A 72,089-nucleotide genomic window follows, 5' to 3' on the forward strand; every position below is an offset into this window, starting at 1 on the left:
TGGGACATGTCTTATCTCTAGGAGTGTGTACAGTAGTGGTCAGAATGGGAAATGTCTTATCTCCATGAGTGTGTACAGTAGTGGTCAGAATGGGAAATGTCTTATCTCTAGGAGTATATGCCGTAGTGGTCAGAATGGGAAATGTCCTATCTCTAGCAGTATGTGCAATAGTGGTCAGAATGGGAAATGTCCTATCTGTAGCAGTATATGCAGTAGTGGTCAGAATGGGAAATTTGTTATCTCCATGAGTGTGTACAGCAGTGGTCAGAATGATAAACTTCTTATCTCTAGGAGTGTGTACAGTAGTGGTCAGAATGGGAAACGTCTTATCTCCATGAGTGTGTACAGTAGTGGTCAGAATGGGAAATGTCTTATCTCTAGGAGTTTGTACAGTAGTGTTAAGAATGGGAAATGTCTTATCTCTAGGAGTTTGTACAGTAGGGTTCAGAATGGGAAATGTCTTATATCTAGGAGTGTGTACAGTAGTGTTCAGGTTGGGAATGTCTTATCTCTAGGAGTGTGTACAGCAGTTTTCAGAATGGGAAATTTCTTATTTTCTAGGCGTATGTACAGCAGTGGTCAGAATGAGAAATGTCTTAACTCTAGGAGTGTGTACAGTAGTGGTCAGAATGGGAAATGTCTTATCTCTAGGAGCGTGTACAGTAGTGGTCAGAACGGGAAATGTCTTATCTCTAGGAGTGTGTACAGTAGTGTTCAGAATGAGAATGTCTTATCTCTAGGAGTATGTACTGTAGTGGTCAGAATGGGAAATGTCTTATCTCTAGGAGTATGTACTGTAGTGGTCAGAATGGGAAATGTCTTATATCTAGGAGTGTGTACAGTAGTGTTCAGGTTGGGAATGTCTTATCTCTAGGAGTGTGTACAGCAGTTTTCAGAATGGGAAATTTCTTATTTTCTAGGCGTATGTACAGCAGTGGTCAGAATGAGAAATGTCTTAACTCTAGGAGTGTGTACAGTAGTGGTCAGAATGGGAAATGTCTTTTCTCTAGGAGTGTGTACAGTAGTGTTCAGAATGAGAATGTCTTATCTCTAGGAGTATGTGCAGTAGTGGTCAGAATGGGAAATTTGTTATCTCCATGAGTGTGTACAGTAGTGTTCAGAATGAGAATGTCTTATCTCTAGGAGTATGTACAATCGTGGTCAGAAAGGGAAATGTCTTATCTCTAGGAGTGTGTACATTAGTGGTCATGATGGGACATGTCTTATCTCTAGGAGTGTGTACAGTAGTGGTCAAGATGGGAAATGTCTTATCTCCATGAGTGTGTACAGCAGTGGTCAGAATGGGAAATGTCTTATCTCTAGGAGCGTGTACAGTAGTGGTCAGAATGGGAAATGTCTTATCTCTAGCAGCGTGTACAGCAGTGGTCAGAATGAGAAATGTCTTAACTCTAGGAGTGTGTACAGTAGTGGTCAGAATGGGAAATATCTTATCTCTAGGAGTGTGTACAGTAGTGTTCAGAATGAGAATGTCTTAGCTCTAGGAGTATGTACTTTAGTGGTCAGAATGGGAAATGTCTTATTTCTAGGAGTGTGTACAGTAGTGAGCAGAATGGGAAATGTCTTATCTCTAGGAGTATGTACAATCGTGGTCAGAATGGGAATGTCTTATTTCTAGGAGTGTGTACATTAGTGGTCAGAATGGGACATGTCTTATCTCTAGGAGTGTGTACAGTAGTGGTCAGAATGGGAAATGTCTTATCTCCATGAGTGTGTACAGTAGTGGTCAGAATGGGAAATGTCTTATCTCTAGGAGTATATGCCGTAGTGGTCAGAATGGGAAATGTCCTATCTCTAGCAGTATGTGCAATAGTGGTCAGAATGGGAAATGTCCTATCTGTAGCAGTATATGCAGTAGTGGTCAGAATGGGAAATTTGTTATCTCCATGAGTGTGTACAGCAGTGGTCAGAATGATAAACTTCTTATCTCTAGGAGTGTGTACAGTAGTGGTCAGAATGGGAAACGTCTTATCTCCATGAGTGTGTACAGTAGTGGTCAGAATGGGAAATGTCTTATCTCTAGGAGTTTGTACAGTAGTGTTAAGAATGGGAAATGTCTTATCTCTAGGAGTTTGTACAGTAGGGTTCAGAATGGGAAATGTCTTATATCTAGGAGTGTGTACAGTAGTGTTCAGGTTGGGAATGTCTTATCTCTAGGAGTGTGTACAGCAGTTTTCAGAATGGGAAATTTCTTATTTTCTAGGCGTATGTACAGCAGTGGTCAGAATGAGAAATGTCTTAACTCTAGGAGTGTGTACAGTAGTGGTCAGAATGGGAAATGTCTTTTCTCTAGGAGTGTGTACAGTAGTGTTCAGAATGAGAATGTCTTATCTCTAGGAGTATGTGCAGTAGTGGTCAGAATGGGAAATTTGTTATCTCCATGAGTGTGTACAGTAGTGTTCAGAATGAGAATGTCTTATCTCTAGGAGTATGTACAATTGCGGTCAGAATGGGAAATGTCTTATCTCTAGGAGTGTGTACATTAGTGGTCATGATGGGACATGTCTTATCTCTAGGAGTGTGTACAGTAGTGGTCAAGATGGGAAATGTCTTATCTCCATGAGTGTGTACAGCAGTGGTCAGAATGGGAAATGTCTTATCTCTAGGAGCGTGTACAGTAGTGGTCAGAATGGGAAATGTCTTATCTCTAGCAGCGTGTACAGCAGTGGTCAGAATGAGAAATGTCTTAACTATAGGAGTGTGTACAGTAGTGGTCAGAATGGGAAATATCTTATCTCTAGGAGTGTGTACAGTAGTGTTCAGAATGAGAATGTCTTAGCTCTAGGAGTATGTATTTTAGTGGTCAGAATGGGAAATGTCTTATCTCTAGGAGTGTGTACAGTAGTGGTCAGAATGGGAAATGTCTTATCTCTAGCAGCGTGTACAGTAGTGGTCAGAATGGGAAATGTCTTATTTCTAGGAGTGTGTACAGTGGTGGTCAGAAGGGGAAATGTCTTATCTCTAGGAGTGTGTACATTAGTGGTCATGATGGGACATGTCTTATCTCTAGGAGTGTGTACAGTAGTGGTCAAGATGGGAAATGTCTTATCTCCAGGAGTGTGTACAGTAGTGGTCAGAATGGGAAATGTCTTATCTCTAGGAGTATATGCCGTAGTGGTCAGAATGGGAAATGTCCTATCTCTAGGAGTATGTGCAGTAGTGGTGTGAATGGGAAATTTGTTATCTCCATGAGTGTGTACAGCAGTGGTCAGAATGATAAACTTCTTATCTCTAGGAGTGTGTACAGTAGTGGTCAGAATGGGAAATGTCTTATCTCCATGAGTGTACAGTAGTGGTCAGAATGGGAAATGTCTTATCTCTAGGAGTATGTACAGTAGTGTTAAGAATGTGAAATGTCTTATTTCTAGGAGTGTGTACATTAGTGGTCATGATGGGACATGTCTTATCTCTAGGAGTGTGTACAGTAGTGGTCAAGATGGGAAATGTCTTATCTCCATGAGTGTGTACAGCAGTGGTCAGAATGGGAAATGTCTTATCTCTAGGAGCGTGTACAGTAGTGGTCAGAACGGGAAATGTCTTATCTCTAGGAGTGTGTACAGTAGTGTTCAGAATGAGAATGTCTTATCTCTAGGAGTATGTACTGTAGTGGTCAGAATGGGAAATGTCTTATCTCTAGGAGTATGTACTGTAGTGGTCAGAATGGGAAATGTCTTATATCTAGGAGTGTGTACAGTAGTGTTCAGGTTGGGAATGTCTTATCTCTAGGAGTGTGTACAGCAGTTTTCAGAATGGGAAATTTCTTATTTTCTAGGCGTATGTACAGCAGTGGTCAGAATGAGAAATGTCTTAACTCTAGGAGTGTGTACAGTAGTGGTCAGAATGGGAAATGTCTTTTCTCTAGGAGTGTGTACAGTAGTGTTCAGAATGAGAATGTCTTATCTCTAGGAGTATGTGCAGTAGTGGTCAGAATGGGAAATTTGTTATCTCCATGAGTGTGTACAGTAGTGTTCAGAATGAGAATGTCTTATCTCTAGGAGTATGTACAATCGTGGTCAGAAAGGGAAATGTCTTATCTCTAGGAGTGTGTACATTAGTGGTCATGATGGGACATGTCTTATCTCTAGGAGTGTGTACAGTAGTGGTCAAGATGGGAAATGTCTTATCTCCATGAGTGTGTACAGCAGTGGTCAGAATGGGAAATGTCTTATCTCTAGGAGCGTGTACAGTAGTGGTCAGAATGGGAAATGTCTTATCTCTAGCAGCGTGTACAGCAGTGGTCAGAATGAGAAATGTCTTAACTCTAGGAGTGTGTACAGTAGTGGTCAGAATGGGAAATATCTTATCTCTAGGAGTGTGTACAGTAGTGTTCAGAATGAGAATGTCTTAGCTCTAGGAGTATGTACTTTAGTGGTCAGAATGGGAAATGTCTTATTTCTAGGAGTGTGTACAGTAGTGAGCAGAATGGGAAATGTCTTATCTCTAGGAGTATGTACAATCGTGGTCAGAATGGGAATGTCTTATTTCTAGGAGTGTGTACATTAGTGGTCAGAATGGGACATGTCTTATCTCTAGGAGTGTGTACAGTAGTGGTCAGAATGGGAAATGTCTTATCTCCATGAGTGTGTACAGTAGTGGTCAGAATGGGAAATGTCTTATCTCTAGGAGTATATGCCGTAGTGGTCAGAATGGGAAATGTCCTATCTCTAGCAGTATGTGCAATAGTGGTCAGAATGGGAAATGTCCTATCTGTAGCAGTATATGCAGTAGTGGTCAGAATGGGAAATTTGTTATCTCCATGAGTGTGTACAGCAGTGGTCAGAATGATAAACTTCTTATCTCTAGGAGTGTGTACAGTAGTGGTCAGAATGGGAAACGTCTTATCTCCATGAGTGTGTACAGTAGTGGTCAGAATGGGAAATGTCTTATCTCTAGGAGTTTGTACAGTAGTGTTAAGAATGGGAAATGTCTTATCTCTAGGAGTTTGTACAGTAGGGTTCAGAATGGGAAATGTCTTATATCTAGGAGTGTGTACAGTAGTGTTCAGGTTGGGAATGTCTTATCTCTAGGAGTGTGTACAGCAGTTTTCAGAATGGGAAATTTCTTATTTTCTAGGCGTATGTACAGCAGTGGTCAGAATGAGAAATGTCTTAACTCTAGGAGTGTGTACAGTAGTGGTCAGAATGGGAAATGTCTTTTCTCTAGGAGTGTGTACAGTAGTGTTCAGAATGAGAATGTCTTATCTCTAGGAGTATGTGCAGTAGTGGTCAGAATGGGAAATTTGTTATCTCCATGAGTGTGTACAGTAGTGTTCAGAATGAGAATGTCTTATCTCTAGGAGTATGTACAATTGCGGTCAGAATGGGAAATGTCTTATCTCTAGCAGCGTGTACAGTAGTGGTCAGAATGGGAAATGTCTTATTTCTAGGAGTGTGTACAGTAGTGGTCAGAAGGGGAAATGTCTTATCTCTAGGAGTGTGTACATTAGTGGTCATGATGGGACATGTCTTATCTCTAGGAGTGTGTACAGTAGTGGTCAAGATGGGAAATGTCTTATCTCCAGGAGTGTGTACAGTAGTGGTCAGAATGGGAAATGTCTTATCTCTAGGAGTATATGCCGTAGTGGTCAGAATGGGAAATGTCCTATCTCTAGGAGTATGTGCAGTAGTGGTGTGAATGGGAAATTTGTTATCTCCATGAGTGTGTACAGCAGTGGTCAGAATGATAAACTTCTTATCTCTAGGAGTGTGTACAGTAGTGGTCAGAATGGGAAATGTCTTATCTCCATGAGTGTACAGTAGTGGTCAGAATGGGAAATGTCTTATCTCTAGGAGTATGTACAGTAGTGTTAAGAATGTGAAATGTCTTATTTCTAGGAGTGTGTACATTAGTGGTCATGATGGGACATGTCTTATCTCTAGGAGTGTGTACAGTAGTGGTCAAGATGGGAAATGTCTTATCTCCATGAGTGTGTACAGCAGTGGTCAGAATGGGAAATGTCTTATCTCTAGGAGCGTGTACAGTAGTGGTCAGAATGGGAAATGTCTTATCTCTAGGAGTGTGTACAGTAGTGTTCAGAATGAGAATGTCTTATCTCTAGGAGTATGTACTGTAGTGGTCAGAATGGGAAATGTCTTATCTCTAGGAGTATGTACTGTAGTGGTCAGAATGGGAAATGTCTTATATCTAGGAGTGTGTACAGTAGTGTTCAGGTTGGGAATGTCTTATCTCTAGGAGTGTGTACAGCAGTTTTCAGAATGGGAAATTTCTTATTTTCTAGGCGTATGTACAGCAGTGGTCAGAATGAGAAATGTCTTAACTCTAGGAGTGTGTACAGTAGTGGTCAGAATGGGAAATGTCTTTTCTCTAGGAGTGTGTACAGTAGTGTTCAGAATGAGAATGTCTTATCTCTAGGAGTATGTGCAGTAGTGGTCAGAATGGGAAATTTGTTATCTCCATGAGTGTGTACAGTAGTGTTCAGAATGAGAATGTCTTATCTCTAGGAGTATGTACAATCGTGGTCAGAAAGGGAAATGTCTTATCTCTAGGAGTGTGTACATTAGTGGTCATGATGGGACATGTCTTATCTCTAGGAGTGTGTACAGTAGTGGTCAAGATGGGAAATGTCTTATCTCCATGAGTGTGTACAGCAGTGGTCAGAATGGGAAATGTCTTATCTCTAGGAGCGTGTACAGTAGTGGTCAGAATGGGAAATGTCTTATCTCTAGCAGCGTGTACAGCAGTGGTCAGAATGAGAAATGTCTTAACTCTAGGAGTGTGTACAGTAGTGGTCAGAATGGGAAATATCTTATCTCTAGGAGTGTGTACAGTAGTGTTCAGAATGAGAATGTCTTAGCTCTAGGAGTATGTACTTTAGTGGTCAGAATGGGAAATGTCTTATTTCTAGGAGTGTGTACAGTAGTGAGCAGAATGGGAAATGTCTTATCTCTAGGAGTATGTACAATCGTGGTCAGAATGGGAATGTCTTATTTCTAGGAGTGTGTACATTAGTGGTCAGAATGGGACATGTCTTATCTCTTGGAGTGTGTACAGTAGTGGTCAGAATGGGAAATGTCTTATCTCCATGAGTGTGTACAGTAGTGGTCAGAATGGGAAATGTCTTATCTCTAGGAGTATATGCCGTAGTGGTCAGAATGGGAAATGTCCTATCTCTAGCAGTATGTGCAATAGTGGTCAGAATGGGAAATGTCCTATCTGTAGCAGTATATGCAGTAGTGGTCAGAATGGGAAATTTGTTATCTCCATGAGTGTGTACAGCAGTGGTCAGAATGATAAACTTCTCATCTCTAGGAGTGTGTACAGTAGTGGTCAGAATGGGAAACGTCTTATCTCCATGAGTGTGTACAGTAGTGGTCAGAATGGGAAATGTCTTATCTCTAGGAGTTTGTACAGTAGTGTTAAGAATGGGAAATGTCTTATCTCTAGGAGTTTGTACAGTAGGGTTCAGAATGGGAAATGTCTTATATCTAGGAGTGTGTACAGTAGTGTTCAGGTTGGGAATGTCTTATCTCTAGGAGTGTGTACAGCAGTTTTCAGAATGGGAAATTTCTTATTTTCTAGGCGTATGTACAGCAGTGGTCAGAATGAGAAATGTCTTAACTCTAGGAGTGTGTACAGTAGTGGTCAGAATGGGAAATGTCTTTTCTCTAGGAGTGTGTACAGTAGTGTTCAGAATGAGAATGTCTTATCTCTAGGAGTATGTGCAGTAGTGGTCAGAATGGGAAATTTGTTATCTCCATGAGTGTGTACAGTAGTGTTCAGAATGAGAATGTCTTATCTCTAGGAGTATGTACAATTGCGGTCAGAAAGGGAAATGTCTTATCTCTAGGAGTGTGTACATTAGTGGTCATGATGGGACATGTCTTATCTCTAGGAGTGTGTACAGTAGTGGTCAAGATGGGAAATGTCTTATCTCCATGAGTGTGTACAGCAGTGGTCAGAATGGGAAATGTCTTATCTCTAGGAGCGTGTACAGTAGTGGTCAGAATGGGAAATGTCTTATCTCTAGCAGCGTGTACAGCAGTGGTCAGAATGAGAAATGTCTTAACTCTAGGAGTGTGTACAGTAGTGGTCAGAATGGGAAATATCTTATCTCTAGGAGTGTGTACAGTAGTGTTCAGAATGAGAATGTCTTAGCTCTAGGAGTATGTATTTTAGTGGTCAGAATGGGAAATGTCTTATCTCTAGGAGTGTGTACAGTAGTGGTCAGAATGGGAAATGTCTTATCTCTAGCAGCGTGTACAGTAGTGGTCAGAATGGGAAATGTCTTATTTCTAGGAGTGTGTACAGTAGTGGTCAGAAGGGGAAATGTCTTATCTCTAGGAGTGTGTACATTAGTGGTCATGATGGGACATGTCTTATCTCTAGGAGTGTGTACAGTAGTGGTCAAGATGGGAAATGTCTTATCTCCAGGAGTGTGTACAGTAGTGGTCAGAATGGGAAATGTCTTATCTCTAGGAGTATATGCCGTAGTGGTCAGAATGGGAAATGTCCTATCTCTAGGAGTATGTGCAGTAGTGGTCAGAATGGGAAATTTGTTATCTCCATGAGTGTGTACAGCAGTGGTCAGAATGATAAACTTCTTATCTCTAGGAGTGTGTACAGTAGTGGTCAGAATGGGAAATGTCTTATCTCCATGAGTGTACAGTAGTGGTCAGAATGGGAAATGTCTTATCTCTAGGAGTATGTACAGTAGTGTTAAGAATGTGAAATGTCTTATTTCTAGGAGTGTGTACAGTAGGGGTCAGAATGGGAAATGTTTTAAATCTAGGAGTGTGTACAGAAGTGGTCAGAATGAGAATGTCTTATCTCTAAGAGTATGTACTGTGGTGGTCAGAATGGAAAATGTCTTATCTCTAGGAGTGTGTACAGTAGTGGTCAGAATGGGAAATGTCTTATCTCTAGCAGCGTGTACAGTAGTGGTCAGAATGGGAAATGTCTTATTTCTAGGAATGTGTACAGTAGTGGGCAGAATGGGAAATGTCTTATCTCTAGGAGTATGTACAATCGTGGTCAGAAAGGGAAATGTCTTATCTCTAGGAGTGTGTACATTAGTGGTCATGATGGGACATGTCTTATCTCTAGGAGTGTGTACAGTAGTGGTCAAGATGGGAAATGTCTTATCTCCATGAGTGTGTACAGCAGTGGTCAGAATGGGAAATGTCTTATCTCTAGGAGCGTGTACAGTAGTGGTCAGAATGGGAAATGTCTTATCTCTAGGAGTGTGTACAGTAGTGTTCAGAATGAGAATGTCTTATCTCTAGGAGTATGTACTGTAGTGGTCAGAATGGGAAATGTCTTATCTCTAGGAGTGTGTACAGTAGTGGTCAGAATGGGAAATGTCTTATCTCTAGCAGCGTGTACAGTAGTGGTCAGAATGGGAAATGTCTTATTTCTAGGAGTGTATACAGTAGTGGTCAGAATGGGAAATGTCTTATCTCAAGGAGTATGTACAATCGTGGTCAGAATGGGAAATATCTTATCTCTAGGAGTGTGTACATTAGTGGTCATGATTGGACATGTCTTATCTCTAGGAGTGTGTACAGTAGTGGTCAGAATGGGAAATGTCTTATCTCCAGGAGAATATGCCGTAGTGGTCAGAATGGGAAATGTCCTATCTCTAGCAGTATGTGCAGTAGTGGTCAGAATGGGAAATTTGTTATCTCCATGAGTGTGTACAGCAGTGGTCAGAATGATAAACTTCTTATCTCTAGGAGTGTGTACAGTAGTGGTCAGAATGGGAAATGTCTTATCTCCATGAGTGTGTACAGTAGTGGTCAGAATGGGAAATGTCTTATCTCTAGGAGCGTGTACAGTAGTGGTCAGAATGGGAAATGTCTTATCTCTAGCAGCGTGTACAGCAGTGGTCAGAATGAGAAATGTCTTAACTCTAGGAGTGTGTACAGTAGTGGTCAGAATGGGAAATGTCTTATCTCTAGGAGTGTGTACAGTATTGTTAAGAATGGGAAATGTCTTATTTCTATGAGTGTGTACAGTAGGGGTCAGAATGGGAAATGTTTTATCTCTAGGAGTGTGTACAGAAGTGGTCAGAATGAGAATTGTCTTGTCTCCCTGATTGTGTACATTACTGGTCAGAATGGGAAATGTCTTATCCCCATGAGTGTGTACAGTAGTACTCAGAATGAGAAATGTCTTATCTCCATGAGTGTGTACAGTAGTGGTCAAAATGAGAAATGTCTTAACTCTATGAGTGTGTACAGTAGTGGTCAGAATGGGAAATGTCTTATTTCTAGGAGTGTGTACAGTAGTGTTCAAAATGAGAATGTCTTATCTCTAAGAGTATGTACTGTAGTTGTCAGAATGGGAAATGTCTTATCTCCATGAGTGTGTACAGCAGTGGTCAGAATGGGAAATGTCTTATCTCTAGGAGCGTGTACAGTAGTGTTCAGAATGGGAAATGTCTTATCTCTAGCAGCGTGTACAGCAGTGGTCAGAATGAGAAATGTCTTATCTCTAGGAGTGTGTACAGTAGTGGTCAGAATGGGAAATATCTTATCTCTAGGAGTGTGTACAGTAGTGTTCAGAATGAGAATGTCTTAGCTCTAGGAGTATGTACTTTAGTGGTCAGAATGGGAAATGTCTTATTTCTAGGAGTGTGTACAGTAGTGGGCAGAATGGGAAAAGTCTTATCTCTAGGAGTATGTACAATCGTGGTCAGAATGGGAAATGTCTTATCTCCATGAGTGTGTACAGTAGTGGTCAGAATGGGAAATATCTTATCTCTAGGAGTATATGCCGTAGTGGTCAGAATGGGAAATGTCCTATCTCTAGCAGTATGTGCAGTAGTGGTCAGAATGGGAAATGTCCTATCTGTAGCAGTATATGCAGTAGTGGTCAGAATGGGAAATTTGTTATCTCCATGAGTGTGTACAGTAGTGGTCGGAATGATAAACTTCTTATCTCTAGGAGTGTGTACAGTAGTGGTCAGAATGGGAAACGTCTTATCTCCATGATTGTGTACAGTAGTGGTCAGAATGGGAAATGTCTTATCTCTAGGAGTTTGTACAGTAGTGTTAAGAATGGGAAATGTCTTATCTCTAGGAGTTTGTACAGTAGGGTTCAGAATGGGAAATGTCTTATATCTAGGAGTGTGTACAGTAGTGTTCAGGTTGGGAATGTCTTATCTCTAGGAGTGTGTACAGCAGTTTTCAGAATGGGAAATTTCTTATTTTCTAGGCGTATGTACAGCAGTGGTCAGAATGAGAAATGTCTTAACTCTAGGAGTGTGTACAGTAGTGGTCAGAATGGGAAATGTCTTTTCTCTAGGAGTGTGTACAGGAATGGTCAGAATGGGAAATGTCTTATCTCCATGAGTGTGTACAGTAGTGGTCAGAATGGGAAATATCTTATCTCTAGGAGTATATGCCGTAGTGGTCAGAATGGGAAATGTCCTATCTCTAGCAGTATGTGCAGTAGTGGTCAGAATGGGAAATGTCCTATCTGTAGCAGTATATGCAGTAGTGGTCAGAATGGGAAATTTGTTATCTCCATGAGTGTGTACAGCAGTGGTCGGAATGATAAACTTCTTATCTCTAGGAGTGTGTACAGTAGTGGTCAGAATGGGAAACGTCTTATCTCCATGAGTGTGTACAGTAGTGGTCAGAATGGGAAATGTCTTATCTCTAGGAGTTTGTACAGTAGTGTTAAGAATGGGAAATGTCTTATCTCTAGGAGTTTGTACAGTAGGGTTCAGAATGGGAAATGTCTTATATCTAGGAGTGTGTACAGTAGTGTTCAGGTTGGGAATGTCTTATCTCTAGGAGTGTGTACAGCAGTTTTCAGAATGGGAAATTTCTTATTTTCTAGGCGTATGTACAGCAGTGGTCAGAATGAGAAATGTCTTAACTCTAGGAGTGTGTACAGTAGTGGTCAGAATGGGAAATGTCTTTTCTCTAGGAGTGTGTACAGTAGTGTTCAGAATGAGAATGTCTTATCTCTAGGAGTATGTGCAGTAGTGGTCAGAATGGGAAATTTGTTATCTCCATGAGTGTGTACAGCAGTGGTCAGAATGGGAAATGTCTTATCTCTAGGAGCGTGTACAGTAGTGGTCAGAATGGGAAATGTCTTATCTCTAGGAGTGTGTACAGTAGTGTTCAGAATGAGAATGTCTTATCTCTAGGAGTATGTACTGTAGTGGTCAGAATGGGAAATGTGTTATCTCTAGGAGTGTGTACAGTAGTGGTCAGAATGGGAAATGTCTTATCTCTAGCAGCGTGTACAGTAGTGGTCAGAATGGGAAATGTCTTATTTCTAGGAGTGTGTACATTAGTGGTCATGATGGGACATGTCTTATCTCTAGGAGTGTGTACAGTAGTGGTCAAGATGGGAAATGTCTTATCTCCATGAGTGTGTACAGCAGTGGTCAGAATGGGAAATGTCTTATCTCTAGGAGCGTGTACAGTAGTGGTCAGAATGGGAAATGTCTTATTTCTATGAGTGTGTACAGTAGGGGTCAGAATGGGAAATGTCTTATCTCCATGAGTGTGTACAGTAGTGGTCAGAGTGGGGAATGTCTTATCTCTAGGAGCGTGTACAGTAGTGGTCAGAATGGGAAATGTCTTATCTCTAGCAGCGTGTACAGCAGTGGTCAGAATGAGAAATGTCTTAACTCTAGGAGTGTGTACAGTAGTGGTCAGAATGGGAAATGTCTTATCTCTAGGAGTGTGTACAGTATTGTTAAGAATGGGAAATGTCTTATTTCTATGAGTGTGTACAGTAGGGGTCAGAATGGGAAATGTCTTATCTCCATGAGTGTGTACAGTAGTGGTCAGAATGGGAAATGTCTTATCTCTAGGAGCGTGTACAGTAGTGGTCAGAATGGGAAATGTCTTATCTCTAGCAGCGTGTACAGCAGTGGTCAGAATGAGAAATGTCTTAACTCTAGGAGTGTGTACAGTAGTGGTCAGAATGGGAAATGTCTTATCTCTAGGAGTGTGTACAGTATTGTTAAGAATGGGAAATGTCTTATTTCTATGAGTGTGTACAGTAGGGGTCAGAATGGGAAATGTCTTATCTCCATGAGTGTGTACAGTAGTGGTCAGAATGGGAAATGTCTTATCTCTAGGAGCGTGTACAGTAGTGGTCAGAATGGGAAATGTCTTATCTCTAGCAGCGTGTACAGCAGTGGTCAGAATGAGAAATGTCTTAACTCTAGGAGTGTGTACAGTAGTGGTCAGAATGGGAAATGTCTTATCTCTAGGAGTGTGTACAGTATTGTTAAGAATGGGAAATGTCTTATTTCTATGAGTGTGTACAGTAGGGGTCAGAATGGGAAATGTCTTATCTCCATGAGTGTGTACAGTAGTGGTCAGAATGGGAAATGTCTTATCTCTAGGAGCGTGTACAGTAGTGGTCAGAATGGGAAATGTCTTATCTCTAGCAGCGTGTACAGCAGTGGTCAGAATGAGAAATGTCTTAACTCTAGGAGTGTGTACAGTAGTGGTCAGAATGGGAAATGTCTTATCTCTAGGAGTGTGTACAGTATTGTTAAGAATGGGAAATGTCTTATTTCTATGAGTGTGTACAGTAGGGGTCAGAATGGGAAATGTTTTATCTCTAGGAGTGTGTACAGAAGTGGTCAGAATGAGAATTGTCTTGTCTCCCTGATTGTGTACATTACTGGTCAGAATGGGAAATGTCTTATCCCCATGAGTGTGTACAGTAGTACTCAGAATGAGAAATGTCTTATCTCCATGAGTGTGTACAGTAGTGGTCAAAATGAGAAATGTCTTAACTCTATGAGTGTGTACAGTAGTGGTCAGAATGGGAAATGTCTTATTTCTAGGAGTGTGTACAGTAGTGTTCAAAATGAGAATGTCTTATCTCTAAGAGTATGTACTGTAGTTGTCAGAATGGGAAATGTCTTATCTCCATGAGTGTGTACAGCCGTGGTCAGAATGGGAAATGTCTTATCTCTAGGAGCGTGTACAGTAGTGTTCAGAATGGGAAATGTCTTATCTCTAGCAGCGTGTACAGCAGTGGTCAGAATGAGAAATGTCTTATCTCTAGGAGTGTGTACAGTAGTGGTCAGAATGGGAAATATCTTATCTCTAGGAGTGTGTACAGTAGTGTTCAGAATGAGAATGTCTTAGCTCTAGGAGTATGTACTTTAGTGGTCAGAATGGGAAATGTCTTATTTCTAGGAGTGTGTACAGTAGTGGGCAGAATGGGAAAAGTCTTATCTCTAAGAGTATGTACAATCGTGGTCAGAATGGGAAATGTCTTATCTCCATGAGTGTGTACAGTAGTGGTCAGAATGGGAAATATCTTATCTCTAGGAGTATATGCCGTAGTGGTCAGAATGGGAAATGTCCTATCTCTAGCAGTATGTGCAGTAGTGGTCAGAATGGGAAATGTCCTATCTGTAGCAGTATATGCAGTAGTGGTCAGAATGGGAAATTTGTTATCTCCATGAGTGTGTACAGCAGTGGTCGGAATGATAAACTTCTTATCTCTAGGAGTGTGTACAGTAGTGGTCAGAATGGGAAACGTCTTATCTCCATGAGTGTGTACAGTAGTGGTCAGAATGGGAAATGTCTTATCTCTAGGAGTTTGTACAGTAGTGTTAAGAATGGGAAATGTCTTATCTCTAGGAGTTTGTACAGTAGGGTTCAGAATGGGAAATGTCTTATATCTAGGAGTGTGTACAGTAGTGTTCAGGTTGGGAATGTCTTATCTCTAGGAGTGTGTACAGCAGTTTTCAGAATGGGAAATTTCTTATTTTCTAGGCGTATGTACAGCAGTGGTCAGAATGAGAAATGTCTTAACTCTAGGAGTGTGTACAGTAGTGGTCAGAATGGGAAATGTCTTTTCTCTAGGAGTGTGTACAGTAGTGTTCAGAATGAGAATGTCTTATCTCTAGGAGTATGTGCAGTAGTGGTCAGAATGGGAAATTTGTTATCTCCATGAGTGTGTACAGCAGTGGTCAGAATGGGAAATGTCTTATCTCTAGGAGCGTGTACAGTAGTGGTCAGAATGGGAAATGTCTTATCTCTAGGAGTGTGTACAGTAGTGTTCAGAATGAGAATGTCTTATCTCTAGGAGTATGTACTGTAGTGGTCAGAATGGGAAATGTGTTATCTCTAGGAGTGTGTACAGTAGTGGTCAGAATGGGAAATGTCTTATCTCTAGCAGCGTGTACAGTAGTGGTCAGAATGGGAAATGTCTTATTTCTAGGAGTGTGTACATTAGTGGTCATGATGGGACATGTCTTATCTCTAGGAGTGTGTACAGTAGTGGTCAAGATGGGAAATGTCTTATCTCCATGAGTGTGTACAGCAGTGGTCAGAATGGGAAATGTCTTATCTCTAGGAGCGTGTACAGTAGTGGTCAGAATGGGAAATGTCTTATCTCTAGCAGCGTGTACAGCAGTGGTCAGAATGAGAAATGTCTTAACTCTAGGAGTGTGTACAGTAGTGTTCAGGTTGGGAATGTCTTATCTCTAGGAGTGTGTACAGCAGTTTTCAGAATGGGAAATTTCTTATTTTCTAGGCGTATGTACAGCAGTGGTCAGAATGAGAAATGTCTTAACTCTAGGAGTGTGTACAGTAGTGGTCAGAATGGGAATGTCTTATTTCTAGGAGTGTGTACAGGAATGGTCAGAATGGGAAATGTCTTATCTCCATGAGTGTGTACAGTAGTGGTCAGAATGGGAAATATCTTATCTCTAGGAGTATATGCCGTAGTGGTCAGAATGGGAAATGTCCTATCTCTAGCAGTATGTGCAGTAGTGGTCAGAATGGGAAATGTCCTATCTGTAGCAGTATATGCAGTAGTGGTCAGAATGGGAAATTTGTTATCTCCATGAGTGTGTACAGCAGTGGTCGGAATGATAAACTTCTTATCTCTAGGAGTGTGTACAGTAGTGGTCAGAATGGGAAACGTCTTATCTCCATGAGTGTGTACAGTAGTGGTCAGAATGGGAAATGTCTTATCTCTAGGAGTTTGTACAGTAGTGTTAAGAATGGGAAATGTCTTATCTCTAGGAGTTTGTACAGTAGGGTTCAGAATGGGAAATGTCTTATATCTAGGAGTGTGTACAGTAGTGTTCAGGTTGGGAATGTCTTATCTCTAGGAGTGTGTACAGCAGTTTTCAGAATGGGAAATTTCTTATTTTCTAGGCGTATGTACAGCAGTGGTCAGAATGAGAAATGTCTTAACTCTAGGAGTGTGTACAGTAGTGGTCAGAATGGGAAATGTCTTTTCTCTAGGAGTGTGTACAGTAGTGTTCAGAATGAGAATGTCTTATCTCTAGGAGTATGTGCAGTAGTGGTCAGAATGGGAAATTTGTTATCTCCATGAGTGTGTACAGCAGTGGTCAGAATGGGAAATGTCTTATCTCTAGGAGCGTGTACAGTAGTGGTCAGAATGGGAAATGTCTTATCTCTAGGAGTGTGTACAGTAGTGTTCAGAATGAGAATGTCTTATCTCTAGGAGTATGTACTGTAGTGGTCAGAATGGGAAATGTGTTATCTCTAGGAGTGTGTACAGTAGTGGTCAGAATGGGAAATGTCTTATCTCTAGCAGCGTGTACAGTAGTGGTCAGAATGGGAAATGTCTTATTTCTAGGAGTGTGTACATTAGTGGTCATGATGGGACATGTCTTATCTCTAGGAGTGTGTACAGTAGTGGTCAAGATGGGAAATGTCTTATCTCCATGAGTGTGTACAGCAGTGGTCAGAATGGGAAATGTCTTATCTCTAGGAGCGTGTACAGTAGTGGTCAGAATGGGAAATGTCTTATCTCTAGCAGCGTGTACAGCAGTGGTCAGAATGAGAAATGTCTTAACTCTAGGAGTGTGTACAGTAGTGGTCAGAATGGGAAATATCTTATCTCTAGGAGTGTGTACAGTAGTGTTCAGAATGAGAATGTCTTAGCTCTAGGAGTATGTATTTTAGTGGTCAGAATGGGAAATGTCTTATCTCTAGGAGTGTGTACAGTAGTGGTCAGAATGGGAAATGTCTTATCTCTAGCAGCGTGTACAGTAGTTGTCAGAATGGGAAATATCTTATTTCTAGGAATGTGTACAGTAGTGGTCAGAAGGGGAAATGTCTTATCTCTAGGAGTGTGTACATTAGTGGTCATGATGGGACATGTCTTATCTCTAGGAGTGTGTACAGTAGTGTTCAAGATGGGAAATGTCTTATCTCCAGGAGTGTGTACAGTAGTGGTCAGAATGGGAAATGTCTTATCTCTAGGAGTATATGCCGTAGTGGTCAGAATGGGAAATGTCCTATCTCTAGGAGTATGTGCAGTAGTGGTCAGAATGGGAAATTTGTTATCTCCATGAGTGTGTACAGCAGTGGTCAGAATGATAAACTTCTTATCTCTAGGAGTGTGTACAGTAGTGGTCAGAATGGGAAATGTCTTATCTCCATGAGTGTACAGTAGTGGTCAGAATGGGAAATGTCTTATCTCTAGGAGTATGTACAGTAGTGTTAAGAATGTGAAATGTCTTATTTCTAGGAGTGTGTACATTAGTGGTCATGATGGGACATGTCTTATCTCTAGGAGTGTGTACAGTAGTGGTCAAGATGGGAAATGTCTTATCTCCATGAGTGTGTACAGCAGTGGTCAGAATGGGAAATGTCTTATCTCTAGGAGCGTGTACAGTAGTGGTCAGAACGGGAAATGTCTTATCTCTAGGAGTGTGTACAGTAGTGTTCAGAATGAGAATGTCTTATCTCTAGGAGTATGTACTGTAGTGGTCAGAATGGGAAATGTCTTATCTCTAGGAGTATGTACTGTAGTGGTCAGAATGGGAAATGTCTTATATCTAGGAGTGTGTACAGTAGTGTTCAGGTTGGGAATGTCTTATCTCTAGGAGTGTGTACAGCAGTTTTCAGAATGGGAAATTTCTTATTTTCTAGGCGTATGTACAGCAGTGGTCAGAATGAGAAATGTCTTAACTCTAGGAGTGTGTACAGTAGTGGTCAGAATGGGAAATGTCTTTTCTCTAGGAGTGTGTACAGTAGTGTTCAGAATGAGAATGTCTTATCTCTAGGAGTATGTGCAGTAGTGGTCAGAATGGGAAATTTGTTATCTCCATGAGTGTGTACAGTAGTGTTCAGAATGAGAATGTCTTATCTCTAGGAGTATGTACAATCGTGGTCAGAAAGGGAAATGTCTTATCTCTAGGAGTGTGTACATTAGTGGTCATGATGGGACATGTCTTATCTCTAGGAGTGTGTACAGTAGTGGTCAAGATGGGAAATGTCTTATCTCCATGAGTGTGTACAGCAGTGGTCAGAATGGGAAATGTCTTATCTCTAGGAGCGTGTACAGTAGTGGTCAGAATGGGAAATGTCTTATCTCTAGCAGCGTGTACAGCAGTGGTCAGAATGAGAAATGTCTTAACTCTAGGAGTGTGTACAGTAGTGGTCAGAATGGGAAATATCTTATCTCTAGGAGTGTGTACAGTAGTGTTCAGAATGAGAATGTCTTAGCTCTAGGAGTATGTACTTTAGTGGTCAGAATGGGAAATGTCTTATTTCTAGGAGTGTGTACAGTAGTGAGCAGAATGGGAAATGTCTTATCTCTAGGAGTATGTACAATCGTGGTCAGAATGGGAATGTCTTATTTCTAGGAGTGTGTACATTAGTGGTCAGAATGGGACATGTCTTATCTCTAGGAGTGTGTACAGTAGTGGTCAGAATGGGAAATGTCTTATCTCCATGAGTGTGTACAGTAGTGGTCAGAATGGGAAATGTCTTATCTCTAGGAGTATATGCCGTAGTGGTCAGAATGGGAAATGTCCTATCTCTAGCAGTATGTGCAATAGTGGTCAGAATGGGAAATGTCCTATCTGTAGCAGTATATGCAGTAGTGGTCAGAATGGGAAATTTGTTATCTCCATGAGTGTGTACAGCAGTGGTCAGAATGATAAACTTCTTATCTCTAGGAGTGTGTACAGTAGTGGTCAGAATGGGAAACGTCTTATCTCCATGAGTGTGTACAGTAGTGGTCAGAATGGGAAATGTCTTATCTCTAGGAGTTTGTACAGTAGTGTTAAGAATGGGAAATGTCTTATCTCTAGGAGTTTGTACAGTAGGGTTCAGAATGGGAAATGTCTTATATCTAGGAGTGTGTACAGTAGTGTTCAGGTTGGGAATGTCTTATCTCTAGGAGTGTGTACAGCAGTTTTCAGAATGGGAAATTTCTTATTTTCTAGGCGTATGTACAGCAGTGGTCAGAATGAGAAATGTCTTAACTCTAGGAGTGTGTACAGTAGTGGTCAGAATGGGAAATGTCTTTTCTCTAGGAGTGTGTACAGTAGTGTTCAGAATGAGAATGTCTTATCTCTAGGAGTATGTGCAGTAGTGGTCAGAATGGGAAATTTGTTATCTCCATGAGTGTGTACAGTAGTGTTCAGAATGAGAATGTCTTATCTCTAGGAGTATGTACAATTGCGGTCAGAATGGGAAATGTCTTATCTCTAGGAGTGTGTACATTAGTGGTCATGATGGGACATGTCTTATCTCTAGGAGTGTGTACAGTAGTGGTCAAGATGGGAAATGTCTTATCTCCATGAGTGTGTACAGCAGTGGTCAGAATGGGAAATGTCTTATCTCTAGGAGCGTGTACAGTAGTGGTCAGAATGGGAAATGTCTTATCTCTAGCAGCGTGTACAGCAGTGGTCAGAATGAGAAATGTCTTAACTATAGGAGTGTGTACAGTAGTGGTCAGAATGGGAAATATCTTATCTCTAGGAGTGTGTACAGTAGTGTTCAGAATGAGAATGTCTTAGCTCTAGGAGTATGTATTTTAGTGGTCAGAATGGGAAATGTCTTATCTCTAGGAGTGTGTACAGTAGTGGTCAGAATGGGAAATGTCTTATCTCTAGCAGCGTGTACAGTAGTGGTCAGAATGGGAAATGTCTTATTTCTAGGAGTGTGTACAGTGGTGGTCAGAAGGGGAAATGTCTTATCTCTAGGAGTGTGTACATTAGTGGTCATGATGGGACATGTCTTATCTCTAGGAGTGTGTACAGTAGTGGTCAAGATGGGAAATGTCTTATCTCCAGGAGTGTGTACAGTAGTGGTCAGAATGGGAAATGTCTTATCTCTAGGAGTATATGCCGTAGTGGTCAGAATGGGAAATGTCCTATCTCTAGGAGTATGTGCAGTAGTGGTGTGAATGGGAAATTTGTTATCTCCATGAGTGTGTACAGCAGTGGTCAGAATGATAAACTTCTTATCTCTAGGAGTGTGTACAGTAGTGGTCAGAATGGGAAATGTCTTATCTCCATGAGTGTACAGTAGTGGTCAGAATGGGAAATGTCTTATCTCTAGGAGTATGTACAGTAGTGTTAAGAATGTGAAATGTCTTATTTCTAGGAGTGTGTACATTAGTGGTCATGATGGGACATGTCTTATCTCTAGGAGTGTGTACAGTAGTGGTCAAGATGGGAAATGTCTTATCTCCATGAGTGTGTACAGCAGTGGTCAGAATGGGAAATGTCTTATCTCTAGGAGCGTGTACAGTAGTGGTCAGAACGGGAAATGTCTTATCTCTAGGAGTGTGTACAGTAGTGTTCAGAATGAGAATGTCTTATCTCTAGGAGTATGTACTGTAGTGGTCAGAATGGGAAATGTCTTATCTCTAGGAGTATGTACTGTAGTGGTCAGAATGGGAAATGTCTTATATCTAGGAGTGTGTACAGTAGTGTTCAGGTTGGGAATGTCTTATCTCTAGGAGTGTGTACAGCAGTTTTCAGAATGGGAAATTTCTTATTTTCTAGGCGTATGTACAGCAGTGGTCAGAATGAGAAATGTCTTAACTCTAGGAGTGTGTACAGTAGTGGTCAGAATGGGAAATGTCTTTTCTCTAGGAGTGTGTACAGTAGTGTTCAGAATGAGAATGTCTTATCTCTAGGAGTATGTGCAGTAGTGGTCAGAATGGGAAATTTGTTATCTCCATGAGTGTGTACAGTAGTGTTCAGAATGAGAATGTCTTATCTCTAGGAGTATGTACAATCGTGGTCAGAAAGGGAAATGTCTTATCTCTAGGAGTGTGTACATTAGTGGTCATGATGGGACATGTCTTATCTCTAGGAGTGTGTACAGTAGTGGTCAAGATGGGAAATGTCTTATCTCCATGAGTGTGTACAGCAGTGGTCAGAATGGGAAATGTCTTATCTCTAGGAGCGTGTACAGTAGTGGTCAGAATGGGAAATGTCTTATCTCTAGCAGCGTGTACAGCAGTGGTCAGAATGAGAAATGTCTTAACTCTAGGAGTGTGTACAGTAGTGGTCAGAATGGGAAATATCTTATCTCTAGGAGTGTGTACAGTAGTGTTCAGAATGAGAATGTCTTAGCTCTAGGAGTATGTACTTTAGTGGTCAGAATGGGAAATGTCTTATTTCTAGGAGTGTGTACAGTAGTGAGCAGAATGGGAAATGTCTTATCTCTAGGAGTATGTACAATCGTGGTCAGAATGGGAATGTCTTATTTCTAGGAGTGTGTACATTAGTGGTCAGAATGGGACATGTCTTATCTCTAGGAGTGTGTACAGTAGTGGTCAGAATGGGAAATGTCTTATCTCCATGAGTGTGTACAGTAGTGGTCAGAATGGGAAATGTCTTATCTCTAGGAGTATATGCCGTAGTGGTCAGAATGGGAAATGTCCTATCTCTAGCAGTATGTGCAATAGTGGTCAGAATGGGAAATGTCCTATCTGTAGCAGTATATGCAGTAGTGGTCAGAATGGGAAATTTGTTATCTCCATGAGTGTGTACAGCAGTGGTCAGAATGATAAACTTCTTATCTCTAGGAGTGTGTACAGTAGTGGTCAGAATGGGAAACGTCTTATCTCCATGAGTGTGTACAGTAGTGGTCAGAATGGGAAATGTCTTATCTCTAGGAGTTTGTACAGTAGTGTTAAGAATGGGAAATGTCTTATCTCTAGGAGTTTGTACAGTAGGGTTCAGAATGGGAAATGTCTTATATCTAGGAGTGTGTACAGTAGTGTTCAGGTTGGGAATGTCTTATCTCTAGGAGTGTGTACAGCAGTTTTCAGAATGGGAAATTTCTTATTTTCTAGGCGTATGTACAGCAGTGGTCAGAATGAGAAATGTCTTAACTCTAGGAGTGTGTACAGTAGTGGTCAGAATGGGAAATGTCTTATCTCTAGGAGCGTGTACAGTAGTGGTCAGAACGGGAAATGTCTTATCTCTAGGAGTGTGTACAGTAGTGTTCAGAATGAGAATGTCTTATCTCTAGGAGTATGTACTGTAGTGGTCAGAATGGGAAATGTCTTATCTCTAGGAGTATGTACTGTAGTGGTCAGAATGGGAAATGTCTTATATCTAGGAGTGTGTACAGTAGTGTTCAGGTTGGGAATGTCTTATCTCTAGGAGTGTGTACAGCAGTTTTCAGAATGGGAAATTTCTTATTTTCTAGGCGTATGTACAGCAGTGGTCAGAATGAGAAATGTCTTAACTCTAGGAGTGTGTACAGTAGTGGTCAGAATGGGAAATGTCTTTTCTCTAGGAGTGTGTACAGTAGTGTTCAGAATGAGAATGTCTTATCTCTAGGAGTATGTGCAGTAGTGGTCAGAATGGGAAATTTGTTATCTCCATGAGTGTGTACAGTAGTGTTCAGAATGAGAATGTCTTATCTCTAGGAGTATGTACAATCGTGGTCAGAAAGGGAAATGTCTTATCTCTAGGAGTGTGTACATTAGTGGTCATGATGGGACATGTCTTATCTCTAGGAGTGTGTACAGTAGTGGTCAAGATGGGAAATGTCTTATCTCCATGAGTGTGTACAGCAGTGGTCAGAATGGGAAATGTCTTATCTCTAGGAGCGTGTACAGTAGTGGTCAGAATGGGAAATGTCTTATCTCTAGCAGCGTGTACAGCAGTGGTCAGAATGAGAAATGTCTTAACTCTAGGAGTGTGTACAGTAGTGGTCAGAATGGGAAATATCTTATCTCTAGGAGTGTGTACAGTAGTGTTCAGAATGAGAATGTCTTAGCTCTAGGAGTATGTACTTTAGTGGTCAGAATGGGAAATGTCTTATTTCTAGGAGTGTGTACAGTAGTGAGCAGAATGGGAAATGTCTTATCTCTAGGAGTATGTACAATCGTGGTCAGAATGGGAATGTCTTATTTCTAGGAGTGTGTACATTAGTGGTCAGAATGGGACATGTCTTATCTCTAGGAGTGTGTACAGTAGTGGTCAGAATGGGAAATGTCTTATCTCCATGAGTGTGTACAGTAGTGGTCAGAATGGGAAATGTCTTATCTCTAGGAGTATATGCCGTAGTGGTCAGAATGGGAAATGTCCTATCTCTAGCAGTATGTGCAATAGTGGTCAGAATGGGAAATGTCCTATCTGTAGCAGTATATGCAGTAGTGGTCAGAATGGGAAATTTGTTATCTCCATGAGTGTGTACAGCAGTGGTCAGAATGATAAACTTCTTATCTCTAGGAGTGTGTACAGTAGTGGTCAGAATGGGAAACGTCTTATCTCCATGAGTGTGTACAGTAGTGGTCAGAATGGGAAATGTCTTATCTCTAGGAGTTTGTACAGTAGTGTTAAGAATGGGAAATGTCTTATCTCTAGGAGTTTGTACAGTAGGGTTCAGAATGGGAAATGTCTTATATCTAGGAGTGTGTACAGTAGTGTTCAGGTTGGGAATGTCTTATCTCTAGGAGTGTGTACAGCAGTTTTCAGAATGGGAAATTTCTTATTTTCTAGGCGTATGTACAGCAGTGGTCAGAATGAGAAATGTCTTAACTCTAGGAGTGTGTACAGTAGTGGTCAGAATGGGAAATGTCTTTTCTCTAGGAGTGTGTACAGTAGTGTTCAGAATGAGAATGTCTTATCTCTAGGAGTATGTGCAGTAGTGGTCAGAATGGGAAATTTGTTATCTCCATGAGTGTGTACAGTAGTGTTCAGAATGAGAATGTCTTATCTCTAGGAGTATGTACAATTGCGGTCAGAATGGGAAATGTCTTATCTCTAGGAGTGTGTACATTAGTGGTCATGATGGGACATGTCTTATCTCTAGGAGTGTGTACAGTAGTGGTCAAGATGGGAAATGTCTTATCTCCATGAGTGTGTACAGCAGTGGTCAGAATGGGAAATGTCTTATCTCTAGGAGCGTGTACAGTAGTGGTCAGAATGGGAAATGTCTTATCTCTAGCAGCGTGTACAGCAGTGGTCAGAATGAGAAATGTCTTAACTATAGGAGTGTGTACAGTAGTGGTCAGAATGGGAAATATCTTATCTCTAGGAGTGTGTACAGTAGTGTTCAGAATGAGAATGTCTTAGCTCTAGGAGTATGTATTTTAGTGGTCAGAATGGGAAATGTCTTATCTCTAGGAGTGTGTACAGTAGTGGTCAGAATGGGAAATGTCTTATCTCTAGCAGCGTGTACAGTAGTGGTCAGAATGGGAAATGTCTTATTTCTAGGAGTGTGTACAGTGGTGGTCAGAAGGGGAAATGTCTTATCTCTAGGAGTGTGTACATTAGTGGTCATGATGGGACATGTCTTATCTCTAGGAGTGTGTACAGTAGTGGTCAAGATGGGAAATGTCTTATCTCCAGGAGTGTGTACAGTAGTGGTCAGAATGGGAAATGTCTTATCTCTAGGAGTATATGCCGTAGTGGTCAGAATGGGAAATGTCCTATCTCTAGGAGTATGTGCAGTAGTGGTGTGAATGGGAAATTTGTTATCTCCATGAGTGTGTACAGCAGTGGTCAGAATGATAAACTTCTTATCTCTAGGAGTGTGTACAGTAGTGGTCAGAATGGGAAATGTCTTATCTCCATGAGTGTACAGTAGTGGTCAGAATGGGAAATGTCTTATCTCTAGGAGTATGTACAGTAGTGTTAAGAATGTGAAATGTCTTATTTCTAGGAGTGTGTACATTAGTGGTCATGATGGGACATGTCTTATCTCTAGGAGTGTGTACAGTAGTGGTCAAGATGGGAAATGTCTTATCTCCATGAGTGTGTACAGCAGTGGTCAGAATGGGAAATGTCTTATCTCTAGGAGCGTGTACAGTAGTGGTCAGAACGGGAAATGTCTTATCTCTAGGAGTGTGTACAGTAGTGTTCAGAATGAGAATGTCTTATCTCTAGGAGTATGTACTGTAGTGGTCAGAATGGGAAATGTCTTATCTCTAGGAGTATGTACTGTAGTGGTCAGAATGGGAAATGTCTTATATCTAGGAGTGTGTACAGTAGTGTTCAGGTTGGGAATGTCTTATCTCTAGGAGTGTGTACAGCAGTTTTCAGAATGGGAAATTTCTTATTTTCTAGGCGTATGTACAGCAGTGGTCAGAATGAGAAATGTCTTAACTCTAGGAGTGTGTACAGTAGTGGTCAGAATGGGAAATGTCTTTTCTCTAGGAGTGTGTACAGTAGTGTTCAGAATGAGAATGTCTTATCTCTAGGAGTATGTGCAGTAGTGGTCAGAATGGGAAATTTGTTATCTCCATGAGTGTGTACAGTAGTGTTCAGAATGAGAATGTCTTATCTCTAGGAGTATGTACAATCGTGGTCAGAAAGGGAAATGTCTTATCTCTAGGAGTGTGTACATTAGTGGTCATGATGGGACATGTCTTATCTCTAGGAGTGTGTACAGTAGTGGTCAAGATGGGAAATGTCTTATCTCCATGAGTGTGTACAGCAGTGGTCAGAATGGGAAATGTCTTATCTCTAGGAGCGTGTACAGTAGTGGTCAGAATGGGAAATGTCTTATCTCTAGCAGCGTGTACAGCAGTGGTCAGAATGAGAAATGTCTTAACTCTAGGAGTGTGTACAGTAGTGGTCAGAATGGGAAATATCTTATCTCTAGGAGTGTGTACAGTAGTGTTCAGAATGAGAATGTCTTAGCTCTAGGAGTATGTACTTTAGTGGTCAGAATGGGAAATGTCTTATTTCTAGGAGTGTGTACAGTAGTGAGCAGAATGGGAAATGTCTTATCTCTAGGAGTATGTACAATCGTGGTCAGAATGGGAATGTCTTATTTCTAGGAGTGTGTACATTAGTGGTCAGAATGGGACATGTCTTATCTCTAGGAGTGTGTACAGTAGTGGTCAGAATGGGAAATGTCTTATCTCCATGAGTGTGTACAGTAGTGGTCAGAATGGGAAATGTCTTATCTCTAGGAGTATATGCCGTAGTGGTCAGAATGGGAAATGTCCTATCTCTAGCAGTATGTGCAATAGTGGTCAGAATGGGAAATGTCCTATCTGTAGCAGTATATGCAGTAGTGGTCAGAATGGGAAATTTGTTATCTCCATGAGTGTGTACAGCAGTGGTCAGAATGATAAACTTCTTATCTCTAGGAGTGTGTACAGTAGTGGTCAGAATGGGAAACGTCTTATCTCCATGAGTGTGTACAGTAGTGGTCAGAATGGGAAATGTCTTATCTCTAGGAGTTTGTACAGTAGTGTTAAGAATGGGAAATGTCTTATCTCTAGGAGTTTGTACAGTAGGGTTCAGAATGGGAAATGTCTTATATCTAGGAGTGTGTACAGTAGTGTTCAGGTTGGGAATGTCTTATCTCTAGGAGTGTGTACAGCAGTTTTCAGAATGGGAAATTTCTTATTTTCTAGGCGTATGTACAGCAGTGGTCAGAATGAGAAATGTCTTAACTCTAGGAGTGTGTACAGTAGTGGTCAGAATGGGAAATGTCTTTTCTCTAGGAGTGTGTACAGTAGTGTTCAGAATGAGAATGTCTTATCTCTAGGAGTATGTGCAGTAGTGGTCAGAATGGGAAATTTGTTATCTCCATGAGTGTGTACAGTAGTGTTCAGAATGAGAATGTCTTATCTCTAGGAGTATGTACAATTGCGGTCAGAATGGGAAATGTCTTATCTCTAGCAGCGTGTACAGTAGTGGTCAGAATGGGAAATGTCTTATTTCTAGGAGTGTGTACAGTAGTGGTCAGAAGGGGAAATGTCTTATCTCTAGGAGTGTGTACATTAGTGGTCATGATGGGACATGTCTTATCTCTAGGAGTGTGTACAGTAGTGGTCAAGATGGGAAATGTCTTATCTCCAGGAGTGTGTACAGTAGTGGTCAGAATGGGAAATGTCTTATCTCTAGGAGTATATGCCGTAGTGGTCAGAATGGGAAATGTCCTATCTCTAGGAGTATGTGCAGTAGTGGTGTGAATGGGAAATTTGTTATCTCCATGAGTGTGTACAGCAGTGGTCAGAATGATAAACTTCTTATCTCTAGGAGTGTGTACAGTAGTGGTCAGAATGGGAAATGTCTTATCTCCATGAGTGTACAGTAGTGGTCAGAATGGGAAATGTCTTATCTCTAGGAGTATGTACAGTAGTGTTAAGAATGTGAAATGTCTTATTTCTAGGAGTGTGTACATTAGTGGTCATGATGGGACATGTCTTATCTCTAGGAGTGTGTACAGTAGTGGTCAAGATGGGAAATGTCTTATCTCCATGAGTGTGTACAGCAGTGGTCAGAATGGGAAATGTCTTATCTCTAGGAGCGTGTACAGTAGTGGTCAGAATGGGAAATGTCTTATCTCTAGGAGTGTGTACAGTAGTGTTCAGAATGAGAATGTCTTATCTCTAGGAGTATGTACTGTAGTGGTCAGAATGGGAAATGTCTTATCTCTAGGAGTATGTACTGTAGTGGTCAGAATGGGAAATGTCTTATATCTAGGAGTGTGTACAGTAGTGTTCAGGTTGGGAATGTCTTATCTCTAGGAGTGTGTACAGCAGTTTTCAGAATGGGAAATTTCTTATTTTCTAGGCGTATGTACAGCAGTGGTCAGAATGAGAAATGTCTTAACTCTAGGAGTGTGTACAGTAGTGGTCAGAATGGGAAATGTCTTTTCTCTAGGAGTGTGTACAGTAGTGTTCAGAATGAGAATGTCTTATCTCTAGGAGTATGTGCAGTAGTGGTCAGAATGGGAAATTTGTTATCTCCATGAGTGTGTACAGTAGTGTTCAGAATGAGAATGTCTTATCTCTAGGAGTATGTACAATCGTGGTCAGAAAGGGAAATGTCTTATCTCTAGGAGTGTGTACATTAGTGGTCATGATGGGACATGTCTTATCTCTAGGAGTGTGTACAGTAGTGGTCAAGATGGGAAATGTCTTATCTCCATGAGTGTGTACAGCAGTGGTCAGAATGGGAAATGTCTTATCTCTAGGAGCGTGTACAGTAGTGGTCAGAATGGGAAATGTCTTATCTCTAGCAGCGTGTACAGCAGTGGTCAGAATGAGAAATGTCTTAACTCTAGGAGTGTGTACAGTAGTGGTCAGAATGGGAAATATCTTATCTCTAGGAGTGTGTACAGTAGTGTTCAGAATGAGAATGTCTTAGCTCTAGGAGTATGTACTTTAGTGGTCAGAATGGGAAATGTCTTATTTCTAGGAGTGTGTACAGTAGTGAGCAGAATGGGAAATGTCTTATCTCTAGGAGTATGTACAATCGTGGTCAGAATGGGAATGTCTTATTTCTAGGAGTGTGTACATTAGTGGTCAGAATGGGACATGTCTTATCTCTTGGAGTGTGTACAGTAGTGGTCAGAATGGGAAATGTCTTATCTCCATGAGTGTGTACAGTAGTGGTCAGAATGGGAAATGTCTTATCTCTAGGAGTATATGCCGTAGTGGTCAGAATGGGAAATGTCCTATCTCTAGCAGTATGTGCAATAGTGGTCAGAATGGGAAATGTCCTATCTGTAGCAGTATATGCAGTAGTGGTCAGAATGGGAAATTTGTTATCTCCATGAGTGTGTACAGCAGTGGTCAGAATGATAAACTTCTCATCTCTAGGAGTGTGTACAGTAGTGGTCAGAATGGGAAACGTCTTATCTCCATGAGTGTGTACAGTAGTGGTCAGAATGGGAAATGTCTTATCTCTAGGAGTTTGTACAGTAGTGTTAAGAATGGGAAATGTCTTATCTCTAGGAGTTTGTACAGTAGGGTTCAGAATGGGAAATGTCTTATATCTAGGAGTGTGTACAGTAGTGTTCAGGTTGGGAATGTCTTATCTCTAGGAGTGTGTACAGCAGTTTTCAGAATGGGAAATTTCTTATTTTCTAGGCGTATGTACAGCAGTGGTCAGAATGAGAAATGTCTTAACTCTAGGAGTGTGTACAGTAGTGGTCAGAATGGGAAATGTCTTTTCTCTAGGAGTGTGTACAGTAGTGTTCAGAATGAGAATGTCTTATCTCTAGGAGTATGTGCAGTAGTGGTCAGAATGGGAAATTTGTTATCTCCATGAGTGTGTACAGTAGTGTTCAGAATGAGAATGTCTTATCTCTAGGAGTATGTACAATTGCGGTCAGAAAGGGAAATGTCTTATCTCTAGGAGTGTGTACATTAGTGGTCATGATGGGACATGTCTTATCTCTAGGAGTGTGTACAGTAGTGGTCAAGATGGGAAATGTCTTATCTCCATGAGTGTGTACAGCAGTGGTCAGAATGGGAAATGTCTTATCTCTAGGAGCGTGTACAGTAGTGGTCAGAATGGGAAATGTCTTATCTCTAGCAGCGTGTACAGCAGTGGTCAGAATGAGAAATGTCTTAACTCTAGGAGTGTGTACAGTAGTGGTCAGAATGGGAAATATCTTATCTCTAGGAGTGTGTACAGTAGTGTTCAGAATGAGAATGTCTTAGCTCTAGGAGTATGTATTTTAGTGGTCAGAATGGGAAATGTCTTATCTCTAGGAGTGTGTACAGTAGTGGTCAGAATGGGAAATGTCTTATCTCTAGCAGCGTGTACAGTAGTGGTCAGAATGGGAAATGTCTTATTTCTAGGAGTGTGTACAGTAGTGGTCAGAAGGGGAAATGTCTTATCTCTAGGAGTGTGTACATTAGTGGTCATGATGGGACATGTCTTATCTCTAGGAGTGTGTACAGTAGTGGTCAAGATGGGAAATGTCTTATCTCCAGGAGTGTGTACAGTAGTGGTCAGAATGGGAAATGTCTTATCTCTAGGAGTATATGCCGTAGTGGTCAGAATGGGAAATGTCCTATCTCTAGGAGTATGTGCAGTAGTGGTCAGAATGGGAAATTTGTTATCTCCATGAGTGTGTACAGCAGTGGTCAGAATGATAAACTTCTTATCTCTAGGAGTGTGTACAGTAGTGGTCAGAATGGGAAATGTCTTATCTCCATGAGTGTACAGTAGTGGTCAGAATGGGAAATGTCTTATCTCTAGGAGTATGTACAGTAGTGTTAAGAATGTGAAATGTCTTATTTCTAGGAGTGTGTACAGTAGGGGTCAGAATGGGAAATGTTTTAAATCTAGGAGTGTGTACAGAAGTGGTCAGAATGAGAATGTCTTATCTCTAAGAGTATGTACTGTGGTGGTCAGAATGGAAAATGTCTTATCTCTAGGAGTGTGTACAGTAGTGGTCAGAATGGGAAATGTCTTATCTCTAGCAGCGTGTACAGTAGTGGTCAGAATGGGAAATGTCTTATTTCTAGGAATGTGTACAGTAGTGGGCAGAATGGGAAATGTCTTATCTCTAGGAGTATGTACAATCGTGGTCAGAAAGGGAAATGTCTTATCTCTAGGAGTGTGTACATTAGTGGTCATGATGGGACATGTCTTATCTCTAGGAGTGTGTACAGTAGTGGTCAAGATGGGAAATGTCTTATCTCCATGAGTGTGTACAGCAGTGGTCAGAATGGGAAATGTCTTATCTCTAGGAGCGTGTACAGTAGTGGTCAGAATGGGAAATGTCTTATCTCTAGGAGTGTGTACAGTAGTGTTCAGAATGAGAATGTCTTATCTCTAGGAGTATGTACTGTAGTGGTCAGAATGGGAAATGTCTTATCTCTAGGAGTGTGTACAGTAGTGGTCAGAATGGGAAATGTCTTATCTCTAGCAGCGTGTACAGTAGTGGTCAGAATGGGAAATGTCTTATTTCTAGGAGTGTATACAGTAGTGGTCAGAATGGGAAATGTCTTATCTCAAGGAGTATGTACAATCGTGGTCAGAATGGGAAATATCTTATCTCTAGGAGTGTGTACATTAGTGGTCATGATTGGACATGTCTTATCTCTAGGAGTGTGTACAGTAGTGGTCAGAATGGGAAATGTCTTATCTCCAGGAGAATATGCCGTAGTGGTCAGAATGGGAAATGTCCTATCTCTAGCAGTATGTGCAGTAGTGGTCAGAATGGGAAATTTGTTATCTCCATGAGTGTGTACAGCAGTGGTCAGAATGATAAACTTCTTATCTCTAGGAGTGTGTACAGTAGTGGTCAGAATGGGAAATGTCTTATCTCCATGAGTGTGTACAGTAGTGGTCAGAATGGGAAATGTCTTATCTCTAGGAGCGTGTACAGTAGTGGTCAGAATGGGAAATGTCTTATCTCTAGCAGCGTGTACAGCAGTGGTCAGAATGAGAAATGTCTTAACTCTAGGAGTGTGTACAGTAGTGGTCAGAATGGGAAATGTCTTATCTCTAGGAGTGTGTACAGTATTGTTAAGAATGGGAAATGTCTTATTTCTATGAGTGTGTACAGTAGGGGTCAGAATGGGAAATGTTTTATCTCTAGGAGTGTGTACAGAAGTGGTCAGAATGAGAATTGTCTTGTCTCCCTGATTGTGTACATTACTGGTCAGAATGGGAAATGTCTTATCCCCATGAGTGTGTACAGTAGTACTCAGAATGAGAAATGTCTTATCTCCATGAGTGTGTACAGTAGTGGTCAAAATGAGAAATGTCTTAACTCTATGAGTGTGTACAGTAGTGGTCAGAATGGGAAATGTCTTATTTCTAGGAGTGTGTACAGTAGTGTTCAAAATGAGAATGTCTTATCTCTAAGAGTATGTACTGTAGTTGTCAGAATGGGAAATGTCTTATCTCCATGAGTGTGTACAGCAGTGGTCAGAATGGGAAATGTCTTATCTCTAGGAGCGTGTACAGTAGTGTTCAGAATGGGAAATGTCTTATCTCTAGCAGCGTGTACAGCAGTGGTCAGAATGAGAAATGTCTTATCTCTAGGAGTGTGTACAGTAGTGGTCAGAATGGGAAATATCTTATCTCTAGGAGTGTGTACAGTAGTGTTCAGAATGAGAATGTCTTAGCTCTAGGAGTATGTACTTTAGTGGTCAGAATGGGAAATGTCTTATTTCTAGGAGTGTGTACAGTAGTGGGCAGAATGGGAAAAGTCTTATCTCTAGGAGTATGTACAATCGTGGTCAGAATGGGAAATGTCTTATCTCCATGAGTGTGTACAGTAGTGGTCAGAATGGGAAATATCTTATCTCTAGGAGTATATGCCGTAGTGGTCAGAATGGGAAATGTCCTATCTCTAGCAGTATGTGCAGTAGTGGTCAGAATGGGAAATGTCCTATCTGTAGCAGTATATGCAGTAGTGGTCAGAATGGGAAATTTGTTATCTCCATGAGTGTGTACAGTAGTGGTCGGAATGATAAACTTCTTATCTCTAGGAGTGTGTACAGTAGTGGTCAGAATGGGAAACGTCTTATCTCCATGATTGTGTACAGTAGTGGTCAGAATGGGAAATGTCTTATCTCTAGGAGTTTGTACAGTAGTGTTAAGAATGGGAAATGTCTTATCTCTAGGAGTTTGTACAGTAGGGTTCAGAATGGGAAATGTCTTATATCTAGGAGTGTGTACAGTAGTGTTCAGGTTGGGAATGTCTTATCTCTAGGAGTGTGTACAGCAGTTTTCAGAATGGGAAATTTCTTATTTTCTAGGCGTATGTACAGCAGTGGTCAGAATGAGAAATGTCTTAACTCTAGGAGTGTGTACAGTAGTGGTCAGAATGGGAAATGTCTTTTCTCTAGGAGTGTGTACAGGAATGGTCAGAATGGGAAATGTCTTATCTCCATGAGTGTGTACAGTAGTGGTCAGAATGGGAAATATCTTATCTCTAGGAGTATATGCCGTAGTGGTCAGAATGGGAAATGTCCTATCTCTAGCAGTATGTGCAGTAGTGGTCAGAATGGGAAATGTCCTATCTGTAGCAGTATATGCAGTAGTGGTCAGAATGGGAAATTTGTTATCTCCATGAGTGTGTACAGCAGTGGTCGGAATGATAAACTTCTTATCTCTAGGAGTGTGTACAGTAGTGGTCAGAATGGGAAACGTCTTATCTCCATGAGTGTGTACAGTAGTGGTCAGAATGGGAAATGTCTTATCTCTAGGAGTTTGTACAGTAGTGTTAAGAATGGGAAATGTCTTATCTCTAGGAGTTTGTACAGTAGGGTTCAGAATGGGAAATGTCTTATATCTAGGAGTGTGTACAGTAGTGTTCAGGTTGGGAATGTCTTATCTCTAGGAGTGTGTACAGCAGTTTTCAGAATGGGAAATTTCTTATTTTCTAGGCGTATGTACAGCAGTGGTCAGAATGAGAAATGTCTTAACTCTAGGAGTGTGTACAGTAGTGGTCAGAATGGGAAATGTCTTTTCTCTAGGAGTGTGTACAGTAGTGTTCAGAATGAGAATGTCTTATCTCTAGGAGTATGTGCAGTAGTGGTCAGAATGGGAAATTTGTTATCTCCATGAGTGTGTACAGCAGTGGTCAGAATGGGAAATGTCTTATCTCTAGGAGCGTGTACAGTAGTGGTCAGAATGGGAAATGTCTTATCTCTAGGAGTGTGTACAGTAGTGTTCAGAATGAGAATGTCTTATCTCTAGGAGTATGTACTGTAGTGGTCAGAATGGGAAATGTGTTATCTCTAGGAGTGTGTACAGTAGTGGTCAGAATGGGAAATGTCTTATCTCTAGCAGCGTGTACAGTAGTGGTCAGAATGGGAAATGTCTTATTTCTAGGAGTGTGTACATTAGTGGTCATGATGGGACATGTCTTATCTCTAGGAGTGTGTACAGTAGTGGTCAAGATGGGAAATGTCTTATCTCCATGAGTGTGTACAGCAGTGGTCAGAATGGGAAATGTCTTATCTCTAGGAGCGTGTACAGTAGTGGTCAGAATGGGAAATGTCTTATTTCTATGAGTGTGTACAGTAGGGGTCAGAATGGGAAATGTCTTATCTCCATGAGTGTGTACAGTAGTGGTCAGAGTGGGGAATGTCTTATCTCTAGGAGCGTGTACAGTAGTGGTCAGAATGGGAAATGTCTTATCTCTAGCAGCGTGTACAGCAGTGGTCAGAATGAGAAATGTCTTAACTCTAGGAGTGTGTACAGTAGTGGTCAGAATGGGAAATGTCTTATCTCTAGGAGTGTGTACAGTATTGTTAAGAATGGGAAATGTCTTATTTCTATGAGTGTGTACAGTAGGGGTCAGAATGGGAAATGTCTTATCTCCATGAGTGTGTACAGTAGTGGTCAGAATGGGAAATGTCTTATCTCTAGGAGCGTGTACAGTAGTGGTCAGAATGGGAAATGTCTTATCTCTAGCAGCGTGTACAGCAGTGGTCAGAATGAGAAATGTCTTAACTCTAGGAGTGTGTACAGTAGTGGTCAGAATGGGAAATGTCTTATCTCTAGGAGTGTGTACAGTATTGTTAAGAATGGGAAATGTCTTATTTCTATGAGTGTGTACAGTAGGGGTCAGAATGGGAAATGTCTTATCTCCATGAGTGTGTACAGTAGTGGTCAGAATGGGAAATGTCTTATCTCTAGGAGCGTGTACAGTAGTGGTCAGAATGGGAAATGTCTTATCTCTAGCAGCGTGTACAGCAGTGGTCAGAATGAGAAATGTCTTAACTCTAGGAGTGTGTACAGTAGTGGTCAGAATGGGAAATGTCTTATCTCTAGGAGTGTGTACAGTATTGTTAAGAATGGGAAATGTCTTATTTCTATGAGTGTGTACAGTAGGGGTCAGAATGGGAAATGTCTTATCTCCATGAGTGTGTACAGTAGTGGTCAGAATGGGAAATGTCTTATCTCTAGGAGCGTGTACAGTAGTGGTCAGAATGGGAAATGTCTTATCTCTAGCAGCGTGTACAGCAGTGGTCAGAATGAGAAATGTCTTAACTCTAGGAGTGTGTACAGTAGTGGTCAGAATGGGAAATGTCTTATCTCTAGGAGTGTGTACAGTATTGTTAAGAATGGGAAATGTCTTATTTCTATGAGTGTGTACAGTAGGGGTCAGAATGGGAAATGTTTTATCTCTAGGAGTGTGTACAGAAGTGGTCAGAATGAGAATTGTCTTGTCTCCCTGATTGTGTACATTACTGGTCAGAATGGGAAATGTCTTATCCCCATGAGTGTGTACAGTAGTACTCAGAATGAGAAATGTCTTATCTCCATGAGTGTGTACAGTAGTGGTCAAAATGAGAAATGTCTTAACTCTATGAGTGTGTACAGTAGTGGTCAGAATGGGAAATGTCTTATTTCTAGGAGTGTGTACAGTAGTGTTCAAAATGAGAATGTCTTATCTCTAAGAGTATGTACTGTAGTTGTCAGAATGGGAAATGTCTTATCTCCATGAGTGTGTACAGCCGTGGTCAGAATGGGAAATGTCTTATCTCTAGGAGCGTGTACAGTAGTGTTCAGAATGGGAAATGTCTTATCTCTAGCAGCGTGTACAGCAGTGGTCAGAATGAGAAATGTCTTATCTCTAGGAGTGTGTACAGTAGTGGTCAGAATGGGAAATATCTTATCTCTAGGAGTGTGTACAGTAGTGTTCAGAATGAGAATGTCTTAGCTCTAGGAGTATGTACTTTAGTGGTCAGAATGGGAAATGTCTTATTTCTAGGAGTGTGTACAGTAGTGGGCAGAATGGGAAAAGTCTTATCTCTAAGAGTATGTACAATCGTGGTCAGAATGGGAAATGTCTTATCTCCATGAGTGTGTACAGTAGTGGTCAGAATGGGAAATATCTTATCTCTAGGAGTATATGCCGTAGTGGTCAGAATGGGAAATGTCCTATCTCTAGCAGTATGTGCAGTAGTGGTCAGAATGGGAAATGTCCTATCTGTAGCAGTATATGCAGTAGTGGTCAGAATGGGAAATTTGTTATCTCCATGAGTGTGTACAGCAGTGGTCGGAATGATAAACTTCTTATCTCTAGGAGTGTGTACAGTAGTGGTCAGAATGGGAAACGTCTTATCTCCATGAGTGTGTACAGTAGTGGTCAGAATGGGAAATGTCTTATCTCTAGGAGTTTGTACAGTAGTGTTAAGAATGGGAAATGTCTTATCTCTAGGAGTTTGTACAGTAGGGTTCAGAATGGGAAATGTCTTATATCTAGGAGTGTGTACAGTAGTGTTCAGGTTGGGAATGTCTTATCTCTAGGAGTGTGTACAGCAGTTTTCAGAATGGGAAATTTCTTATTTTCTAGGCGTATGTACAGCAGTGGTCAGAATGAGAAATGTCTTAACTCTAGGAGTGTGTACAGTAGTGGTCAGAATGGGAAATGTCTTTTCTCTAGGAGTGTGTACAGTAGTGTTCAGAATGAGAATGTCTTATCTCTAGGAGTATGTGCAGTAGTGGTCAGAATGGGAAATTTGTTATCTCCATGAGTGTGTACAGCAGTGGTCAGAATGGGAAATGTCTTATCTCTAGGAGCGTGTACAGTAGTGGTCAGAATGGGAAATGTCTTATCTCTAGGAGTGTGTACAGTAGTGTTCAGAATGAGAATGTCTTATCTCTAGGAGTATGTACTGTAGTGGTCAGAATGGGAAATGTGTTATCTCTAGGAGTGTGTACAGTAGTGGTCAGAATGGGAAATGTCTTATCTCTAGCAGCGTGTACAGTAGTGGTCAGAATGGGAAATGTCTTATTTCTAGGAGTGTGTACATTAGTGGTCATGATGGGACATGTCTTATCTCTAGGAGTGTGTACAGTAGTGGTCAAGATGGGAAATGTCTTATCTCCATGAGTGTGTACAGCAGTGGTCAGAATGGGAAATGTCTTATCTCTAGGAGCGTGTACAGTAGTGGTCAGAATGGGAAATGTCTTATCTCTAGCAGCGTGTACAGCAGTGGTCAGAATGAGAAATGTCTTAACTCTAGGAGTGTGTACAGTAGTGTTCAGGTTGGGAATGTCTTATCTCTAGGAGTGTGTACAGCAGTTTTCAGAATGGGAAATTTCTTATTTTCTAGGCGTATGTACAGCAGTGGTCAGAATGAGAAATGTCTTAACTCTAGGAGTGTGTACAGTAGTGGTCAGAATGGGAATGTCTTATTTCTAGGAGTGTGTACAGGAATGGTCAGAATGGGAAATGTCTTATCTCCATGAGTGTGTACAGTAGTGGTCAGAATGGGAAATATCTTATCTCTAGGAGTATATGCCGTAGTGGTCAGAATGGGAAATGTCCTATCTCTAGCAGTATGTGCAGTAGTGGTCAGAATGGGAAATGTCCTATCTGTAGCAGTATATGCAGTAGTGGTCAGAATGGGAAATTTGTTATCTCCATGAGTGTGTACAGCAGTGGTCGGAATGATAAACTTCTTATCTCTAGGAGTGTGTACAGTAGTGGTCAGAATGGGAAACGTCTTATCTCCATGAGTGTGTACAGTAGTGGTCAGAATGGGAAATGTCTTATCTCTAGGAGTTTGTACAGTAGTGTTAAGAATGGGAAATGTCTTATCTCTAGGAGTTTGTACAGTAGGGTTCAGAATGGGAAATGTCTTATATCTAGGAGTGTGTACAGTAGTGTTCAGGTTGGGAATGTCTTATCTCTAGGAGTGTGTACAGCAGTTTTCAGAATGGGAAATTTCTTATTTTCTAGGCGTATGTACAGCAGTGGTCAGAATGAGAAATGTCTTAACTCTAGGAGTGTGTACAGTAGTGGTCAGAATGGGAAATGTCTTTTCTCTAGGAGTGTGTACAGTAGTGTTCAGAATGAGAATGTCTTATCTCTAGGAGTATGTGCAGTAGTGGTCAGAATGGGAAATTTGTTATCTCCATGAGTGTGTACAGCAGTGGTCAGAATGGGAAATGTCTTATCTCTAGGAGCGTGTACAGTAGTGGTCAGAATGGGAAATGTCTTATCTCTAGGAGTGTGTACAGTAGTGTTCAGAATGAGAATGTCTTATCTCTAGGAGTATGTACTGTAGTGGTCAGAATGGGAAATGTGTTATCTCTAGGAGTGTGTACAGTAGTGGTCAGAATGGGAAATGTCTTATCTCTAGCAGCGTGTACAGTAGTGGTCAGAATGGGAAATGTCTTATTTCTAGGAGTGTGTACATTAGTGGTCATGATGGGACATGTCTTATCTCTAGGAGTGTGTACAGTAGTGGTCAAGATGGGAAATGTCTTATCTCCATGAGTGTGTACAGCAGTGGTCAGAATGGGAAATGTCTTATCTCTAGGAGCGTGTACAGTAGTGGTCAGAATGGGAAATGTCTTATCTCTAGCAGCGTGTACAGCAGTGGTCAGAATGAGAAATGTCTTAACTCTAGGAGTGTGTACAGTAGTGGTCAGAATGGGAAATATCTTATCTCTAGGAGTGTGTACAGTAGTGTTCAGAATGAGAATGTCTTAGCTCTAGGAGTATGTATTTTAGTGGTCAGAATGGGAAATGTCTTATCTCTAGGAGTGTGTACAGTAGTGGTCAGAATGGGAAATGTCTTATCTCTAGCAGCGTGTACAGTAGTTGTCAGAATGGGAAATATCTTATTTCTAGGAATGTGTACAGTAGTGGTCAGAAGGGGAAATGTCTTATCTCTAGGAGTGTGTACATTAGTGGTCATGATGGGACATGTCTTATCTCTAGGAGTGTGTACAGTAGTGGTCAAGATGGGAAATGTCTTATCTCCAGGAGTGTGTACAGTAGTGGTCAGAATGGGAAATGTCTTATCTCTAGGAGTATATGCCGTAGTGGTCAGAATGGGAAATGTCCTATCTCTAGGAGTATGTGCAGTAGTGGTCAGAATGGGAAATTTGTTATCTCCATGAGTGTGTACAGCAGTGGTCAGAATGATAAACTTCTTATCTCTAGGAGTGTGTACAGTAGTGGTCAGAATGGGAAATGTCTTATCTCCATGAGTGTACAGTAGTGGTCAGAATGGGAAATGTCTTATCTCTAGGAGTATGTACAGTCGTGTTAAGAATGTGAAATGTCTTATTTCTAGGAGTGTGTACAGTAGGGGTCAGAATGGGAAATGTTTTATCTCTAGGAGTGTGTACAGAAGTGGTCAGAATGAGAATGTCTTATCTCTAAGAGTATGTACTGTAGTGGTCAGAATGGGAAATGTCTTATCTCTAGGAGTGTGTACAGTAGTGGTCAGAATGGGAAATGTCTTATCTCTAGCAGCGTGTACAGCAGTGGTCAGAATGAGAAATGTCTTATCTCTAGGAGTGTGTACAGTAGTGGTCAGAATGGGAAATATCTTATCTCTAGGAGTCTGTACAGTAGTGTTCAGAATGAGAATGTCTTAGCTCTAGGAGTATGTACTTTAGTGGTCAGAATGGGAAATGTCTTATTTCTAGGAGTGTGTACAGTAGTGGTCAGAATGGGAAATGTCTTATCTCTAGGAGTGTGTACAGTATTGTTAAGAATGGGAAATGTCTTATTTCTATGAGTGTGTACAGTAGGGGTCAGAATGGGAAATGTCTTATCTCCATGAGTGTGTACAGTAGTGGTCAGAATGGGAAATGTCTTATCTCTAGGAGCGTGTACAGTAGTGGTCAGAATGGGAAATGTCTTATCTCTAGCAGCGTGTACAGCAGTGGTCAGAATGAGAAATGTCTTAACTCTAGGAGTGTGTACAGTAGTGGTCAGAATGGGAAACGTCTTATCTCCATGAGTGTGTACAGTAGTGGTCAGAATGGGAAATGTCTTATCTCTAGGAGTTTGTACAGTAGTGTTAAGAATGGGAAATGTCTTATCTCTAGGAGTTTGTACAGTAGGGTTCAGAATGGGAAATGTCTTATATCTAGGAGTGTGTACAGTAGTGTTCAGGTTGGGAATGTCTTATCTCTAGGAGTGTGTACAGCAGTTTTCAGAATGGGAAATTTCTTATTTTCTAGGCGTATGTACAGCAGTGGTCAGAATGAGAAATGTCTTAACTCTAGGAGTGTGTACAGTAGTGGTCAGAATGGGAAATGTCTTTTCTCTAGGAGTGTGTACAGTAGTGTTCAGAATGAGAATGTCTTATCTCTAGGAGTATGTGCAGTAGTGGTCAGAATGGGAAATTTGTTATCTCCATGAGTGTGTACAGCAGTGGTCAGAATGGGAAATGTCTTATCTCTAGGAGCGTGTACAGTAGTGGTCAGAATGGGAAATGTCTTATCTCTAGGAGTGTGTACAGTAGTGTTCAGAATGAGAATGTCTTATCTCTAGGAGTATGTACTGTAGTGGTCAGAATGGGAAATGTGTTATCTCTAGGAGTGTGTACAGTAGTGGTCAGAATGGGAAATGTCTTATCTCTAGCAGCGTGTACAGTAGTGGTCAGAATGGGAAATGTCTTATTTCTAGGAGTGTGTACATTAGTGGTCATGATGGGACATGTCTTATCTCTAGGAGTGTGTACAGTAGTGGTCAAGATGGGAAATGTCTTATCTCCATGAGTGTGTACAGCAGTGGTCAGAATGGGAAATGTCTTATCTCTAGGAGCGTGTACAGTAGTGGTCAGAATGGGAAATGTCTTATCTCTAGCAGCGTGTACAGCAGTGGTCAGAATGAGAAATGTCTTAACTCTAGGAGTGTGTACAGTAGTGGTCAGAATGGGAAATATCTTATCTCTAGGAGTGTGTACAGTAGTGTTCAGAATGAGAATGTCTTAGCTCTAGGAGTATGTATTTTAGTGGTCAGAATGGGAAATGTCTTATCTCTAGGAGTGTGTACAGTAGTGGTCAGAATGGGAAATGTCTTATCTCTAGCAGCGTGTACAGTAGTTGTCAGAATGGGAAATATCTTATTTCTAGGAATGTGTACAGTAGTGGTCAGAAGGGGAAATGTCTTATCTCTAGGAGTGTGTACATTAGTGGTCATGATGGGACATGTCTTATCTCTAGGAGTGTGTACAGTAGTGGTCAAGATGGGAAATGTCTTATCTCCAGGAGTGTGTACAGTAGTGGTCAGAATGGGAAATGTCTTATCTCTAGGAGTATATGCCGTAGTGGTCAGAATGGGAAATGTCCTATCTCTAGGAGTATGTGCAGTAGTGGTCAGAATGGGAAATTTGTTATCTCCATGAGTGTGTACAGCAGTGGTCAGAATGATAAACTTCTTATCTCTAGGAGTGTGTACAGTAGTGGTCAGAATGGGAAATGTCTTATCTCCATGAGTGTACAGTAGTGGTCAGAATGGGAAATGTCTTATCTCTAGGAGTATGTACAGTCGTGTTAAGAATGTGAAATGTCTTATTTCTAGGAGTGTGTACAGTAGGGGTCAGAATGGGAAATGTTTTATCTCTAGGAGTGTGTACAGAAGTGGTCAGAATGAGAATGTCTTATCTCTAAGAGTATGTACTGTAGTGGTCAGAATGGGAAATGTCTTATCTCTAGGAGTGTGTACAGTAGTGGTCAGAATGGGAAATGTCTTATCTCTAGCAGCGTGTACAGCAGTGGTCAGAATGAGAAATGTCTTATCTCTAGGAGTGTGTACAGTAGTGGTCAGAATGGGAAATATCTTATCTCTAGGAGTCTGTACAGTAGTGTTCAGAATGAGAATGTCTTAGCTCTAGGAGTATGTACTTTAGTGGTCAGAATGGGAAATGTCTTATTTCTAGGAGTGTGTACAGTAGTGGTCAGAATGGGAAATGTCTTATCTCTAGGAGTGTGTACAGTATTGTTAAGAATGGGAAATGTCTTATTTCTATGAGTGTGTACAGTAGGGGTCAGAATGGGAAATGTCTTATCTCCATGAGTGTGTACAGTAGTGGTCAGAATGGGAAATGTCTTATCTCTAGGAGCGTGTACAGTAGTGGTCAGAATGGGAAATGTCTTATCTCTAGCAGCGTGTACAGCAGTGGTCAGAATGAGAAATGTCTTAACTCTAGGAGTGTGTACAGTAGTGGTCAGAATGGGAAATGTCTTATCTCTAGGAGTGTGTACAGTATTGTTAAGAATGGGAAATGTCTTATTTCTATGAGTGTGTACAGTAGGGGTCAGAATGGGAAATGTCTTATCTCCATGAGTGTGTACAGTAGTGGTCAGAATGGGAAATGTCTTATCTCTAGGAGCGTGTACAGTAGTGGTCAGAATGGGAAATGTCTTATCTCTAGCAGCGTGTACAGCAGTGGTCAGAATGAGAAATGTCTTAACTCTAGGAGTGTGTACAGTAGTGGTCAGAATGGGAAATGTCTTATCTCTAGGAGTGTGTACAGTATTGTTAAGAATGGGAAATGTCTTATTTCTATGAGTGTGTACAGTAGGGGTCAGAATGGGAAATGTTTTATCTCTAGGAGTGTGTACAGAAGTGGTCAGAATGAGAATTGTCTTGTCTCCCTGATTGTGTACATTACTGGTCAGAATGGGAAATGTCTTATCCCCATGAGTGTGTACAGTAGTACTCAGAATGAGAAATGTCTTATCTCCATGAGTGTGTACAGTAGTGGTCAAAATGAGAAATGTCTTAACTCTATGAGTGTGTACAGTAGTGGTCAGAATGGGAAATGTCTTATTTCTAGGAGTGTGTACAGTAGTGTTCAAAATGAGAATGTCTTATCTCTAAGAGTATGTACTGTAGTTGTCAGAATGGGAAATGTCTTATCTCCATGAGTGTGTACAGCAGTGGTCAGAATGGGAAATGTCTTATCTCTAGGAGCATGTACAGTAGTGTTCAGAATGGGAAATGTCTTATCTCTAGCAGCGTGTACAGCAGTGGTCAGAATGAGAAATGTCTTATCTCTAGGAGTGTGTACAGTAGTGGTCAGAATGGGAAATATCTTATCTCTAGGAGTGTGTACAGTAGTGTTCAGAATGAGAATGTCTTAGCTCTAGGAGTATGTACTTTAGTGGTCAGAATGGGAAATGTCTTATTTCTAGGAGTGTGTACAGTAGTGGGCAGAATGGGAAAAGTCTTATCTCTAGGAGTATGTACAATCGTGGTCAGAATGGGAAATGTCTTCTCTCCATGAGTGTGTACAGTAGTGGTCAGAATGGGAAATATCTTATCTCTAGGAGTATATGCCGTAGTGGTCAGAATGGGAAATGTCCTATCTCTAGCAGTATGTGCAGTAGTGGTCAGAATGGGAAATGTCCTATCTGTAGCAGTATATGCAGTAGTGGTCAGAATGGGAAATTTGTTATCTCCATGAGTGTGTACAGCAGTGGTCGGAATGATAAACTTCTTATCTCTAGGAGTGTGTACAGTAGTGGTCAGAATGGGAAACGTCTTATCTCCATGAGTGTGTACAGTAGTGGTCAGAATGGGAAATGTCTTATCTCTAGGAGTTTGTACAGTAGTGTTAAGAATGGGAAATGTCTTATCTCTAGGAGTTTGTACAGTAGGGTTCAGAATGGGAAATGTCTTATATCTAGGAGTGTGTACAGTAGTGTTCAGGTTGGGAATGTCTTATCTCTAGGAGTGTGTACAGCAGTTTTCAGAATGGGAAATTTCTTATTTTCTAGGCGTATGTACAGCAGTGGTCAGAATGAGAAATGTCTTAACTCTAGGAGTGTGTACAGTAGTGGTCAGAATGGGAAATGTCTTTTCTCTAGGAGTGTGTACAGGAATGGTCAGAATGGGAAATGTCTTATCTCCATGAGTGTGTACAGTAGTGGTCAGAATGGGAAATATCTTATCTCTAGGAGTATATGCCGTAGTGGTCAGAATGGGAAATGTCCTATCTCTAGCAGTATGTGCAGTAGTGGTCAGAATGGGAAATGTCCTATCTGTAGCAGTATATGCAGTAGTGGTCAGAATGGGAAATTTGTTATCTCCATGAGTGTGTACAGCAGTGGTCGGAATGATAAACTTCTTATCTCTAGGAGTGTGTACAGTAGTGGTCAGAATGGGAAACGTCTTATCTCCATGAGTGTGTACAGTAGTGGTCAGAATGGGAAATGTCTTATCTCTAGGAGTTTGTACAGTAGTGTTAAGAATGGGAAATGTCTTATCTCTAGGAGTTTGTACAGTAGGGTTCAGAATGGGAAATGTCTTATATCTAGGAGTGTGTACAGTAGTGTTCAGGTTGGGAATGTCTTATCTCTAGGAGTGTGTACAGCAGTTTTCAGAATGGGAAATTTCTTATTTTCTAGGCGTATGTACAGCAGTGGTCAGAATGAGAAATGTCTTAACTCTAGGAGTGTGTACAGTAGTGGTCAGAATGGGAAATGTCTTTTCTCTAGGAGTGTGTACAGTAGTGTTCAGAATGAGAATGTCTTATCTCTAGGAGTATGTGCAGTAGTGGTCAGAATGGGAAATTTGTTATCTCCATGAGTGTGTACAGCAGTGGTCAGAATGGGAAATGTCTTATCTCTAGGAGCGTGTACAGTAGTGGTCAGAATGGGAAATGTCTTATCTCTAGGAGTGTGTACAGTAGTGTTCAGAATGAGAATGTCTTATCTCTAGGAGTATGTACTGTAGTGGTCAGAATGGGAAATGTGTTATCTCTAGGAGTGTGTACAGCAGTGGTCAGAATGGGAAATGTCTTATCTCTAGCAGCGTGTACAGTAGTGGTCAGAATGGGAAATGTCTTATTTCTAGGAGTGTGTACATTAGTGGTCATGATGGGACATGTCTTATCTCTAGGAGTGTGTACAGTAGTGGTCAAGATGGGAAATGTCTTATCTCCATGAGTGTGTACAGCAGTGGTCAGAATGGGAAATGTCTTATCTCTAGGAGCGTGTACAGTAGTGGTCAGAATGGGAAATGTCTTATCTCTAGCAGCGTGTACAGCAGTGGTCAGAATGAGAAATGTCTTAACTCTAGGAGTGTGTACAGTAGTGTTCAGGTTGGGAATGTCTTATCTCTAGGAGTGTGTACAGCAGTTTTCAGAATGGGAAATTTCTTATTTTCTAGGCGTATGTACAGCAGTGGTCAGAATGAGAAATGTCTTAACTCTAGGAGTGTGTACAGTAGTGGTCAGAATGGGAATGTCTTATTTCTAGGAGTGTGTACAGGAATGGTCAGAATGGGAAATGTCTTATCTCCATGAGTGTGTACAGTAGTGGTCAGAATGGGAAATATCTTATCTCTAGGAGTATATGCCGTAGTGGTCAGAATGGGAAATGTCCTATCTCTAGCAGTATGTGCAGTAGTGGTCAGAATGGGAAATGTCCTATCTGTAGCAGTATATGCAGTAGTGGTCAGAATGGGAAATTTGTTATCTCCATGAGTGTGTACAGCAGTGGTCGGAATGATAAACTTCTTATCTCTAGGAGTGTGTACAGTAGTGGTCAGAATGGGAAACGTCTTATCTCCATGAGTGTGTACAGTAGTGGTCAGAATGGGAAATGTCTTATCTCTAGGAGTTTGTACAGTAGTGTTAAGAATGGGAAATGTCTTATCTCTAGGAGTTTGTACAGTAGGGTTCAGAATGGGAAATGTCTTATATCTAGGAGTGTGTACAGTAGTGTTCAGGTTGGGAATGTCTTATCTCTAGGAGTGTGTACAGCAGTTTTCAGAATGGGAAATTTCTTATTTTCTAGGCGTATGTACAGCAGTGGTCAGAATGAGAAATGTCTTAACTCTAGGAGTGTGTACAGTAGTGGTCAGAATGGGAAATGTCTTATCTCTAGCAGCGTGTACAGTAGTGGTCAGAATGGGAAATGTCTTATTTCTAGGAGTGTGTACATTAGTGGTCATGATGGGACATGTCTTATCTCTAGGAGTGTGTACAGTAGTGGTCAAGATGGGAAATGTCTTATCTCCATGAGTGTGTACAGCAGTGGTCAGAATGGGAAATGTCTTATCTCTAGGAGCGTGTACAGTAGTGGTCAGAATGGGAAATGTCTTATCTCTAGCAGCGTGTACAGCAGTGGTCAGAATGAGAAATGTCTTAACTCTAGGAGTGTGTACAGTAGTGGTCAGAATGGGAAATATCTTATCTCTAGGAGTGTGTACAGTAGTGTTCAGAATGAGAATGTCTTAGCTCTAGGAGTATGTATTTTAGTGGTCAGAATGGGAAATGTCTTATCTCTAGGAGTGTGTACAGTAGTGGTCAGAATGGGAAATGTCTTATCTCTAGCAGCGTGTACAGTAGTGGTCAGAATGGGAAATATCTTATTTCTAGGAATGTGTACAGTAGTGGTCAGAAGGGGAAATGTCTTATCTCTAGGAGTGTGTACATTAGTGGTCATGATGGGACATGTCTTATCTCTAGGAGTGTGTACAGTAGTGGTCAAGATGGGAAATGTCTTATCTCCAGGAGTGTGTACAGTAGTGGTCAGAATGGGAAATGTCTTATCTCTAGGAGTATATGCCGTAGTGGTCAGAATGGGAAATGTCCTATCTCTAGGAGTATGTGCAGTAGTGGTCAGAATGGGAAATTTGTTATCTCCATGAGTGTGTACAGCAGTGGTCAGAATGATAAACTTCTTATCTCTAGGAGTGTGTACAGTAGTGGTCAGAATGGGAAATGTCTTATCTCCATGAGTGTACAGTAGTGGTCAGAATGGGAAATGTCTTATCTCTAGGAGTATGTACAGTCGTGTTAAGAATGTGAAATGTCTTATTTCTAGGAGTGTGTACAGTAGGGGTCAGAATGGGAAATGTTTTATCTCTAGGAGTGTGTACAGAAGTGGTCAGAATGAGAATGTCTTATCTCTAAGAGTATGTACTGTAGTGGTCAGAATGGGAAATGTCTTATCTCTAGGAGTGTGTACAGTAGTGGTCAGAATGGGAAATGTCTTATCTCTAGCAGCGTGTACAGCAGTGGTCAGAATGAGAAATGTCTTATCTCTAGGAGTGTGTACAGTAGTGGTCAGAATGGGAAATATCTTATCTCTAGGAGTCTGTACAGTAGTGTTCAGAATGAGAATGTCTTAGCTCTAGGAGTATGTACTTTAGTGGTCAGAATGGGAAATGTCTTATTTCTAGGAGTGTGTACAGTAGTGGTCAGAATGGGAAATGTCTTATCTCTAGGAGTGTGTACAGTATTGTTAAGAATGGGAAATGTCTTATTTCTATGAGTGTGTACAGTAGGGGTCAGAATGGGAAATGTCTTATCTCCATGAGTGTGTACAGTAGTGGTCAGAATGGGAAATGTCTTATCTCTAGGAGCGTGTACAGTAGTGGTCAGAATGGGAAATGTCTTATCTCTAGCAGCGTGTACAGCAGTGGTCAGAATGAGAAATGTCTTAACTCTAGGAGTGTGTACAGTAGTGGTCAGAATGGGAAATGTCTTATCTCTAGGAGTGTGTACAGTATTGTTAAGAATGGGAAATGTCTTATTTCTATGAGTGTGTACAGTAGGGGTCAGAATGGGAAATGTCTTATCTCCATGAGTGTGTACAGTAGTGGTCAGAATGGGAAATGTCTTATCTCTAGGAGCGTGTACAGTAGTGGTCAGAATGGGAAATGTCTTATCTCTAGCAGCGTGTACAGCAGTGGTCAGAATGAGAAATGTCTTAACTCTAGGAGTGTGTACAGTAGTGGTCAGAATGGGAAATGTCTTATCTCTAGGAGTATATGCCGTAGTGGTCAGAATGGGAAATGTCCTATCTCTAGCAGTATGTGCAGTAGTGGTCAGAATGGGAAATGTCCTATCTCTAGCAGTATGTGCAGTAGTGGTCAGAATGGGAAATGTCTTATCTCTAGCAGCGTGTACAGTAGTGGTCAGAATGGGAAATGTCTTATTTCTAGGAGTGTGTACAGTAGTGGTCAGAATGGGAAACGTCTTATCTCCATGAGTGTGTACAGTAGTGGTCAGAATGGGAAATGACTTATCTCTAGGAGTTTGTACAGTAGTGTTAAGAATGGGAAATGTCTTATCTCTAGGAGTGTGTACAGTAGGGTTCAGAATGGGAAAAGTCTTTTATCTAGGAGTGTGTACAGTAGTGTTCAGGATGGGAATGTCTTATCTCTAGGAGTGTGTACAGTAGTTTTCAGAATGGGAAATTTCTTATTTCTAGGCGTATGTACAGCAGTGGTCAGAATGAGAAATGTCTTAACTCTAGGAGTGTGTACAGTAGTGGTCAGAATGGGAAATGTCTTATCTCTAGGAGTGTGTACAGTAGTGGTCAAGATGGGAAATGTCTTATATCCATGAGTGTGTACAGTAGTGGTCAGAATGGGAAATGTCTTATCTCTAGGAGTATATGCCGTAGTGGTCAGAATGGGAAATGACCTATCTCAATGAGTGTGTACAGCAGTGGTCAGAATGATAAACTTCTTTTCTCTAGGAGTGTTTACAGTAGTGGTCAGAATGGGAAATTTGTTATCTCCATGAGTGTGTACAGTAGTGTTCAGAATGAGAATGTCTTATCTCTAGGAGTATGTACAATCGTGGTCAGAATGGGAAATGTCTTATCTCTAGGAGTGTGTACAGTAGTGTTAAGAATGGGAAATGTCTTATCTCTAGGAGTGTGTACAGTAGGGGTCATAATGGGAAATAACTTATTTCTAGGCGTATGTACAGCGGTGGTCAGAATGAGAAATGTCTTAACTCTAGGAGTGTGTACATTAGTGGTCATGATGGGACATGTCTTATCTCTAGGAGTTTGTACAGTAGTGGTCAAGATGGGAAATGTCTTATCTCCATGAGTGTGTACAGTAGTGGTCAGAATGGGAAATGTCTTATCTCCATGAGTGTGTACAGTAGTGGTCAGAATGGGAAATGTCTTATCTCTAGGAGTATGTACAGTAGTGGTCAGAATGGGAAATTTGTTATCTCCATGAGTGTGTAAAGCAGTGGTCAGAATGATAAACTTCTTATCTCTAGGCGTGTGTACAGTAGTGGTCAGAATGGGAAATGTCTTATCTCTAGGAGTGTGTACAGTAGTGTTAAGAATGGGAAATGTCTTATCTCTAGGAGTGTGTACAGTAGGGGTCATAATGGGAAATAACTTATTTCTAGGCGTATGTACAGCGGTGGTCAGAATGAGAAATGTCTTAACTCTAGGAGTGTGTACAGTAGTGGTCAGAATGGGAAATGTCTTATCTCTAGGAGTGTGTACAGTAGTGTTCAGAATGAGAATGTCTTATCTCTAAGAGTATGTACTGTAGTGGTCATAATGGGAAATATCTTATCTCTAGAAGTGTGTACAGTAGTGGTCAGAATGGGAAATGTCTTATCTCTAGCAGCGTGTACAGTAGTGGTTAGAATGGGAAATGTCTTATTTCTAGGAGTGTGTACAGTAGTGGTCAGAATGGGAAATGTCTTATCTCTAGGAGTATGTACAATCCTGGTCAGAATGGGAAATGTCTTATCTCTAGGAGTGTGTACAATCGTGGTCAGAATGGGACATGTCTTATCTCTAGGAGTGTGTACAGTAGTGGGCAGAATGGGAAATGTCTTATCTCCATGAGTGTGTACAGTAGTGGTCAGAATGGGAAATGTCTTATCTCTAGGAGTATATGCCGTAGTGGTCAGAATGGGAAATGTCCTATCTCTAGCAGTATGTGCAGTAGTGGTCAGAATGGGAAATGTCCTATCTCTAGCAGTATGTGCAGTAGTGGTCAGAATGGGAAATGTCTTATCTCTAGCAGCGTGTACAGTAGTGGTCAGAATGGGAAATGTCTTATTTCTAGGAGTGTGTACAGTAGTGGTCAGAATGGGAAACGTCTTATCTCCATGAGTGTGTACAGTAGTGGTCAGAATGGGAAATGACTTATCTCTAGGAGTTTGTACAGTAGTGTTAAGAATGGGAAATGTCTTATCTCTAGGAGTGTGTACAGTAGGGTTCAGAATGGGAAAAGTCTTATATCTAGGAGTGTGTACAGTAGTGTTCAGGATGGGAATGTCTTATCTCTAGGAGTGTGTACAGTAGTTTTCAGAATGGGAAATTTCTTATTTCTAGGCGTATGTACAGCAGTGGTCAGAATGAGAAATGTCTTAACTCTAGGAGTGTGTACAGTAGTGGTCAGAATGGGAAATGTCTTATCTCTAGGAGTGTGTACAGTAGTGGTCAAGATGGGAAATGTCTTATATCCATGAGTGTGTACAGTAGTGGTCAGAATGGGAAATGTCTTATCTCTAGGAGTATATGCCGTAGTGGTCAGAATGGGAAATGACCTATCTCAATGAGTGTGTACAGCAGTGGTCAGAATGATAAACTTCTTTTCTCTAGGAGTGTTTACAGTAGTGGTCAGAATGGGAAATTTGTTATCTCCATGAGTGTGTACAGTAGTGTTCAGAATGAGAATGTCTTATCTCTAGGAGTATGTACAATCGTGGTCAGAATGGGAAATGTCTTATCTCTAGGAGTGTGTACAGTAGTGTTAAGAATGGGAAATGTCTTATCTCTAGGAGTGTGTACAGTAGGGGTCATAATGGGAAATAACTTATTTCTAGGCGTATGTACAGCGGTGGTCAGAATGAGAAATGTCTTAACTCTAGGAGTGTGTACAGTAGTGGTCAGAATGGGAAATGTCTTATCTCTAGGAGTGTGTACAGTAGTGTTCAGAATGAGAATGTCTTATCTCTAAGAGTATGTACTGTAGTGGTCATAATGGAAAATATCTTATCTCTAGGAGTGTGTACAGTAGTGGTCAGAATGGGAAATGTCTTATCTCTAGCAGCGTGTACAGTAGTGGTTAGAATGGGAAATGTATTATTTCTAGGAGTGTGTACAGTAGTGGTCAGAATGGGAAATGTCTTATCTCTAGGAGTATGTACAATCCTGGTCAGAATGGGAAATGTCTTATCTCTAGGAGTGTGTACAATCGTGGTCAGAATGGGACATGTCTTATCTCTAGGAGTGTGTACAGTAGTGGTCAGAATGGGAAATGTCTTATCTCCATGAGTGTGTACAGTAGTGGTCAGAATGGGAAATGTCTTATCTCTAGGAGTATATGCAGTAGTGGTCAGAATGGGAAATGTCCTATCTCTAGCAGTATGTGCAGTAGTGGTCAGAATGGGAAATGTCCTATCTCTAGCAGTATGTGCAGTAGTGGTCAGAATGGGAAATGTCTTATCTCTAGCAGCGTGTACAGTAGTGGTCAGAATGGGAAATTTCTTATTTCTAGGAGTGTGTACAGTAGTGGTCAGAATGGGAAACGTCTTATCTCCATGAGTGTGTACAGTAGTGGTCAGAATGGGAAATGACTTATCTCTAGGAGTTTGTACAGTAGTGTTAAGAATGGGAAATGTCTTATCTCTAGGAGTGCGTACAGTAGGGTTCAGAATGGGAAAAGTCTTATATCTAGGAGTGTGTACAGTAGTGTTCAGGATGGGAATTTCTTATCTCTAGGAGTGTGTTCAGTAGTTTTCAGAATGGGAAATTTCTTATTTCTAGGCGTATGTACAGTAGTGGTCAGAATGGGAAATGTCTTATCTCTAGGAGTGTGTACAGTAGTGTTCAGAATGAGAATGTCTTATCTCTAGGAGTATGTGCAGTAGTGGTCAGAATGGGAAATTTGTTATCTCCATGAGTGTGTACAATAGTGTTCAGAATGAGAATGTCTTATCTCTAGGAGTGTGTACATTAGTGGTCATGATGGGACATGTCTTATCTCTAGGAGTGTGTACAGTAGTGGTCAAGATGGGAAATGTCTTATCTCCATGAGTGTGTACAGTAGTGGTCAGAATGGGAAATGTCTTATCTCTAGGAGTATATGCCGTAGTGGTCAGAATGGGAAATGACCTATCTCAATGAGTGTGTACAGCAGTGGTCAGAATGATAAACTTCTTTTCTCTAGGAGTGTTTACAGTAGTGGTCAGAATGGGAAATTTGTTATCTCCATGAGTGTGTACAGTAGTGTTCAGAATGAGAATGTCTTATCTCTAGGAGTATGTACAATCGTGGTCAGAATGGGAAATGTCTTATCTCTAGGAGTGTGTACATTAGTGGTCATGATGGGACATGTCCTATCTCTAGGAGTGTGTACAGTAGTGGTCAAGATGGGAAATGTCTTATCTCCATGAGTGTGTACAGTAGTGGTCAGAATGGGAAATGTCTTATCTCCATGAGTGTGTACAGTAGTGGTCAGAATGGGAAATGTCTTATCTCTAGGAGTATGTACAGTAGTTTTAAGAATGGGAAATGTCTTATTTCTAGGAGTGTGTACAGTAGGGGTCAGAATGGGAAATGTTTTATCTCTAGGAGTGTGTACAGAAGTGGTCAGAATGAGAAATGTCTTATCTCCATGAGTGTGTACAGTAGTACTCAGAATGAGAAATGTCTTATCTCCATGAGTGTGTACAGTAGTGGTCAGAATGGGAAATGTCCTATCTCTAGCAGTATGTGCAGTAGTGGTCAGAATGGGAAATTTGTTATCTCCATGAGTGTGTACAGCAGTGGTCAGAATGATAAACTTCTTATCTCTAGGAGTGTGTACAGTAGTGGTCAGAATGGGAAACGTCTTATCTCCATGAGTGTGTACAGTAGTGGTCAGAATGGGAAATGTCTTATCTCTAGGAGTTTGTACAGTAGTGTTAAGAATGGGAAATGTCTTATCTCTAGGAGTGTGTACAGTAGGGTTCAGAATGGGAAATGTCTTATATCTAGGAGTGTGTACAGTAGTGTTCAGGATGGGAATGTCTTATCTCTAGGAGTGTGTACAGTAGTTTTCAGAATGGGAAATTTCTTATTTCTAGGCGTATGTACAGCAGTGGTCAGAATGAGAAATGTCTTAACTCTAGGAGTGTGTACAGTAGTGGTCAGAATGGGAAATGTCTTATCTCTAGGAGTGTGTACAGTAGTGTTCAGAATGAGAATGTCTTATCTCTAGGAGTATGTGCAGTAGTGGTCAGAATGGGAAATTTGATATCTCCATGAGTGTGTACAGTAGTGTTCAGAATCAGAATGTTTTATCTCTAGGAGTGTGTACAGTAGTGGTCAGAATGAGAAATGTCTTATCTCCATAAGTGTGTACAGTAGTATTTAGAATGAGAAATGTCTTATCTCCATGAGTGTGTACATTACTGATCAGAATGGGAAATGTCTTATCTCTAGCAGTGTGTACAGTAGTGTTCAGAATGGGAAATGTCTTATTTCTAGGCGTATGTACAGCAGTGGTCAGAATGAGAAATGTCTTAACTCTAGGAGTGTGTACAGTAGTGGTCAGAATGGGAAATGTCTTATCTCTAGGAGTGTGTACAGTAGTGTTCAGCATGAGAATATCTTATATCTAGGAGTATGTACTGTAATGGTCAGAATGGGAAATGTCTTATCTCTAGGAGTGTGTACAGTAATGGTCAGAATGGGAAATGTCTTATCTCTAGCAGCGTGTACAGTAGTGGTCAGAATGGGAAATGTCTTATTTCTAGGAGTGTGTACAGTAGTGGTCAGAATGGGAAATGTATTATCTCTAGGAGTGTGTACAGTAGTGGTCAGAATGGGAAATGTCTTATCTCTAGCAGCGTGTACAGTAGTGGTTAGAATGGGAAATGTCTTATTTCTAGGAGTGTGTACAGTAGTGGTCAGAATGGGAAATGTCTTATCTCTAGGAGTATGTACACTCGTGGTCAGAATGGGAAATGTCTTATCTCTAGGAGTATATGCCGTAGTGGTCAGAATGGGAAATGTCCTATCTCTAGCAGTATGTGCAGTAGTGGTCAGAATGGGAAATGTCCTATCTCTAGCAGTATGTGCAGTAGTGGTCAGAATGGGAAATTTGTTATCTCCATGAGTTTGTACAGTAGTGGTCAGAATGGAAAATGTCTTATCTCTAGGAGTTTGTACAGTAGTGTTAAGAATGGGAAATGTCTTATCTCTAGGAGTGTGTACAGTAGGGTTCAGAATGGGAAATGTCTTATATCTAGGAGTATGTACAATCCTGGTCAGAATGGGAAATGTCTTATCTCTAGGAGTGTGTACAATCGTGGTCAGAATGGGACATGTCTTATCTCTAGGAGTGTGTACAGTAGTGGTCAGAATGGGAAATGTCTTATCTCTAGGAGTATATGCCGTAGTGGTCAGAATGGGAAATGTCCTATCTCTAGCAGTATGTGCAGTAGTGGTCAGAATGGGAAATGTCCTATCTCTAGCAGTATGTGCAGTAGTGGTCAGAATGGGAAATGTCTTATCTCTAGCAGCGTGTACAGTAGTGGTCAGAATGGGAAATGTCTTATTTCTAGGAGTGTGTACAGTAGTGGTCAGAATGGGAAACGTCTTATCTCCATGAGTGTGTACAGTAGTGGTCAGAATGGGAAATGACTTATCTCTAGGAGTTTGTACAGTAGTGTTAAGAATGGGAAATGTCTTATCTCTAGGAGTGTGTACAGTAGGGTTCAGAATGGGAAAAGTCTTATATCTAGGAGTGTGTACAGTAGTGTTCAGGATGGGAATGTCTTATCTCTAGGAGTGTGTACAGTAGTTTTCAGAATGGGAAATTTCTTATTTCTAGGCGTATGTACAGCAGTGGTCAGAATGAGAAATGTCTTAACTCTAGGAGTGTGTACAGTAGTGGTCAGAATGGGAAATGTCTTATCTCTAGGAGTGTGTACAGTAGTGGTCAAGATGGGAAATGTCTTATATCCATGAGTGTGTACAGTAGTGGTCAGAATGGGAAATGTCTTATCTCTAGGAGTATATGCCGTAGTGGTCAGAATGGGAAATGTCCTATCTCTAGCAGTATGTGCAGTAGTGGTCAGAATGGGAAATGTCCTATCTCTAGCAGTATGTGCAGTAGTGGTCAGAATGGGAAATTTGTTATCTCCATGAGTTTGTACAGCAGTGGTCAGAATGATAAACTTCTTATCTCTAGGAGTGTGTACAGTAGTGGTCAGAATGGGAAACGTCTTATCTCCATGAGTGTGTACAGTAGTGGTCAGAATGGGAAATGTCTTATCTCTAGGAGTTTGTACAGTAGTGTTAAGAATGGGAAATGTCTTATCTCTAGGAGTGTGTACAGTAGGGTTCAGAATGGGAAATGTCTTATATCTAGGAGTGTGTACAGTAGTGTTCAGGATGGGAATGTCTTATCTCTAGGAGTGTGTACAGTAGTTTTCAGAATGGGAAATTTCTTATTTCTAGGCGTATGTACAGCAGTGGTCAGAATGAGAAATGTCTTAACTCTAGGAGTGTGTACAGTAGTGGTCAGAATGGGAAATGTCTTATATCTAGGAGTGTGTACAGTAGTGTTCAGAATGAGAATGTCTTATCTCTAGGAGTATGTGCAGTAGTGGTCAGAATGGGAAATTTGATATCTCCATGAGTGTGTACAGTAGTGTTCAGAATCAGAATGTTTTATCTCTAGGAGTGTGTACAGTAGTGGTCAGAATGAGAAATGTCTTATCTCCATAAGTGTGTACAGTAGTATTTAGAATGAGAAATGTCTTATCTCCATGAGTGTGTACATTACTGATCAGAATGGGAAATGTCTTATCTCTAGCAGTGTGTACAGTAGTGTTCAGAATGGGAAATGTCTTATTTCTAGGCGTATGTACAGCAGTGGTCAGAATGAGAAATGTCTTAACTCTAGGAGTGTGTACAGTAGTGGTCAGAATGGGAAATGTCTTATCTCTAGGAGTGTGTACAGTAGTGTTCAGCATGAGAATATCTTATATCTAGGAGTATGTACTGTAATGGTCAGAATGGGAAATGTCTTATCTCTAGGAGTGTGTACAGTAATGGTCAGAATGGGAAATGTCTTATCTCTAGCAGCGTGTACAGTAGTGGTCAGAATGGGAAATGTCTTATTTCTAGGAGTGTGTACAGTAGTGGTCAGAATGGGAAATGTCTTATCTCTAGGAGTGTGTACAGTAGTGGTCAGAATGGGAAATGTCTTATCTCTAGCAGCGTGTACAGTAGTGGTTAGAATGGGAAATGTCTTATATCTAGGAGTGTGTACAGTAGTGGTCAGAATGGGAAATATCTTATCTCTAGGAGTATGTACACTCGTGGTCAGAATGGGAAATGTCTTATCTCTAGGAGTATATGCCGTAGTGGTCAGAATGGGAAATGTCCTATCTCTAGCAGTATGTGCAGTAGTGGTCAGAATGGGAAATGTCCTATCTCTAGCAGTATGTGCAGTAGTGGTCAGAATGGGAAATTTGTTATCTCCATGAGTGTGTACAGTAGTGGTCAGAATGGAAAATGTCTTATCTCTAGGAGTTTGTACAGTAGTGTTAAGAATGGGAAATGTCTTATCTCTAGGAGTGTGTACAGTAGGGTTCAGAATGGGAAATGTCTTATATCTAGGAGTATGTACAATCCTGGTCAGAATGGGAAATGTCTTATCTCTAGGAGTGTGTACAATCGTGGTCAGAATGGGACATGTCTTATCTCTAGGAGTGTGTACAGTAGTGGTCAGAATGGGAAATGTCTTATCTCTAGGAGTATATGCCGTAGTGGTCAGAATGGGAAATGTCCTATCTCTAGCAGTATGTGCAGTAGTGGTCAGAATGGGAAATGTCCTATCTCTAGCAGTATGTGCAGTAGTGGTCAGAATGGGAAATGTCTTATCTCTAGCAGCGTGTACAGTAGTGGTCAGAATGGGAAATGTCTTATTTCTAGGAGTGTGTACAGTAGTGGTCAGAATGGGAAACGTCTTATCTCCATGAGTGTGTACAGTAGTGGTCAGAATGGGAAATGACTTATCTCTAGGAGTTTGTACAGTAGTGTTAAGAATGGGAAATGTCTTATCTCTAGGAGTGTGTACAGTAGGGTTCAGAATGGGAAAAGTCTTATATCTAGGAGTGTGTACAGTAGTGTTCAGGATGGGAATGTCTTATCTCTAGGAGTGTGTACAGTAGTTTTCAGAATGGGAAATTTCTTATTTCTAGGCGTATGTACAGCAGTGGTCAGAATGAGAAATGTCTTAACTCTAGGAGTGTGTACAGTAGTGGTCAGAATGGGAAATGTCTTATCTCTAGGAGTGTGTACAGTAGTGGTCAAGATGGGAAATGTCTTATATCCATGAGTGTGTACAGTAGTGGTCAGAATGGGAAATGTCTTATCTCTAGGAGTATATGCCGTAGTGGTCAGAATGGGAAATGACCTATCTCAATGAGTGTGTACAGCAGTGGTCAGAATGATAAACTTCTTTTCTCTAGGAGTGTTTACAGTAGTGGTCAGAATGGGAAATTTGTTATCTCCATGAGTGTGTACAGTAGTGTTCAGAATGAGAATGTCTTATCTCTAGGAGTATGTACAATCGTGGTCAGAATGGGAAATGTCTTATCTCTAGGAGTGTGTACAGTAGTGTTAAGAATGGGAAATGTCTTATCTCTAGGAGTGTGTACAGTAGGGGTCATAATGGGAAATAACTTATTTCTAGGCGTATGTACAGCGGTGGTCAGAATGAGAAATGTCTTAACTCTAGGAGTGTGTACAGTAGTGGTCAGAATGGGAAATGTCTTATCTCTAGGAGTGTGTACAGTAGTGTTCAGAATGAGAATGTCTTATCTCTAAGAGTATGTACTGTAGTGGTCATAATGGAAAATATCTTATCTCTAGGAGTGTGTACAGTAGTGGTCAGAATGGGAAATGTCTTATCTCTAGCAGCGTGTACAGTAGTGGTTAGAATGGGAAATGTATTATTTCTAGGAGTGTGTACAGTAGTGGTCAGAATGGGAAATGTCTTATCTCTAGGAGTATGTACAATCCTGGTCAGAATGGGAAATGTCTTATCTCTAGGAGTGTGTACAATCGTGGTCAGAATGGGACATGTCTTATCTCTAGGAGTGTGTACAGTAGTGGTCAGAATGGGAAATGTCTTATCTCCATGAGTGTGTACAGTAGTGGTCAGAATGGGAAATGTCTTATCTCTAGGAGTATATGCCGTAGTGGTCAGAATGGGAAATGTCCTATCTCTAGCAGTATGTGCAGTAGTGGTCAGAATGGGAAATGTCCTATCTCTAGCAGTATGTGCAGTAGTGGTCAGAATGGGAAATGTCTTATCTCTAGCAGCGTGTACAGTAGTGGTCAGAATGGGAAATGTCTTATTTCTAGGAGTGTGTACAGTAGTGGTCAGAATGGGAAACGTCTTATCTCCATGAGTGTGTACAGTAGTGGTCAGAATGGGAAATGACTTATCTCTAGGAGTTTGTACAGTAGTGTTAAGAATGGGAAATGTCTTATCTCTAGGAGTGTGTACAGTAGGGTTCAGAATGGGAAAAGTCTTATATCTAGGAGTGTGTACAGTAGTGTTCAGGATGGGAATTTCTTATCTCTAGGAGTGTGTACAGTAGTTTTCAGAATGGGACATTTCTTATTTCTAGGCGTATGTACAGCAGTGGTCAGAATGAGAAATGTCTTAACTCTAGGAGTGTGTACAGTAGTGGTCAGAATGGGAAATGTCTTATCTCTAGGAGTGTGTACAGTAGTGTTCAGAATGAGAATGTCTTATCTCTAGGAGTATGTGCAGTAGTGGTCAGAATGGGAAATTTGTTATCTCCATGAGTGTGTACAATAGTGTTCAGAATGAGAATGTCTTATCTCTAGGAGTGTGTACATTAGTGGTCATGATGGGACATGTCTTATCTCTAGGAGTGTGTACAGTAGTGGTCAAGATGGGAAATGTCTTATCTCCATGAGTGTGTACAGTAGTGGTCAGAATGGGAAATGTCTTATCTCTAGGAGTATATGCCGTAGTGGTCAGAATGGGAAATGACCTATCTCAATGAGTGTGTACAGCAGTGGTCAGAATGATAAACTTCTTTTCTCTAGGAGTGTTTACAGTAGTGGTCAGAATGGGAAATTTGTTATCTCCATGAGTGTGTACAGTAGTGTTCAGAATGAGAATGTCTTATCTCTAGGAGTATGTACAATCGTGGTCAGAATGGGAAATGTCTTATCTCTAGGAGTGTGTACATTAGTGGTCATGATGGGACATGTCCTATCTCTAGGAGTGTGTACAGTAGTGGTCAAGATGGGAAATGTCTTATCTCCATGAGTGTGTACAGTAGTGGTCAGAATGGGAAATGTCTTATCTCCATGAGTGTGTACAGTAGTGGTCAGAATGGGAAATGTCTTATCTCTAGGAGTATGTACAGTAGTTTTAAGAATGGGAAATGTCTTATTTCTAGGAGTGTGTACAGTAGGGGTCAGAATGGGAAATGTTTTATCTCTAGGAGTGTGTACAGAAGTGGTCAGAATGAGAAATGTCTTATCTCCATGAGTGTGTACAGTAGTACTCAGAATGAGAAATGTCTTATCTCCATGAGTGTGTACAGTAGTGGTCAGAATGGGAAATGTCCTATCTCTAGCAGTATGTGCAGTAGTGGTCAGAATGGGAAATGTCCTATCTCTAGCAGTATGTGCAGTAGTGGTCAGAATGGGAAATTTGTTATCTCCATGAGTGTGTACAGCAGTGGTCAGAATGATAAACTTCTTATCTCTAGGAGTGTGTACAGTAGTGGTCAGAATGGGAAACGTCTTATCTCCATGAGTGTGTACAGTAGTGGTCAGAATGGGAAATGTCTTATCTCTAGGAGTTTGTACAGTAGTGTTAAGAATGGGAAATGTCTTATCTCTAGGGGTGTGTACAGTAGGGTTCAGAATGGGAAATGTCTTATATCTAGGAGTGTGTACAGTAGTGTTCAGGATGGGAATGTCTTATCTCTAGGAGTGTGTACAGTAGTTTTCAGAATGGGAAATTTCTTATTTCTAGGCGTATGTACAGCAGTGGTCAGAATGAGAAATGTCTTAACTCTAGGAGTGTGTACAGTAGTGGTCAGAATGGGAAATGTCTTATCTCTAGGAGTGTGTACAGTAGTGTTCAGAATGAGAATGTCTTATCTCTAGGAGTATGTGCAGTAGTGGTCAGAATGGGAAATTTGATATCTCCATGAGTGTGTACAGTAGTGTTCAGAATCAGAATGTTTTATCTCTAGGAGTGTGTACAGTAGTGGTCAGAATGAGAAATGTCTTATCTCCATAAGTGTGTACAGTAGTATTTAGAATGAGAAATGTCTTATCTCCATGAGTGTGTACATTACTGATCAGAATGGGAAATGTCTTATCTCTAGCAGTGTGTACAGTAGTGTTCAGAATGGGAAATGTCTTATTTCTAGGCGTATGTACAGCAGTGGTCAGAATGAGAAATGTCTTAACTCTAGGAGTGTGTACAGTAGTGGTCAGAATGGGAAATGTCTTATCTCTAGGAGTGTGTACAGTAGTGTTCAGCATGAGAATATCTTATATCTAGGAGTATGTACTGTAATGGTCAGAATGGGAAATGTCTTATCTCTAGGAGTGTGTACAGTAATGGTCAGAATGGGAAATGTCTTATCTCTAGCAGCGTGTACAGTAGTGGTCAGAATGGGAAATGTCTTATTTCTAGGAGTGTGTACAGTAGTGGTCAGAATGGGAAATGTCTTATCTCTAGGAGTGTGTACAGTAGTGGTCAGAATGGGAAATGTCTTATCTCTAGCATCGTGTACAGTAGTGGTTAGAATGGGAAATGTCTTATTTCTAGGAGTGTGTACAGTAGTGGTCAGAATGGGAAATGTCTTATCTCTAGGAGTATGTACACTCGTGGTCAGAATGGGAAATGTCTTATCTCTAGGAGTATATGCCGTAGTGGTCAGAATGGGAAATGTCCTATCTCTAGCAGTATGTGCAGTAGTGGTCAGAATGGGAAATGTCCTATCTCTAGCAGTATGTGCAGTAGTGGTCAGAATGGGAAATTTGTTATCTCCATGAGTGTGTACAGTAGTGGTCAGAAGGGAAAATGTCTTATCTCTAGGAGTTTGTACAGTAGTGTTAAGAATGGGAAATGTCTTATCTCTAGGAGTGTGTACAGTAGGGTTCAGAATGGGAAATGTCTTATATCTAGGAGTGTGTACAGTAGTGTTCAGGATGGGAATGTCTTATCTCTAGGAGTGTGTACAGCAGTGGTCAGAATGAGAAATATCTTAACTCTAGGAGTGTGTACAGTAGTGGTCAGAAAGGGAAATGTCTTATCTCTAGGAGTGTGTACAGTAGTGTTCAGAATGAGAATGTCTTATCTCTAGGAGTATGTACAGTAGTGTTCAGAATGGGAAATTTGTTATCTCCATGAGTGTGTACAATAGTGTTCAGAATGAGAATGTCTTATCTCTAGGAGTGTGTACATTAGTGGTCATGATGGGACATGTCTTATCTCTAGGAGTGTGTACAGTAGTGGTCAAGATGGGAAATGTCTTATCTCCATGAGTGTGTACAGTAGTGGTCAGAATGGGAAATGTCTTATCTCTAGGAGTATATGCCGTAGTGGTCAGAATGGGAAATGACCTATCTCAATGAGTGTGTACAGCAGTGGTCAGAATGATAAACTTCTTTTCTCTAGGAGTGTTTACAGTAGTGGTCAGAATGGGAAATTTGTTATCTCCATGAGTGTGTACAGTAGTGTTCAGAATGAGAATGTCTTATCTCTAGGAGTATGTACAATCGTGGTCAGAATGGGAAATGTCTTATCTCTAGAAGTGTGTACATTAGTGGTCATGATGGGACATGTCTTATCTCCATGAGTGTGTACAGTAGTGGTCAGAATGGGAAATGTCTTATCTCCATGAGTGTGTACAGTAGGTGTCAGAATGGGAAATGTCTTATCTCTAGGAGTATGTACAGTAGTGGTCAGAATGGGAAATTTGTTATCTCCATGAGTGTGTAAAGCAGTGGTCAGAATGATAAACTTCTTATCTCTAGGAGTGTGTACAGTAGTGGTCAGAATGGGAAATGTCTTATCTCTAGGAGTGTGTACAGTAGTGTTAAGAATGGGAAATGTCTTATCTCTAGGAGTGTGTACAGTAGGGGTCATAATGGGAAATAACTTATTTCTAGGCGTATGTACAGCGGTGGTCAGAATGAGAAATGTCTTAACTCTAGGAGTGTGTACAGTAGTGGTCAGAATGGGAAATGTCTTATCTCTAGGAGTGTGTACAGTAGTGTTCAGAATGAGAATGTCTTATCTCTAAGAGTATGTACTGTAGTGGTCATAATGGGAAATATCTTATCTCTAGGAGTGTGTACAGTAGTGGTCAGAATGGGAAATGTCTTATCTCTAGCAGCGTGTACAGTAGTGGTTAGAATGGGAAATGTCTTATTTCTAGGAGTGTGTACAGTAGTGGTCAGAATGGGAAATGTCTTATCTCTAGGAGTATGTACAATCCTGGTCAGAATGGGAAATGTCTTATCTCTAGGAGTGTGTACAATCGTGGTCAGAATGGGACATGTCTTATCTCTAGGAGTGTGTACAGTAGTGGTCAGAATGGGAAATGTCTTATCTCCATGAGTGTGTACAGTAGTGGTCAGAATGGGAAATGTCTTATCTCTAGGAGTATATGCCGTAGTGGTCAGAATGGGAAATGTCCTATCTCTAGCAGTATGTGCAGTAGTGGTCAGAATGGGAAATGTCCTATCTCTAGCAGTATGTGCAGTAGTGGTCAGAATGGGAAATGTCTTATCTCTAGCAGCGTGTACAGTAGTGGTCAGAATGGGAAATGTCTTATTTCTAGGAGTGTGTACAGTAGTGGTCAGAATGGGAAACGTCTTATCTCCATGAGTGTGTACAGTAGTGGTCAGAATGGGAAATGACTTATCTCTAGGAGTTTGTACAGTAGTGTTAAGAATGGGAAATGTCTTATCTCTAGGAGTGTGTACAGTAGGGTTCAGAATGGGAAAAGTCTTATATCTAGGAGTGTGTACAGTAGTGTTCAGGATGGGAATGTCTTATCTCTAGGAGTGTGTACAGTAGTTTTCAGAATGGGAAATTTCTTATTTCTAGGCGTATGTACAGCAGTGGTCAGAATGAGAAATGTCTTAACTCTAGGAGTGTGTACAGTAGTGGTCAGAATGGGAAATGTCTTATATCTAGGAGTGTGTACAGTAGTGGTCAAGATGGGAAATGTCTTATCTCCATGAGTGTGTACAGTAGTGGTCAGAATGGGAAATGTCTTATCTCTAGGAGTATATGCCGTAGTGGTCAGAATGGGAAATGACCTATCTCAATGAGTGTGTACAGCAGTGGTCAGAATGATAAACTTCTTTTCTTTAGGAGTGTTTACAGTAGTGGTCAGAATGGGAAATTTGTTATCTCCATGAGTGTGTACAGTAGTGTTCAGAATGAGAATGTCTTATCTCTAGGAGTATGTACAATCGTGGTCAGAATGGGAAATGTCTTATCTCTAGGAGTGTGTACATTAGTGGTCATGATGGGACATGTCCTATCTCTAGGAGTGTGTACAGTAGTGGTCAAGATGGGAAATGTCTTATCTCCATGAGTGTGTACAGTAGTGGTCAGAATGGGAAATGTCTTATCTCCATGAGTGTGTACAGTAGTGGTCAGAATGGGAAATGTCTTATCTCTAGGAGTATGTACAGTAGTTTTAAGAATGGGAAATGTCTTATTTCTAGGAGTGTGTACAGTAGGGGTCAGAATGGGAAATGTTTTATCTCTAGGAGTGTGTACAGAAGTGGTCAGAATGAGAAATGTCTTATCTCCATGAGTGTGTACAGTAGTACTCAGAATGAGAAATGTCTTATCTCCATGAGTGTGTACAGTAGTGGTCAGAATGGGAAATGTCCTATCTCTAGCAGTATGTGCAGTAGTGGTCAGAATGGGAAATGTCCTATCTCTAGCAGTATGTGCAGTAGTGGTCAGAATGGGAAATTTGTTATCTCCATGAGTGTGTACAGCAGTGGTCAGAATGATAAACTTCTTATCTCTAGGAGTGTGTACAGTAGTGGTCAGAATGGGAAACGTCTTATCTCCATGAGTGTGTACAGTAGTGGTCAGAATGGGAAATGTCTTATCTCTAGGAGTTTGTACAGTAGTGTTAAGAATGGGAAATGTCTTATCTCTAGGAGTGTGTACAGTAGGGTTCAGAATGGGAAATGTCTTATATCTAGGAGTGTGTACAGTAGTGTTCAGGATGGGAATGTCTTATCTCTAGGAGTGTGTACAGTAGTTTTCAGAATGGGAAATTTCTTATTTCTAGGCGTATGTACAGCAGTGGTCAGAATGAGAAATGTCTTAACTCTAGGAGTGTGTACAGTAGTGGTCAGAATGGGAAATGTCTTATCTCTAGGAGTGTGTACAGTAGTGTTCAGAATGAGAATGTCTTATCTCTAGGAGTATGTGCAGTAGTGGTCAGAATGGGAAATTTGATATCTCCATGAGTGTGTACAGTAGTGTTCAGAATCAGAATGTTTTATCTCTAGGAGTGTGTACAGTAGTGGTCAGAATGAGAAATGTCTTATCTCCATAAGTGTGTACAGTAGTATTTAGAATGAGAAATGTCTTATCTCCATGAGTGTGTACATTACTGATAAGAATGGGAAATGTCTTATCTCTAGCAGTGTGTACAGTAGCGTTCAGAATGGGAAATGTCTTATTTCTAGGCGTATGTACAGCAGTGGTCAGAATGAGAAATGTCTTAACTCTAGGAGTGTGTACAGTAGTGGTCAGAATGGGAAATGTCTTATCTCTAGGAGTGTGTACAGTAGTGTTCAGCATGAGAATATCTTATATCTAGGAGTATGTACTGTAATGGTCAGAATGGGAAATGTCTTATCTCTAGGAGTGTGTACAGTAATGGTCAGAATGGGAAATGTCTTATCTCTAGCAGCGTGTACAGTAGTGGTCAGAATGGGAAATGTCTTATTTCTAGGAGTGTGTACAGTAGTGGTCAGAATGGGAAATGTCTTATCTCTAGGAGTGTGTACAGTAGTGGTCAGAATGGGAAATGTCTTATCTCTAGCAGCGTGTACAGTAGTGGTTAGAATGGGAAATGTCTTATTTCTAGGAGTGTGTACAGTAGTGGTCAGAATGGGAAATGTCTTATCTCTAGGAGTATGTACACTCGTGGTCAGAATGGGAAATGTCTTATCTCTAGGAGTATATGCCGTAGTGGTCAGAATTGGAAATGTCCTATCTCTAGCAGTATGTGCAGTAGTGGTCAGAATGGGAAATGTCCTATCTCTAGCAGTATGTGCAGTAGTGGTCAGAATGGGAAATTTGTTATCTCCATGAGTGTGTACAGTAGTGGTCAGAAGGGAAAATGTCTTATCTCTAGGAGTTTGTACAGTAGTGTTAAGAATGGGAAATGTCTTATCTCTAGGAGTGTGTACAGTAGGGTTCAGAATGGGAAATGTCTTATATCTAGGAGTGTGTACATTAGTGTTCAGGATGGGAATGTCTTATCTCTAGGAGTGTGTACAGTAGTTTTCAGAATGGGAAATTTCTTATATCTAGGCGTATGTACAGCAGTGGTCAGAATGAGAAATGTCTTAACTCTAGGAGTGTGTTCAGTAGTGGTCAGAATGGGAAATGTTTTATCTCTAGGAGTGTGTACAGTAGTGTTCAGAATGAGAATGTCTTATCTCTAGGAGTATGTGCAGTAGTGGTCAGAATGGGAAATTTGTTATCTCCATGAGTGTGTACAGTAGTGTTCAGAATCAGAATGTTTTATCTCTAGGAGTGTGTACAGCAGTGGTCAGAATGAGAAATATCTTAACTCTAGGAGTGTGTACAGTAGTGGTCAGAAAGGGAAATGTCTTATCTCTAGGAGTGTGTACAGTAGTGTTCAGAATGAGAATGTCTTATCTCTAGGAGTATGTACACTAGTGTTCAGAATGGGAAATTTGTTATCTCCATGAGTGTGTACAATAGTGTTCAGAATGAGAATGTCTTATCTCTAGGAGTGTGTACATTAGTGGTCATGATGGGACATGTCTTATCTCTAGGAGTGTGTACAGTAGTGGTCAAGATGGGAAATGTCTTATCTCCATGAGTGTGTACAGTAGTGGTCAGAATGGGAAATGTCTTATCTCTAGGAGTATATGCCGTAGTGGTCAGAATGGGAAATGACCTATCTCAATGAGTGTGTACAGCAGTGGTCAGAATGATAAACTTCTTTTCTTTAGGAGTGTTTACAGTAGTGGTCAGAATGGGAAATTTGTTATCTCCATGAGTGTGTACAGTAGTGTTCAGAATGAGAATGTCTTATCTCTAGGAGTATGTACAATCGTGGTCAGAATGGGAAATGTCTTATCTCTAGGAGTGTGTACATTAGTGGTCATGATGGGACATGTCCTATCTCTAGGAGTGTGTACAGTAGTGGTCAAGATGGGAAATGTCTTATCTCCATGAGTGTGTACAGTAGTGGTCAGAATGGGAAATGTCTTATCTCCATGAGTGTGTACAGTAGTGGTCAGAATGGGAAATGTCTTATCTCTAGGAGTATGTACAGTAGTTTTAAGAATGAGAAATGTCTTATTTCTAGGAGTGTGTACAGTAGGGGTCAGAATGGGAAATGTTTTATCTCTAGGAGTGTGTACAGAAGTGGTCAGAATGAGAAATGTCTTATCTCCATGAGTGTGTACAGTAGTACTCAGAATGAGAAATGTCTTATCTCCATGAGTGTGTACAGTAGTGGTCAGAATGGGAAATGTCCTATCTCTAGCAGTATGTGCAGTAGTGGTCAGAATGGGAAATGTCCTATCTCTAGCAGTATGTGCAGTAGTGGTCAGAATGGGAAATTTGTTATCTCCATGAGTGTGTACAGCAGTGGTCAGAATGATAAACTTCTTATCTCTAGGAGTGTGTACAGTAGTGGTCAGAATGGGAAACGTCTTATCTCCATGAGTGTGTACAGTAGTGGTCAGAATGGGAAATGTCTTATCTCTAGGAGTTTGTACAGTAGTGTTAAGAATGGGAAATGTCTTATCTCTAGGAGTGTGTACAGTAGGGTTCAGAATGGGAAATGTCTTATATCTAGGAGTGTGTACAGTAGTGTTCAGGATGGGAATGTCTTATCTCTAGGAGTGTGTACAGTAGTTTTCAGAATGGGAAATTTCTTATTTCTAGGCGTATGTACAGCAGTGGTCAGAATGAGAAATGTCTTAACTCTAGGAGTGTGTACAGTAGTGGTCAGAATGGGAAATGTCTTATCTCTAGGAGTGTGTACAGTAGTGTTCAGAATGAGAATGTCTTATCTCTAGGAGTATGTGCAGTAGTGGTCAGAATGGGAAATTTGATATCTCCATGAGTGTGTACAGTAGTGTTCAGGATCAGAATGTTTTATCTCTAGGAGTGTGTACAGTAGTGGTCAGAATGAGAAATGTCTTATCTCCATAAGTGTGTACAGTAGTATTTAGAATGAGAAATGTCTTATCTCCATGAGTGTGTACATTACTGATAAGAATGGGAAATGTCTTATCTCTAGCAGTGTGTACAGTAGTGTTCAGAATGGGAAATGTCTTATTTCTAGGCGTATGTACAGCAGTGGTCAGAATGAGAAATGTCTTAACTCTAGGAGTGTGTACAGTAGTGGTCAGAATGGGAAATGTCTTATCTCTAGGAGTGTGTACAGTAGTGTTCAGCATGAGAATATCTTATATCTAGGAGTATGTACTGTAATGGTCAGAATGGGAAATGTCTTATCTCTAGGAGTGTGTACAGTAATGGTCAGAATGGGAAATGTCTTATCTCTAGCAGCGTGTACAGTAGTGGTCAGAATGGGAAATGTCTTATTTCTAGGAGTGTGTACAGTAGTGGTCAGAATGGGAAATGTCTTATCTCTAGGAGTGTGTACAGTAGTGGTCAGAATGGGAAATGTCTTATCTCTAGCAGCGTGTACAGTAGTGGTTAGAATGGGAAATGTCTTATTTCTAGGAGTGTGTACAGTAGTGGTCAGAATGGGAAATGTCTTATCTCTAGGAGTATGTACACTCGTGGTCAGAATGGGAAATGTCTTATCTCTAGGAGTATATGCCGTAGTGGTCAGAATTGGAAATGTCCTATCTCTAGCAGTATGTGCAGTAGTGGTCAGAATGGGAAATGTCCTATCTCTAGCAGTATGTGCAGTAGTGGTCAGAATGGGAAATTTGTTATCTCCATGAGTGTGTACAGTAGTGGTCAGAAGGGAAAATGTCTTATCTCTAGGAGTTTGTACAGTAGTGTTAAGAATGGGAAATGTCTTATCTCTAGGAGTGTGTACAGTAGGGTTCAGAATGGGAAATGTCTTATATCTAGGAGTGTGTACAGTAGTGTTCAGGATGGGAATGTCTTATCTCTAGGAGTGTGTACAGTAGTTTTCAGAATGGGAAATTTCTTATATCTAGGCGTATGTACAGCAGTGGTCAGAATGAGAAATGTCTTAACTCTAGGAGTGTGTTCAGTAGTGGTCAGAATGGGAAATGTTTTATCTCTAGGAGTGTGTACAGTAGTGTTCAGAATGAGAATGTCTTATCTCTAGGAGTATGTGCAGTAGTGGTCAGAATGGGAAATTTGTTATCTCCATGAGTGTGTACAGTAGTGTTCAGAATCAGAATGTTTTATCTCTAGGAGTGTGTACAGCAGTGGTCAGAATGAGAAATATCTTAACTCTAGGAGTGTGTACAGTAGTGGTCAGAAAGGGAAATGTCTTATCTCTAGGAGTGTGTACAGTAGTGTTCAGAATGAGAATGTCTTATCTCTAGGAGTATGTACAGTAGTGTTCAGAATGGGAAATTTGTTATCTCCATGAGTGTGTACAATAGTGTTCAGAATGAGAATGTCTTATCTCTAGGAGTGTGTACATTAGTGGTCATGATGGGACATGTCTTATCTCTAGGAGTGTGTACAGTAGTGGTCAAGATGGGAAATGTCTTATCTCCATGAGTGTGTACAGTAGTGGTCAGAATGGGAAATGTCTTATCTCTAGGAGTATATGCCGTAGTGGTCAGAATGGGAAATGACCTATCTCAATGAGTGTGTACAGCAGTGGTCAGAATGATAAACTTCTTTTCTCTAGGAGTGTTTACAGTAGTGGTCTCAATGGGAAATTTGTTATCTCCATGAGTGTGTACAGTAGTGTTCAGAATGAGAATGTCTTATCTCTAGGAGTATGTACAATCGTGGTCAGAATGGGAAATGTCTTATCTCTAGAAGTGTGTACGTTAGTGGTCATGATGGGACATGTCTTATCTCCATGAGTGTGTACAGTAGTGGTCAGAATGGGAAATGTCTTATCTCCATGAGTGTGTACAGTAGTGGTCAGAATGGGAAATGTCTTATCTCTAGGAGTATGTACAGTAGTGGTCAGAATGGGAAATTTGTTATCTCCATGAGTGTGTAAAGCAGTGGTCAGAATGATAAACTTCTTATCTCTAGGAGTGTGTACAGTAGTGGTCAGAATGGGAAATGTCTTATCTCTAGGAGTGTGTACAGTAGTGTTAAGAATGGGAAATGTCTTATCTCTAGGAGTGTGTACAGTAGGGGTCATAATGGGAAATAACTTATTTCTAGGCGTATGTACAGCGGTGGTCAGAATGAGAAATGTCTTAACTCTAGGAGTGTGTACAGTAGTGGTCAGAATGGGAAATGTCTTATCTCTAGGAGTGTGTACAGTAGTGTTCAGAATGAGAATGTCTTATCTCTAAGAGTATGTACTGTAGTGGTCATAATGGGAAATATCTTATCTCTAGGAGTGTGTACAGTAGTGGTCAGAATGGGAAATGTCTTATCTCTAGCAGCGTGTACAGTAGTGGTTAGAATGGGAAATGTCTTATTTCTAGGAGTGTGTACAGTAGTGGTCAGAATGGGAAATGTCTTATCTCTAGGAGTATGTACAATCCTGGTCAGAATGGGAAATGTCTTATCTCTAGGAGTGTGTACAATCGTGGTCAGAATGGGACATGTCTTATCTCTAGGAGTGTGTACAGTAGTGGTCAGAATGGGAAATGTCTTATCTCCATGAGTGTGTACAGTAGTGGTCAGAATGGGAAATGTCTTATCTCTAGGAGTATATGCCGTAGTGGTCAGAATGGGAAATGTCCTATCTCTAGCAGTATGTGCAGTAGTGGTCAGAATGGGAAATGTCCTATCTCTAGCAGTATGTGCAGTAGTGGTCAGAATGGGAAATGTCTTATCTCTAGCAGCGTGTACAGTAGTGGTCAGAATGGGAAATGTCTTATTTCTAGGAGTGTGTACAGTAGTGGTCAGAATGGGAAACGTCTTATCTCCATGAGTGTGTACAGTAGTGGTCAGAATGGGAAATGACTTATCTCTAGGAGTTTGTACAGTAGTGTTAAGAATGGGAAATGTCTTATCTCTAGGAGTGTGTACAGTAGGGTTCAGAATGGGAAAAGTCTTATATCTAGGAGTGTGTACAGTAGTGTTCAGGATGGGAATGTCTTATCTCTAGGAGTGTGTACAGTAGTTTTCAGAATGGGAAATTTCTTATTTCTAGGCGTATGTACAGCAGTGGTCAGAATGAGAAATGTCTTAACTCTAGGAGTGTGTACAGTAGTGGTCAGAATGGGAAATGTCTTATCTCTAGGAGTGTGTACAGTAGTGGTCAAGATGGGAAATGTCTTATCTCCATGAGTGTGTACAGTAGTCGTCAGAATGGGAAATGTCTTATCTCTAGGAGTGTGTACAGTAGTGGTCAAGATGGGAAATGTCTTATCTCAATGAGTGTGTACAGCAGTGGTCAGAATGATAAACTTCTTTTCTTTAGGAGTGTTTACAGTAGTGGTCAGAATGGGAAATTTGTTATCTCCATGAGTGTGTACAGTAGTGTTCAGAATGAGAATGTCTTATCTTTAGGAGTATGTACAATCGTGGTCAGAATGGGAAATGTCTTATCTCTAGGAGTGTGTACAGTAGTGTTAAGAATGGGAAATGTCTTATCTCTAGGAGTGCGTACAGTAGGGGTCATAATGGGAAATAACTTATTTCTAGGCGTATGTACAGCGGTGGTCAGAATGAGACATGTCTTAACTCTAGGAGTGTGTACAGTAGTGGTCAGAATGGGAAATGTCTTATCTCTAGGAGTGTGTACAGTAGTGTTCAGAATGAGAATGTCTTATCTCTAAGAGTATGTACTGTAGTGGTCATAATGGAAAATATCTTATCTCTAGGAGTGTGTACAGTAGTGGTCAGAATGGGAAATGTCTTATCTCTAGCAGCGTGTACAGTAGTGGTTAGAATGGGAAATGTATTATTTCTAGGAGTGTGTACAGTAGTGGTCAGAATGGGAAATGTCTTATCTCTAGGAGTATGTGCAATCCTGGTCAGAATGGGAAATGTCTTATCTCTAGGAGTGTGTACAATTGTGGTCAGAATGGGACATGTCTTATCTCTAGGAGTGTGTACAGTAGTGGTCAGAATGGGAAATGTCTTATCTCCATGAGTGTGTACAGTAGTGGTCAGAATGGGAAATGTCTTATCTCTAGGAGTATATGCCGTAGTGGTCAGAATGGGAAATGTCCTATCTCTAGCAGTATGTGCAGTAGTGGTCAGAATGGGAAATGTCCTATCTCTAGCAGTATGTGCAGTAGTGGTCAGAATGGGAAATGTCCTATCTCTAGCAGTATGTGCAGTAGTGGTCAGAATGGGAAATGTCTTATCTCTAGCAGCGTGTACAGTAGTGGTCAGAATGGGAAATGTCTTATATCTAGGAGTGTGTACAGTAGTGGTCAGAATGGGAAACGTCTTATCTCCATGAGTGTGTACAGTAGTGGTCAGAATGGGAAATGACTTATCTCTAGGAGTTTGTACAGTAGTGTTAAGAATGGGAAATGTCTTATCTCTAGGAGTGTGTACAGTAGGGTTCAGAATGGGAAAAGTCTTATATCTAGGAGTGTGTACAGTAGTGTTCAGGATGGGAATGTCTTATCTCTAGGAGTGTGTACAGTAGTTTTCAGAATGGGAAATTTCTTATTTCTAGGCGTATGTACAGCAGTGGTCAGAATGAGAAATGTCTTAACTCTAGGAGTGTGTACAGTAGTGGTCAGAATGGGAAATGTCTTATCTCTAGGAGTGTGTACAGTAGTGTTCAGAATGAGAATGTCTTATCTCTAGGAGTATGTGCAGTAGTGGTCAGAATGGGAAATTTGTTATCTCCATGAGTGTGTACAATAGTGTTCAGAATGAGAATGTCTTATCTCTAGGAGTGTGTACATTAGTGGTCATGATGGGACATGTCTTATCTCTAGGAGTGTGTACAGTAGTGGTCAAGATGGGAAATGTCTTATCTCCATGAGTGTGTACAGTAGTGGTCAGAATGGGAAATGTCTTATCTCTAGGAGTATATGCCGTAGTGGTCAGAATGGGAAATGACCTATCTCAATGAGTGTGTACAGCAGTGGTCAGAATGATAAACTTCTTTTCTCTAGGAGTGTTTACAGTAGTGGTCAGAATGGGAAATTTGTTATCTCCATGAGTGTGTACAGTAGTGTTCAGAATGAGAATGTCTTATCTCTAGGAGTATGTACAATCGTGGTCAGAATGGGAAATGTCTTATCTCTAGGAGTGTGTACATTAGTGGTCATGATGGGACAT

Source organism: Lampris incognitus, chromosome 3, assembly GCF_029633865.1.
Source record: "Lampris incognitus isolate fLamInc1 chromosome 3, fLamInc1.hap2, whole genome shotgun sequence".
NCBI classification, from domain to species: domain Eukaryota; kingdom Metazoa; phylum Chordata; class Actinopteri; order Lampriformes; family Lampridae; genus Lampris; species Lampris incognitus.